The 60948-nt window shown below is 50.1% G+C and overlaps 1 protein-coding gene and 1 long non-coding RNA gene across 2 annotated transcripts; one reads left to right on the forward strand and one right to left on the reverse strand.

The window, feature by feature from the left end:
- The first annotated feature begins 22824 nt into the window (after positions 1-22824).
- CHST13 (carbohydrate sulfotransferase 13) lies at positions 22825-54617 on the forward strand. Its single transcript, XM_074835636.1, has 3 exons — positions 22825-22957; positions 50084-50166; positions 53295-54617. The coding sequence occupies exons 1-3, from the start codon at positions 22864-22866 to the stop codon at positions 54138-54140; spliced, it is 1023 nt and encodes a 340-aa protein (XP_074691737.1). The 5' UTR covers positions 22825-22863; the 3' UTR covers positions 54141-54617.
- LOC141928036 (uncharacterized) lies at positions 54450-60500 on the reverse strand. Its single transcript, XR_012624652.1, has 4 exons — positions 59957-60500; positions 58859-59342; positions 57304-57422; positions 54450-54583 (listed from the first exon to the last, which is right to left on the reverse strand). It is a non-coding gene; the product is annotated as an uncharacterized LOC141928036 (long non-coding RNA).
- Between the last annotated feature and the right edge of the window lie 448 nt (positions 60501-60948).

Raw genomic sequence — 60948 nt, forward strand, 5'->3', positions numbered from 1 at the left:
TCCACTCTGTTCCACACCTCCCAGCATTCCTGCAGCTGCATCTCTCCTTTGAGCTCCTTCCTTCCCAGCAGGAATTGGTGGGGCTTGCATCTCTTTTTTCCTGATTCTTGTCAGTATGAGAGATGTCCTAGATACCAGGTTAGATGTGAATATCAGCCATCCTACATCTGCAGGAAAACGGGTGCTGCATGGTTATTGCCCCTGTCTCCGTTAAGTGTGTTGTGCCCTTCGTATTCAAACAGAGCACTTGCTCTTTCTTAGACAATTTATCTCTCTCATTCTTTTCTCTTACACTCTTCCACAGCAAGGTCCCAAAAGTTATCTAATAAACATGGATGTTATGACATCCTCCCACAATAACTCTAAATATCATACAGGAAACATCACCTCATAAATTACATAATTACTGCAAAGATGAGAACCAGCACTCCTTAAAACACACAGTGCAGTGAGTCGCTCTTTATCTTGTCGTACAAATTATTTCCATTTCTTTTCTTGAGTGCTTTGTTTTGTCTTGCTTTGCTTTTCAAGCTCTTATTTTGCCTCATCGCTTGTGATCATGTGCAAGAAATTTGTATCTCCAGGCACAGAAATATAAAGCGCAGTCGTTCTGAGCTGCCACGGGAATGCAGGTCCACCCAGTTAATTTTTTCCCATTATACTGGGTGGAGTGGCTCTGCAGATCCACTCATATACACACCCTTTCTTTTTTAGTACTGTTAATTATTTTAAGCTACTCTTCAGGTTGGTAGCATAGCTTATTACTGTGGAAAATGGGCAGTTTCTCTCCTTCTGTGGTGACTAGTAAGTTATGAAAAGCTTTTTAGCTTGATTTATTCCAACTTCTGCCATGTCTTGTTGATTTATCTATTATGCTCTAAAATAAGGCCAATTAAACCAAGCAGTTAAACGAGACAGAGAGAAGGGCATGCATTTTCCTACCCAAAAGGTATTTTTGAAACAAAAAGGCATGCTTTAAGACAGTAAACGGTGTCTTTTGCTTTGAACTAAGGACAGTACCATACAATTATCATTGACTCTGTTGTCATGGGCACATCACATTATCACTCTGCTTTGCTTTGTTACTACATTCAGTCAAAGCAGTGAAATACAAAGGAGAAGGCTGCTCTGTCAAGTGCTCCAAGGATGGGATTGCTGAACACTGTATTTTAATAATCTGCCTTGTTCACATGAGCTGAGCCAGCCGCAGCCACAGTGGAGAGCCGTTGTTGGCCAACCAAAACACAGCTGTTGTAGCTCATTTTGAAGTCTACCAGCCTTTCTGCTGTCCCTTTTCAGAGATTAAGCTTAATCTTCTGTATGCAAGGCTTATGTCACCTTATTCAAGAACAGTTTCACTGACAGCCTTGGAGTTTTTTCCTCTTTGCCTCATCCTTTGTGGTTTTGGCAGGGAAACAGCTCCAATAGAAATGTACCCAGGCAAAAAGCAAAACTGTGTGAAACCTGTGTGGTTCTGCCACACAGCCAGGAGCCAGGCCACGGCCGCGCAAGCAGCCTGCGAAGTCACAAGCTTCTTTGAGAAAAGTGCAAGCTGATATTTTGGTACGCTGTCAAAACCAGGTACACCCGACCGTTTTGTGTGATTTGGGCCAACGGGCGCATGTACAAAACAGAAGCTGTGTTTTAATCTGAGTTTTATTTACATTTTTTTAGCTTTCTCTGAAACCCAAGTGAAATTAAAATGTGGGAGAGGAGGCAGTTGTCTAATCTGTACAGATCAAAACTTCATAAAATACGAAGTGAGCTGCAGCAAAAGGAAGCAGCTGAGTCTCACCAGCCTGCCCACCTGCCTCTTCCCGTGGCCTCATCTGCGCTGTGCGAAAGCCAGATCAGAGTTATAAGCCACTTCACTGCCAAGAAACTCATCGCGTTGGTTTATCCAGAAGGGCGCCTGTACCAAAGATAGCCTCTGGCGTGTGGGTTACGTTTCAGGTCTGCTTTTAGAAGGAGAGCTGTTCCAAGAGGAGCTGAATGTCTGTCTTCAGGACTGTGATTATTGTAAAAGCCTGGATTTGAGCTTTTTTTACTGCCTGCGTATCACAGCGCTTTTCTAATGACCACTGGTTGCTGCCTCAGTTGAATAGGTTTCCCAGATTAACCAGGAAAAAGAGAAACCCTCCACCCTCGGTTCTTTTTCATTTTATAATTATCTGCTGTTTCTCTGGAGTTGCTCTTTTATCCTTATGTTTTGCTCTTGCCTGGATGTGCCCAGTGCCTTGCAATTAAAACGAAGCAGTTCTATGTAGTTCACAATCTAAGATCACATGCTGCAAACCCTTGCTCATTAGAGCCATCCCACCAGAGCGAATAAGGCTGTTTCACATCAGGTCTGCTTGCTTGGTGAAGTTTAGTAGGTTCTGACCTTAAGTTACGTGTTTTCAAATGTCAGCAAAATGTTCTCTGACTCGCTGTTAATAGTATAATTGCTAATGGGATGAATCTCTAAAAAATAGATCCAAATATGTTTATATAACAGTCAGAAAACTTTTATTACCAAAGGGAAGGAACAGTTGTACTTTCAACATCACTTTTGTTTGTCCTATGTGCTGTGCCAAAAAGTAATAATTAGAGAGAGACGGTCAACATAAAACTAAATTTATTGAAATTCCTTACCTGCGCTACTTGGCAATGCACTAGGGTGTTCAGTTTTTTAAAATAAGTTTATTTTGCACCACTTAGGTTCTTTGCTCTTTCTGCAGTGCTCAGTTTTAAGTATAAAACCCTTTTTTTTTCTGGTTTCACTTCTAGTTTGTGTTCGATCACTCAGTGTTTCTGTGCTGTATGTGTTCTGAATTTAGAAGACATCTGCTTCACTTCAGCTGTATCCCCCACTGTCAGTCTTTGCTTCCTCCTGTTATATGCGTGCTAAAATATTGCTGGCATGAATATGCAAGGAAAGTAAATGCAAAGCCAGCACCACAGATAATTGCTGATCCTTTTAAAGTGTCCAAACCTCTCACGAGGTCTTTGATGCAGAGGCTGTTAAGCAAGAGAGACTAAGATTTGACTGCTCTCTTTGCAAGCAACAAGAGCAAGCATCTGCAATTACTTTATGAAAACCACCGCTGGTGAGAATTACAAATCAATACATGCAATGTGCTTGGTATATTTTATTTTAATGAAACCCTGCTTCACACAGCATTTGGAGCTTCTCAGCTGCCTTGTTAGACCCCTGGCATCAAGGCATGGTGTCGAAGGAGTGAGTTGCCTCCTCCACAGCTGGAATCACGTGGAAGGTGCTGCAAGTGACCCTGCAAATTTTGCTGGTTTTTTTTTTTTTGGTGTTTCCCCTGAATGGATGGTGTTGCGAGTAATTCAGTGAAAATCACAACTCACTCGGTAGCCAAGTGTCTGCGAGTAGAATTGCAAGAGATCCACATTTAAATGAAAAGAAAAAAAAAAAAAAGTATAAAAATGCATTCTGCTGAGTCTAGAGGCAGGCGTGACCCTCTTGCCAAGCATCAGATCGGGCCAGACAGGGGCCGAGCGGCGTTAGCATGCAGGTTGTGCTGAGCAGACATGCCCCGTCCAGATGTTGGCACCCTTCCGCGCTGAGAGAGCCGAGAGATGGAGAGGAGGGAGTCGACTCCCACCCCTGCATTCGTGTGGGGAGTGCTCTGACCCGCAGCGCCGGGCTCACGCAGCCCCACGGCTTCTGGCCTGGAGCCGGCTTGCATCTGGCCAGCTAAAAACTCAGCCGGAGGAATTTCTATCCATCTGCACCCACGGCCCGTTACTGCTCAGGGTGCAGTTTGAGGTTAAAGCTAAACCAATCCTTTTTCTAGGAACAGTGCCCTGGGCAAGGCCTGTCTGATCCAGAAGATTTGATGTTCTCAAGACAAAAAAAAAAAAACCTCCTTTACTTCAAAGCCATGCCTTTCCCCCACTTATCGGGGTCATAACAAAAAGGGCTTGTGATCTTACATGGTCAATCACAGCCCGAAGGCTGTGCAAGAGCCTGCTCTGTCAGCGAACTCCTTGTAACAAGTTCAGAGAGGGGGGAAACCAGCCAAAAAGCAAAATACCAGCAGAAAGTGTAAGGTCAGCTTGAGCAATGGATATACTTGAGAAAACCATGGCCTGCTCAAGCTGAAATGGAGGATCTGTGCACCAAACTGGCCTCTGCCAGGGAGTCCTCCCTTTCTCTTCAGGGCAGCAGGGAGGAGATGACCAAAACAAGGACGGTGGACACTTCCTAAGATTCAAAAGAGCATTGTGAAATAAATATTAGAAATATTTAGGTTGTGTAAATGTTCGGTCAGGTCAAAAGCCAGTGGAAAATACTCTGCAAGAGCCAAGCCAGTCCACCCGACATGGCTGGCAGTCAGCAGGCTTTGTAATCAGCAGATAATGGCCTCCAGAGAAACGTCCCCCCGCTGACAATTTACTTCTGACTGATTTCAGCCATACCTCCTTGGATGCAGCTCCTCTGAGCTTGCTGCCATCGCCGGGCCAGCACACGTTGTGCAGGACACGTAGGGGAATTTGTTATAGCCGCAGCACTGATGAGGGGCTGGCTGGGAGAGGCTCAGCACTGCTGAGGGGAATAAATGCTCTTTCTCCCAAGGGCTGGGTGCTTTGCTGTAGCTGGGTTGCTTCTTTTTAGATTTTTTTTTTTTTTTTTAAATTTAAATCTCTTTCAGCCTTGGTTTGTAATTCCTCAGGATAACTAGTTTGCTGTTTTTTCCTTCGAGGGCTTGGTAATTGCTTGGCTTCTTTCCAGTTGATGCTCCCCATGCACAAAGAGGGAAGTGTGCTCTTCTCTATTAGGGGCTTTTATATATATTCCTTCCCTTAAATTCAATAAAGAGGGGGTTTGTCTGCGCTGTGTTTTGGAGGGGCAAGAGGGGGAGCCTACAATGCCCATGAGGTTCAAGGGTGAATTTAGACAAAATTACAGGCACACGCAGGGGATGTTTTGGGGAGCATGTGGTGCCTTTGTGGATCTGAGCAGCCTTGGCAGCCCAGTGCAGTGTCAGTACAGCTGTGGGGGGCTCGGTCCCTCCCGACGCCGGGAGAAGCTCCCGTGGTTCGTGGGCGGCTGGGGGGAGCGGAGAGCACACTCTGCTCTTGGCTGCTCTTTAAAGAGCAGCATAACCTCTCCGCAGACAGAGGTTGTCTTTGTACTAGAAATGGCATTATTCCCTACATCGTTCAGCAGTGTCCTGAGCAGGTTTGGGTTTAAGTATCCTGGTATAACAGCCTGAGCTTGATCTGCACTGGACTTGGCCTCCTGCTGCAGTGGGCATCCTTGGGAAAGTGCAGTTTTGGGGGTTACAGTGTTCCCAGGGTGGGGAGAAAGCTCGGTGCATCCATGTAAAATGCTCCTGCTCTCACGGTGAAGGTGCACTCCCCAGGAAGAATGCCTCTCTTTCCTGAAATTCAGCCAGGTTCTCTGCAGCGTTTCATTTCTAATGTCCAAATGCATATCCGAGCAGGCTGGCCTGTGTGCTACAACAGAGAACAAAAACCACTCTGAGAGCTTGTTTGGATTGAATTATGCGTGCACACAAGGGAGAGCCTGATAAAATTATAAAAACCCAGCCTATGTACCCATGCTCATGTTTTGCTGCACTGTTAATGTAATATCTCCTGGGGCAAGTTGAAGCAAAGTGACAGGTTTACCCTTTACTCTGGAAGTAAACTTAATGTGAACTTACGCTCTGAGATGCGTAAGTAAAAGAACTTGAATGGAACAAAAAAATTTGGATTAGTAGTTAAAGGTATCTTTAGTAGGTAAATTGGCAGGAGTCCAGCTGATGTAACATTAACACCCAGAAAGCATAAAAGGCTGTAAGTTAACCATGAGAGATCATTAACTTCCATTCCTTTTGACCTATGGAAAATTATTTTCCTTCCATTCTCCAGTTTTCTGGCCCCTTTGAATGTAATCAAATGTAACTCAGCTTTTCAATTCAGTGAAACCTTTTAATCCTGCCTGTGTATGAAACACTTCATACCATAGTGTGGCACTTCACAGTAAATTAAATTAACTTTTCTGTATACTCCTGAACTATGAGAGACCCTCAATAAATAAAATAAATCTGCAGATAAAGAGAATTTAGTGGAAGGCTGAATGTTTTCCATTCCCCTCAGAGACACGGAGATCAGTGTTACCCTCACACACCCGTGTACCTGTGTAGGTTCAGCCAGATGCCTGATTTCTGTGCAACTCTCTTTCTCTCCTTTTCCTTCAGAGAAAAACCTGCTGTCTTCTGAAAACATTCTGGAGATGGCAACTGCAGCCTGCCTGGCTGCTCCGGGCAGCCCCGCATCCCTTCCCACCACTGTGATGGCCTCCTCACCCTCTCCAGGCTGTTTTGCAGGTCAGTAAAACAACCAGAAAACCCCTCTAAGTCCATGATACTCCCACACGATGGGTGTTACAAGCCAAGACCAGGCTGATGGCAGCACGCAAGCATGTAGCACGGGGGTTTCCCCATGGGTTTAATTTTGGGGGATCCTCTGTCACAACATGGGGTGCTTTTTGGAGTGGGCATTTGACACCATTTGCCTTCTTGTAACATGTGGCCACTGTGGCCCTAACAGGGTGCAGGACACGCAGGGATCCTCAGAAGCCAACACCACACCCCCAAAAACATGGTAACTGCACACCACACCCCCAAAAACATGGTATCTGCTTCTCAGCAGAGACTGACATTCAGGACTGAGCACATGGCTCTGCTGCCCCTCTAGGGAGATGAGAGACAGAGTCTGGGTTGATAATAAACCTGGGTGTCCCACAGAGAAGGTTCTCTAGATGGGGATTATGAAAGAGCACAGATTCATTTTTTGGAGTGAACTGTTAGGAATCAAGTTACCTTGTTCCTCTGTTTTGCTCTGCCACTGACTCATTCTGCATCCACAGGCAAGTCACTTCACCTTGATGCAAGGATCACTAATAACATGCCTCCGGGAGAAAAGTCTGTCTCGTGCCTTTCTTAGTAATGGCTTTGTTTACTTTCTACTTTGCCCGTGTTCAGTGATGGCTTTCATGTTTGAAAGAGGATAGTGTGGATTAGAAGCCCGTGTTACAAGAGCCAAATGTGCAACAGAGGTTTTAAAACGATAGTGAGCGTGCACTTGGTTAAATGGAAAGGAACCTGTGGCTACTGGTAGGGCACAGTGCTCCATGTTCTCACCTCATCAGCACACAGAAGCGTTTATGGGGCTCCTACAAAGCTTTCAAGATTCATTGTACACTTGGCTGCATACTTTTTGCCACAGAGAGACATAAATGTGTCATGTTCCCCACGGCATTAACTTGTCTGGCAGCATGGCCTCTTCTGAATCATTTTTATAGTGGCATCACTGAAACCCTTTTGGAGCTTGCCATGAAGCACTGAGTACCCCCTTTCCAAAGCAGAAGTGTGGGGGGAAACTGCTGACACCCCTGGGCTCGTGGGCTTTCCTCCTGCCGGGGCTGGCTTTGGGAAGTTCTGCTGAATTTGTGAGCAGAGCTCTGCATTCACAGCTGCTTTCCTTTTGGTTTTACACAGGGCTCGTGCAATATGGTAAACTGGGAACAGAGCTTGTCAGTGAGCATGGCTTTGGGGGACTGTTGTTAGTTTGACGGAATCCCCATCCCTGGAGGTGTTTAAGAGTAGGGTCGATATAGCGCTGAGAGATATGGTGTAGATGGGAACTGGCAGTGCTAGGTTAATGGTTGGACTAGATGATCTTCAAGGTCCTTTCCAACCTAGTTGATTCTGTGATTCTGTGAGATGCTTGAGGGGGGACTCTCTTCTGCACATCTTTTTGATGTCAAGTCTGATTCCAAAGGGTGCAAACATCCATCCCAGTGAATCTTCAGGGTTCTTCATGTTTGAAGTTACTTTGACAATTCACCTGTCTTGCTTATGTAATAGCTATAATATTCCCCTAGAATCTGGTTGAAGAATTTAGATTCAAACCCAGGACGCTGTCATTATACTAATCTCTTTTTATGCACCTGTCAATCCAACTCGTAGGCTGTGTGCTCCTTCTGCTCACCACTGCTTTCCATCATCTCCTTCTCTAACCTCACTCCCCTGCACAGCTCTGCCTACATCTTTATACAAACTATACCTATGCCTTCATCCTCAAGTTTCTAATGCAGATAAGCCACAGTACCCATCTACTAACCCAGTGGTGTCCCCTGATGTTTCCACTCAGAATCACAGAATCATTCAGGTTGGAAAAGACCCTTGGGATCATCGAGTCCAACCATCAGCCCTACTCTACAAAGTTCTCCCCTACACCACATCCCCCAGCATCTCATCTAAACGACCCTTAAACACCTCCAGGGATCGTGACTCCACCCCCTCCCTGGGCAGCCTATTCCACTCTCTGACCACTCTTTCTGTGAAAAATTTTTTCCTAATGTCCACTCTGAACCTCCCCTGTTGCAGTTTAAGGCCATTCCCTCTTGTTCTCTTGCTAATTCCCTGTGAGAAGAGACCAGCACCAACCTCTCTACAATGTCCTTTCAGGGAGCTGTAGAGAGTGATGAGGTCTCCCCTCAGCCTTCTCCTCCTCAAACTAAACAGTCCCAGCTCCTTCAATCGCTCCTCATAGGATTTATTCTCCAGGTCCTTCACCAGCTTCGTTGCCCTCACTCCTGGCCTCTGTGTTAGAATCGGTAATAAAAATGTTGCTCATTTCATCTTTATTAGGCTTTTCAAAAAGGCTTGGAAAATAAGATGCTGTCTGTCTGAGGGGGTCTCAAAATTCATAGGCTCAGTTAAAGGCATGGATTAGAAACCTCCTGGAGGACTTTTTTTTGATCTGTGAAAATTTAAATTGAGCAGCCAGTGTTTCCTCTGCAAGAGAGGGTGAAATTACCACCTCTGCACTCCAAGGAAAAAGCTGCGTTCCCTGACTTCCTTACAATGCTTTAGGGTTAGCGATTAACAGTATCAGCCTTCATTTCTGCCTTTGTTGTCGCAGTACTAGATTCTGTGCATACGGTAAGTGGTGCAGGTACACCACCTATGGTTAAAATAGACTCACACTTCCAGCAACAATAACTCATTTCAGCTGCTTATCGTTTTGCCAAATTGCAACTATTTGGGTTGAAACTTCCCAACCAAGAGCATCTGCTTCATGCCAATTAATTTGCATTAAATTTCAGCAAAAATATTTCAGCTGTTCTATGACCAAGATTAAGGAGATGTGTTACTGAATGTTGTTCTTACTACGTACTGGGTTATGGTAGAGGTTTTTCTCCTTTTTGTAAAGGAAACTCTACCACCCACATCGGACTTGGAACTTGCCATGTCCTGGATGTGCTTTCTAATGTCAGACAGGGCTGTCCTCAGAGCCAGCACGAAACAAATGTCAAAGCCACAGTCCATTTCGTTGCCTTCTGTTACAGTCTGTCTCCTGGATAACTCGCTTATCCCTGCTACTGTCCTCTCTCCGAGTAGTCCGCTGCTGTCCTCTCTCTCCCTCTCTTCACCAAATCCATTCGGGGGTCTCGTCTCCCTTTCTCCTCTCTGTGGCAGGGCTGAATCACTGCAAATCTGTCCGTGGCCTCTGAGCTGGGGGATAGTGATAGCAGAGCATTTCATGTGGCCAGACGTACCTTTTTGCCCTCCCTAAAGTCGACAAATGGCCTGATTTTAGTTGATTGTATGAGTCTGGGCAATCACATTTTGAATATTTCCCAGTTGTTACAACCCCCCTGGAGTCAGCCACCAAAACTGGGAGATGACATTACTTTTCCCACTTTCTCAGTATCTTCCCCTGGCTGCCAGGTTCATTCTTGTCTCCGAGTACCGTTGTGGCACCTGCCTCTACCCTGGTGTGCGTAGGGGTCCTGGGAACTGGGGTAATTCAGATTTGGTAACAAGTCCTGTACTGTCAGAAATGGCACCTTCGGCATCTGGAGAGGGTTTGGACACCAATCTCCTGGGAAATGCCCGTGCTAAGCGGGTTTCTTCAGATTGGTGATTGATTGTGCAGCCAATATTCTTGAGGGCAAGTGGGTAGAAGGGCTTTTTGGACAAGGAGAAAAACAGATCTCTGAAGCTAGTTACAGAAAGATTTCCGCCCCTATTTTGCACTTAGTATGATTTAAAGTTGGCAAGAAAGGCTTGGGACAGGAGAACAGAGGTATTCACATCTGTCATTGCAACTAAAGGGGGCTTTCTCTGAGTACAGCCCAGAAAGTCAGGTGCATTTGCTTCCACTGCCTTTGGATCTTTCACCAAAGTACTGTTTTTAAAGCATTTGGTTCCCCAGCAGGATTTCCCGCTCTGGTTTCCATGAGATTAATTGTTTCAAAAGCTGGAGTGGATGGAAAGTTTTGTTGGCTAAGTCCATATAGAAATAGCACTACTTCTCTGTGCAGGAAAAGCTGATACTTTTAGCACTGCCATGTGTTTCTATACAGTCTAATATGTCATTCAGCTGTTACATATTCTCACTTATTCAGCCGTTATTTAACACAGTGAGGAAGCACATGAAGTGATTTCATGTTGCTATTGATTGATACCATTTCCTTCTCATAGTAATTTTTTTCAGATTCACTGTCACATTCACAAATGTCAACACGCAGTTGCAGATCAGACTTCTTTGAACTCAGGAGAGGTGTCTGGGACACGGCGTTCAGAATGAGGAGATTTTGCTTTGTCATTCATTGCCATTCCTAGCCTTGGTCACAAAGGGTGGAAGTTAGGATTAGGTTTCTCTCTACTGCGCATTTGTCCTGACTGATTGCAGAATAGATCTCAGAGACTTCAGCTGAGAATGGTTTTCTTTTCTTGGCTTCTGCACAGTCCAATTAAGATTTCATTGGAAAATGTTAACTAGTAAAGTATATCCCTTCTTCAGCTAAAGCTGTAGCGACCACATAATGATAAATTCCTGCATAGTCAAACAGTGGCTCACGAGATCCATGGAGTCCTGCCCACTTTGTCAAGCTTTGGAAATCTTGAGAGGCGGTCCTGGAAAGCCAGCATTAGCCTTGACTGCATGCTTGGCTGGTTTAGCACCATGAATCTCTGTTGGACTCTGCAGGAATAGTTTGGTTGGCTACAAACCAACTACCAGAGGAAATATAGCTAAGAGAGCAGAATAGAAGAGGACAGTAAAGCCATATATAACTGCACTGCAGAGTGGATGAGAATTAACTGTCAGAATAACACAGCTTTATTACATTTTTTCCCCAATTCCTAATCTTTTCCTTGCATGGAGCCAGAGTCTATATTCTGGGCCAGCCATATTTCTAGATAATGTATAATTATGGTTCCCTCTCATTGATTATTTTACTGCTCAGCTACAGCTGCTTTGCTGGGCAGCATGAAGCTCTTCCACATGGTCTGTGGGCATCGTTAAAAAGTGACATGAGCTTGGTGCTTTCGGCCCAGATGGAATTGATCCCCCTTCAGCACAGGGCTGATACACAGCAGCAGCCACTGGATCTCACCAGCTTCGTGGTGCAAAGGGGAGCCCCGAAGAGGGAACCTCAGCCTGCACACACCACGCAAGCTTGGATGAGGGCCATGTTGCAGTGCTGTACTGATTTGTATTTCATTCAGAGCGTGTCCTTCTCTGCCACCCCTGCAATTGGAGCAGCAGATTTTTATTTCCTCATTAGTTATTAGGTATTCCTAGTCTTGCTTTGATAAAACCAGGAGGTTGGGGGTGGCTTTACTCCCCCATCTGATGTTTGGGAGAACCCTCTGAAGGACTGGAGGAGTGCAGCACTGAATTGTTGGGCAGGGGCATTTCAGGGCATAAGCGAGGCTGACTGAAGCACTTTGTTCAAGCTCCTCCACTCCGCTAGCTCCAGGATGGCAAATGGACATAAAACAGAGCAAGCTTCAGTGCAGTTCTCATTGCTTCAGGTTTTAAACGTTGCAACATACGCCTGAGCTGTCTTGTCCTGTATCCATCCATGTGTTTTCTGAACATGCCCCCACTGAAAGAGATAATCATGTTTTGTTTAAATTCATTTCTGAAGTTTGAAAACCATTTTCTTCTTAACTGCCCATTCACTGAATTGAACCCCTGCACAGTAGCATATTCAGTTTCTGCTGTAACCTGCTACTCCTGCTTTTAGCTGTAACTTTAACCGCAGAAATAACAGTCAAAAAAAAAACCACCACCCTACTATTTGCTTAATTTTTTTTTTTCTAATTTTTTTTTTTTCAATGACACTGGCTGCACTGTTACTTGGAAAGAAGGTTTGGGGAAGACATATGACTGTGCTTTCTTCCTCAGCTGAGAGAGGCATTTGAATTCTCTCTGGCTTTGCTGAAATCACAGTATTGCTGAGAACATCTGTAGAAAAAAAATTAGCTTTTTCTCTCCCCCCCTCACTGACAGCAAACTTCAGAGAAGGTCAGGCTCATTCTGTGGATTATTTTAGCTACACTGAAAAGGGTAGAGCCCGTCTCATTGCGACCAGCTGGAAATACAGCAACTGCTTAAGAAGTACAGGAGTGAGCTGCCATCAATATATAGATTTGGTAGCAGTCAGACTGTTCTTTAACACTTTCAGCAGTGCTCACATTACAAGCCAAGTGCTCTGGAAGGAAGTCTGGCCATGCCCTGAGCAGTGCAGAGCACCAATAACTCAGCCAGCCAGAGTCTCTGTGCTTAAATGGGAGGTCACCTTGTAGGTCACACTGGTACCTCCTCCAGGGTCGCCCATAGTAGGGTGACAGGCATATTCCCACTGGGCTGCAACCAAAAGTGTTTGGAAACTAAGACTGGGATGCACAGGCTTAAGTTTCTGGGAGCACATGATGCAAAAACTCATGAGCCATCACTCCGTGGGTAACATCTGCAAGAAGAGGCCAAGGCATTACCCACAAACCTTTGATCTAAGTTGGTCAGGCTGCAGTCTGCAGGGCTACTTGGGCTGTTTCTCCTGAATTAATTGTGGTAGTAATAAGAGCTCCAGCTGCAAAACCTGTCCCCTTCTGTCCAGGATGGACTGTGCAAACACTGGACCAAGTCCTTGTTTGAAAGATTTCTTCATAAAAGAGAGGAGCCAGCCAGCTGGGCTTTCTCTGTGGTGGCTCAGACACTTGGAATGTGCATTCTCCACTCCATACTAAGCTGATTTGGTAACTTTCCAGGACTAAACGTCTTGCAAAGACACCTCTGGATAGAGTTTCTGGAGCAGGCAGACACCATGCCTCCCAGATATGCCTCCTAGATGTTACGGGTAGGTGGCTGTCTGATTTTAGCAGTGGTGGCGTTTGCTAATGCAGACATAATTCAATTAGGTCACCCAGAGGATTGGAGAAAAGCCTTTATTATTTTTAGTCTAAATAAAAATAGTATCTCAGGCTTCCTAGAACAGTGAAAACACAGAGTGTCATGGACAATTGCTGGACACAGATTATTTATACGCCTTTTCAGCCAGGGTTTACATGAAATAGAAGATGTTTAGATTGGATTTGACCAGCCCTGTCATGTCTAGGCATATGCAATTAATTCTCTATGCTTAAAATTGCAGTAACGAACCTGGGTTTGACTTTGTGGCAGTACATGCAGGGAACAGCCTCACAAACGGTATTTAGATGATGATGATTATTTTAATCATACACCCTTCGGTAAACAAGAAACTCTGTTTTTAGTCATGAGGGAATGTTTCAGCAGTACTAAAGGGATTTAAGAACCTAAAGACTAATCTAAATGTGGTCAGTGAGGGCAGCACCTAAGTCACACGGGTTTCTTTGAAAACGTCACTCTATAATGTTTTCTTTCTTCATTCTCCTCTTTCTCCAGGGCCAGGCTGCTTCATTGTAGGGATTTTCAGCAATGTCAGTATTTCTGGATGGTCTGGTTATGCTGTCAGGACATGGGGTGCTGAGGGGAGAAAGGACAGACCTGCCCAAGCTTCCCTGATGTGAGAGGGACAAGAACAGACAGGACTTGTGTCCCTGCCTATAACACAAGGTTTTAAGGAGAAAGGGAGGTTTCTCAGCATTCTCATTCTGTGGTCAAGGAGACTTTTATAGCACTGCTCTGACCACCAACAGCAATTTGTGTTGTTACTTACAGTGTATTTTTTTTTTCCCTTCCCTTTGCATTTGGAGGCACTTCAGATGGATGTGTGCATAATAGCAGCAGAGTGACCGCTGCCGGGAAGAGAGCACTCTCAAGCTCGCAATGCCTCGCCAGGCTGAGGAGCTGCTTTGCTTGGCCATGAGCACTTCTCACCACAGTACAGCCCCTCGCTCCATTCTCAGGGACAAATTTGCCTTTGCTCACACCTAGGGATTTGGAGAATGAAACACCCCAGACCACAGTCTTGCGCACATTGCTGCTGTGCTAAGAAAGGGGCTTTCCAGATGAGGTACTTAAACTAGGGACTCTCTCCTGGGCTATATCTTGGCTGTTGGTTGGCTGGATATAGAAGATCACAAGACCAGATCATTTAGTCCTGGGGTTCTGGTCACGAACAAGTCAACGTAAATAGATTAAAGTCCAGAAAACAGGACTTTTCACAGAAATTTCTGACCAGTCTTTGCTACCTGCTCTTGCTCCTAAGACACCAGACTTGTCTGTGCTATTGAGTCACATGCTTCCAAGTAAATAAAGACCAGCTTAGAATAATCTGTTTTATACCTTCTGTGAAGGTATAAAATCATATGCTGTTAACAAAGTTCTTTCTATTAAATGTATGTATAGACTTCCTGGATGCGGTCCCTCGGCTGGGATAAAATGAATTCAGTCACTGAGCAAATGCTTACAACAGCCAAAGATCTGGCCTTTTCATTACAGGCTTCAGACTAACAATTTTGGGCTTGCAAATACATCAGCAAAGGCACCATGCCTGTGTGGGCAAACACTCCCTCCCTCTTAGTTATCACCCGCTTCACAGGGCTCAAATTGACTTGTAGTATGGAGACATCTCCTGATGGCATCTCCAAGCCCCTGATTCCCCATTTTGGGAATATTTTGAATACAAACTATGCCCAGGCTCCAAGGAGAGACTCTCTCTGACATGCTGGAACTGTGGTAGCGAGGTGAGCACATGGTGCAGGTCTTGTGCCCATCTCACCTGCCACTGCTGGAGAGGCCCAATAGGACCTGAATGCAGACAGAGCCCTAACAGATCAAGGGGTGCAAGCCCTGGGCTCCCGAATACCCTAGCAAGGGCATGACAGATTACTGTGAGGTTTGGTGTTAGCCAGTAACGCAGACTCCCTAGTGTGTTCCCCCCAGTTGTAGATGGTAGGAAACCAAAATGCAGGCGAGTTTCTCCTGTTCTCGATGTGCCTCAGGGGAGCAGGTAATAAAACTCAACTCATTGGGTCTTGATGCTCTGCAAAGTATTTGAGAACTAGCCACTACACCAAATAAACCCTTCCTTAGCCTTTGCCCAAGGGAAACTCGAGGGATTTGTGTCTGGGAAAAGGCTTTCCTGGGGTCCAAGTCAGGAACGGCCCACAGGAGAGGAGGGTTGTCACAAGCCTCTGCCATCCTCCACTCCAAATGTAAACTGTGCTGCTGAGAGCATGCCTGAAAAATAGGTGCCTCTGTGTCAATGTGCATGAAACCAGCTCTTCTCACCACCACACAGAGTAAAGAGAGTGTCCAGTGAGTGTTTGTTTCCTGGAGGCGTTTCAAAATAAATTTTGGACAGTCGTTAGTCCCTTCTCCTGGTGCAGCGCTGGAAGGCATCGCGATGTTACACGGGTAGGGGCAGTGAAATGGGGAGCTCAGTGGTGGCTTTTACTGGTTTTAGATGTTCATCAGTGTAACACAAACTGGCAGCTCCTCTACTGCCTGTTACTTGGCTCTGGTACTATCAGTACCTTGTCTGTGACGCTACGATCCTTGAAACAAAGAGATTTGTGTGTGTGCTCAGCTCTCCTAGAAGCTAACAGCAGCTCCCAGAGGCAGGCTGCCTGGCTGGTGTTTACAGGGATGCTCCCCAGCGCTAATGCCCTCAGACTGCCCAGTCACAACGTGCTGGCACGCACGTGGCATCTCTATTCGCCAGTCTGAGCCCAGTCGTTGCTACCAGGGGAAGCACCACATCCCCAGAGAGGGATGTCCCAGTCCTGGCGCGGATCTGGCCATCGTGAGAAGGGCCTGGTTTCTCTGGGGAAGTCTGGCGGTGACTTGTTTTTAATCCCAAACTCAGGCAGTAGGGCAGCGCTCGTAATCCCCCAGGGATTTAAATATTGCTGTGCTGCGCGGTGAGGTGATGCAGCAAGGCTCAGGATGCAGTCAGGCTTTTCCATCTGTACAAAAAAATTACAGGCTTGGGTCCCTGAGAGCCCATCCTGCCCTGAGGGATTTGGGTATATAACTATAGGAGTATTTGGTGGGGTTTTTTTTCTCCTCACAATAGGATCTGGTGTTATCTCTTGGGATTTGCAGCACAAGGTAAGAATGAGACAAGATATTTTTACTGAATAGTGAATATTCAGTGGCCACTAATCCTAGGAAACCTGAAAGGGAAGGTAATCCAGGTCCTGTGAGAAGTCTGGCAACGTACCTGCTCTGAGTTAGGTGTTTATGAGCCAGGTAAAACCCTATGGGTCCTGTTTCAGGAGTTTTTACCCTTCCTTTCAGAGCCCTCATGATGTTGCAGATACAGTTCTTCCTTGGAGGAGGCAACATCTTAAGGAATAAGAGGGAGAAATTTCCACCTCCAGAGGGAAACTTGAAACATGTTTTTCTTGCAAGACCTATTTGTTCTTGGAAAGCTCAGACTCCTCTCTCCCCTCCACTATAATCAGACTATAAAAAAGAGCACCGAGTATATGACTCCCCGCTCTGTGCAAAGCCTTGCTCGCAGGAGATCTATGTGACACAGTAGAAAAATTACCTCTCTCCATCTCCTCCCTCCGAAACGTGTTTCCTTGCGATGCAGAAGCCACGCATGGAATCGTCTGCTGTGCACTGACACGGGATGGGCAGGACCGTGGTGGTACCTTGCTCCAGGGCTTCACATGGTTCCCTTGAGCAGAAAGGTCAGGAGCTGGCTCCCACCCCAGCCACGCAGTGACATTACAGCCCCCCCTTCTCTTTGTATAACCCCGCGTGTCACTGTTACAGGGACGGCAGATAGACCTGGCGGGTTGCAGCTGCTTTGGGCAGTAAGGAGAAAGGCTGCAGCTTTCTGCTGTGAATGTGCAAGAAACAGGAGAGCACGAAGCAAACACCGACCGCAGGAGTGAGTCCCACACTCCTGGTGGGACGCTTGACAGGTTTGGTTTGCTGCTCTCGCTGTCCGAAGTAACTGCAGCTCCCAACGTGGTGCTGAGACCAAGGGCAATGGGCTTTACAGTGTGTGTCTGTAAATCACAGCCCTTCCTCGTGAGGGCCTCTAAATCAGGCATCAGCAGAGAACAAGCTCCCAGCTGGTAATGGCATATAAAATAATGAAATAGAAATTCCTGGTACAAAAGGCGAACACGGTCTCTAGTTGCCAGCACTGAATAAAACAGTTGATGGGTGTTTCCATCATACCAACGGCATTTCCAGTAGATGCAAGCATTGCAGACACAGAGTAGTCCTCAGAGCCTGTAATTTGGTTTGCTCCCATTACCACTGGTGCTTTTAAAAGAAAACAGCTGCTGCTTTGCTTTTGCTTTTTTTTTTTTGCCTTTTTTTTTTTTTTAAATTGTGGCAGCAAGAAGGTTAAAGGAATGATCTCCTGAAATCTATTTTGACAAGAGGCCAGCACTTCACGATGAGAAGTGAAAGCCCAGTTTTTAGTCTCTTCATCTTCAAGGAGACCAGGAATCCCAGGAGATCAGGAGATAACTGCAAAAGGATCTCTGGGAAGCGGCTGGCGTTTTGTTTGGGAACAGAAAGGTCGGCAAGCTGTGGAATGAGCCAGGTTACAGTATCAGCTACTCAGGACCAGATGCTATTTGCACCATCCTAACCCTTAGTACTTTTTTTTCTGACAAGGCATATGAACCTGCTTAACTTTAGGCAACGTACGCCGTCATACCCACCAAATCAGTGGGATTCCCCCGGGTGTGGAGTGTCTTTGGGATCCTCTGCTTCTCCTCTGCCCTGTCCCCCTGAGACCAAGGAGATTTCTCAAGGCATCAGTGCTACTTTGTATGTACAAATGGCAAAATCTGGCCATAGATTTAAAAGATCCATCAAGCATCTTGTTTTATTATTTAATTCTCCAGAGGTATTTAATGTAAATTCTACCTTTTATCCAACTTGTTTCTCTTATATATTGAGCCTGCAAATATTTACTCCAACATTTAATGGTGAAAAGTCCACCCCAGCGTGACTCTCTGCTGCTTTGAAGTATGGCTGTTGTATATCAGTGCAAAAGGGATATAAGCACTAGTGTTTTGATGAAATAATATTTGAAAACTCCCATTCTGCAGGTGAAAAGGACTACAGGAGATGGTGGAAAACCAATGGACTGCTTGAGAAAGCAATTATTCCAGCTTGGTGCTGTGAGTAGAATTGACCTTTCCTGGTTAATACAGAAATGTGGCAGACCCAGTGTTTGTCTTTCAGGGAAAAATGTTGTGGGTCCCAGTTATGACGAGGATGTTTCAGATAAGGTGGCAGGAAAATTTTTTGAGGGTTTGCAGAGCTGGAAGGGCTTGCTTGGTAAGATCATAAGGTGTCCATCTCGGGGAAACTTTCAGAACAGGCTGCACAAACATCTGCTCAAGTAGGGGATGAGCTGAGGCCTTGCAAAGTCCCTCTCAGCTGGCACATTACAGTGATGCTATAAAATTTAAAACAAAGCATCAGGTATCAGGATACACTGGACCCCGCAGAAATCCTGGAGGCAGAGTGATGTCTAATGCAGTTCTCAGAAAACAGAGAAGAGATTACCCACGGTCACCTCTGGGAGTAGCTCCCCAGCTGCTGGTCTCTGAAGAAAGCCTGTACAGCACCAGTGTAATTCCCTACATATCTGCCCAAGCCCTTGCTAACTTGGTAAAATTTGGGGCCTCCAGCAGCAAAGGCAGAATGCACTGGTGCCTGGCCACCAGCAGATGGAGGTCTCATCAGCATGAGGCCAGGGTAAACTATTTCTGTGGCCTTCCGGCTCCAGAATTAAATAACTGGGTGCAAAATCAAAATATCCCCTAGAAAGGCTCCTTTTCACAGTAGCTGGAAAACCAAGAATTGGGGAGGAGTTCAACAGATTCCTCAGTTTCCAGCTGAAACTAGCTCCTGTTTGATTTCCATTCAACATGGTCACCAGACCAAAGCTTGGGGTTAATCTCACTGAGTGGCACCAAGGTCCTGGGAAACAGCAAGGCATGTGCAAGAAACCTGCTGAGAAGACAGTAAAAAGCACTACTAATGAGCAGGGAGGGAATCAAGCATGTACTGCATCAAAGGCACAGCATCTTCCTGCAGGCAAAAAGCACTCCCTCTTCACCTACAAGTCAGATGCAGTTCCAGGCCTCGGCAGTAATAAATAATTTTCCTCCATGCCGTGTTATTAGTACCATTTGACCATTATTCTTGGTTATCAATATTGTCTTTACAGCCATAAATAGCTCCAGCCATGGCCTGAGCCCCGTGGTGCAGAGAGGGAGCATGGTGGCCCTTCCACGGGGAGTTCACAGCCTGGCAGGGAAGGAGCCATTGCCACTCTCTAGCAAATATTCCATTTCCAATTCTTCCAATTAACCTGGCAAAGCAGCAGATTAAGAGAGCCATGCTCGGTGCTTGCCCATGGAAAACTGCCGCACTCATTTCACACGCTGAACACTCGTATTTTCACGTGTGCTGCGTGCTGCAGTTGTTCTCCAGTTGCCAGTGGTGCCTGGGGAGGGTGAGAGGGGCTTTTCCACTGCAGACTGAATCTGACAATTCCCGTAGAAATAGGCTTGGAATAATAATTTGGGAGTCTGAGAGCTTGAATTTAATCCTCTACCCTTCTACACTTCTGGGGTGGCCTTTCTTCTCAGGTAAGCACCAGCCACTGTTGGTTGCCTTACAGGCTGGGGTTACTCTTTCTTTTCCGTACGGTGGGGCTGCAGGGGAAGGGGGATGTTACAAGACATCAGCATGTGGGACCAGGGGGGCGTTTTCAGACACACAGAAATAGGCAACAGCAAAGGCCTGACCTCCCAGCAGCTGGGGCCGTTACCACCCAACAGCTCTTACCAAAAAGTACCTCTTCCCCCTTGAAATGTGTTTGTTCTTCTAAAAAGGGTGTTTCAGCATCGGAGCTGATCATATTTGCAGCTGAGTCCACCCAGGAATCCTGTGAAATCTTCGTGGTGTGCTTCCCCTTCCAGCCCCGTGGATCCCAACGCACGTTCACCTCGGGTTGGGAGACCAGCCCTGCAGAGCTGACGTGATCACAGATGGCCCGGGCCCTGCCCTCCGGCTGTGGGATACAGACAGCAGTCAGCAGGACTCGACAGGTCAGTGTCTGAGTTTCAACTGGGATGTTTTACTGTCTTTTAAGGCAATGTCCAACTATGGGTGAAGTTTGGGCACTCCTACTGTTTTTATTTCTCCTGCTGAACCCAGGAAAGCTGGGCTAAAGGGATGCTTTTTTTCCTTAGCTCCTCTGAGAGCCGTGGGCTGGATTTTCCAGTGTTTCAGTACTGGGAGATGTAAATAGTGAAAAACTCACCAACTGTCTGAGTGCACCTTCCAGCTCCTGGAAAACTACTGGAAGGGGGTTCCCACTGCACAGGCTGGATATGCCTTCAGCCTCTGAACCTCACCCTGTTCCCTTGAGAGGTTCAAGGACAGCAGTGCCAGACGTCCCTTTTGCTGTAGCAGACACTGAGAAAACTCAGGGAACTACTCAGGTCTGTTCTAATGCTGACAAAACCCGTAAGTCTTTATTCCCCTCTGAGGTTGTCGGAAGCCTCTTCAGAAACAAAAATAAAGGGCAGTTTCACTTTGTAGCACATCCCATTACGAGGGAACTCCTGTAAGCAAATATCAAAATGTATTCACACACGCACCAGTCCCTCCTCCCCACCTGGACTCAGCCAGCCCCTTCATCCTGGGGGTCTCGCAGCCCATCTTAGCCTGTAAGGCAAATCTCAGCTCTTGGCACACTCGCCGAGGGGGCCAAAATTGCTGCACCACTCGCCACAGGGCGCAGCCTGCATCTGCAGAGCCATTCCCAGCTCTCCCCCAGCACTGTCTCGCTGCCCAGTGGTGGGGCTACAGCCCCTCCCTGCACACACCAGGTGGGCACAGGGCTCAGGAGCTGAGATGATCTTTCCAACTGGTTACTGCAAACACTGGTGTGTCCTTGCAAGGAGGTACATGAGGGTCTCAGTTGTGGTCTCTCGTTTCTATTGCCCCTCTCTGCATCATCCAACACGGACTTCAAAGCACTGGGTAATTTCATGGTCATAGCTCAGCTTGGCCAGCAAGACACTTCTCGGGTTCTTGTTTCGTTCCAGCTTCCTTCACCGCAGTGAATTCCTCCTCCTGGTTTACTCTGCCCTAAACAAGGGCAGAATGAAGTCCAGCATGTGCATGCACCCAGGCTTTGTCATTCCCAGCAGCTCCTCCTTGAGCTGTCCTCTTTTTCTTGAAGCTAAGCATTTCGGGGATGAAGAGAGAAGCACTCGGTGACTGTTGTCAGTGGGAATCCAGCTCTCAGCCCGGCTTTCTAATTCGGCAAGTGGCCTTTGAGTAGATCCTGAGTGTTTTACAGAGGTGGGTCAACAGCATTGTTGCTATTTCAAAACTGGGGCAACAGAAGCTCAGAGCTTGTTTTGCCTGCAGTTACAGAGCCTGGAGGTTAAGGGATGCCGTAAGAGAGCTCTGCGCCCTTGCTTTCCAAAAACATGCAGAGATTAGTAGAAAATTATGTCCTCCTTCTATAATATAACTTAATTGCGAATTAGTCAGAAGCATGACTGCTTTCAACGGAAGTCTGCAGGGCTGGGGGGGTTAGCCAACTGAACAAAATCAGTTCAAAGTAAGTTGTTATTCCCATAAATAAAGGTGCTAAAATGTGGTCCAATGCAGAATTAGTGCACTGATTAGATTTTTATAAAAACGAAACAAAGGCCCCACAGACAAACTGTCCGAGTGCCTCGTCCTTATTTGACTAAGTCTCTGTCACGGATGAGTGGAACACACCTCGCTCAAAAGAGAAAAGCAGCAATATGTTTTACTGAGGTAAAATAAGAATTTGGCGTAGTTCAATAAGTTTGATGGAATTTAACAGAGTTTAACAGTGGTCTGACAGGGTTCAGTAAGTTTGATGGCAAGGTTCATCTTCTTAATTATGGCATGGCAGACCCATATAAAGAAAAATTGAGTTAGAATCGAATTAGAGTGCTTCACACAGAGACCAGAGATGCAGAGAATAAGGAGGGCTCTCCCGTGGAGTCATGAGGTTCAGAGTGGACCCCGCTTTGCTTTCTAAACTCCTTTTGGAGCCCAAGAGCAGCTGGATCCAATCTTAAGTTTCCAACTTGGTCAACGGTTTGCGTCTATATTTCATTGTGTCAATGCCTTCAAAGTCTGCAGGGCCGGGGGGTTAGCCAAAAGCGAAATCAATTTAAAAAAAAAAAAAAAAAAAAAAAAAGCGGTTTTAAGGCCACGAAACTTGGGGATGCTTAGGAAGTACCGAAAGCGCTGAGAAAAGTCAGCGGCAACTGCCGAGCCCTGGCAGCCCCCAGCCGCTCGCCCTGCCCCTGCCAGGAGCTGCCCAGCCTCGGCGGGGGTGCGGACGGGACCCCCCGCCCCGGGGATCCCCCCCCCGCCGCTGCTCGGGGCTGGATGGGGCGAGCCCCGGGGCACTCGGGGGGCGAAGTTCCCCTTCCCCCGCCGGTGTCACTTCCTGCCGGCGGCGGGGCGAGGCGAGGCGGCCGCGGCCGCGGAGCGGGGCGGGGCGGGGCGCGGAGCGGCGGGGGCCGGCGGGGGCCGCTCGGCGGGCCCGGGCCGCGGCGGAGGATGCGGCGGAGCCGGGCGCCGCGGCTGGCGCTGGCCGCCTGCCTCGGCTCGTTCCTGCTCGGCGTCTTCTACTTCCAGAGCAGCCTCAACCCAGGTGGGTCCGCCGGGCCCCCCCCAGCCCCGCTCCGCGCCGCGGCCACGGCTGCCCGCGCTCCCTCCCCCCCCCCCCCCCGGCCCGACCCCCGAGGTCACCCCCGGCCGCCCCCCGAGGTCACCCCCGATGTCACCCGCGATGTCACCCCGGCGTCGGGGGGAGCGGGAGTTGGGGGGCGCGTTGGGGGCCGTTTCTCGGCCGAGAGCAGGGAAGTTGTTGGTTGCTTTTGCTCGCGATCTGTGAGCGCCTCGCCGCCGCAGCGCTGGTGTTTTGCGGTGAAATTTCGTGTTTCGTTTTAAAAGCAAGCGGCTTTGGGGTGACTGGCCCGTCCCGTGTCCCTGCGGCCAGGGGGGAGACGGGGCGAGAAATCACCTTCCAGCTTCGTGCAGCCCCTGCGAGGCTGCGCCGGGGTTGGGACAGGTAAGAGGAGCTGCCTCTGTCCCACGAGTGCCTCTTTCACACCCACGGTCACTAAAACCTCCGGGAAAACTGGTTGAATTGCTCAAGGGACTTCTTTAGTATGTGCTCTTAGAAGTATCTTCCACATTGGGAAACAATTCAGACCGAAAATATAAACCGTTTTGCACTGGAGGGGTTATTTATTTCCCTGTCGGCTCTCTGCTCTTTTGGGGAAATTAGCTCCTCTTTCCTAAGAGACGTTATTGAGTAAGTCCTGTAGTTTTAACAATGTACTAATGTTTTCTGATTACAGCAGCAATCCATCAATGGGGCCTTTAAAGTTGCATCTTAAAATTCAGAAGACTGATTTGACTGAAATGGTAGTGGAATTTTATCAGTGCGGACTAAATGAAATGCAATTTTCCTTTTATAGGGGCCGCTCCATCACTTTAATGTGTTTTTTCCTAAAAATAAAATAAAAAAAAGGCTTAACTTGTTGGCTGAATAAGATTGAAAAGGAATTAGGTTTCGGCAAGCGTTTGTTATTTCTAGAAGAGCATGTGAAGTTTGTCAAATGAATTCAGTAATCCCAGAAGATCGCAATCAGGGTTGTATTCCTTAGTAACCTTTTTTTTTAAAGAAACGATATATGCATCTTATTTAGTATTGGGACTGTTCAGTAAAAAGTGCAGCGCGGAATCGGCGCTGATCTCCAGGGCTCCTAACAGAGAGACGATTGCCTTTTACATTGGATTCGCTTTCTAGTATTTGACTGGAAAATGTGGCTCTTTTCAGGACTCTGGTTTTCAAAAGGAGACTTCTGCATGTCTGAGTCAGCAGAACTTCCTATGCTTACTTGACTTTAATCCCTTGCATGATCTCAACGCAGTTTCGCGCCGAGTTCCCGTCAGGTCAGAGCAAAGCAGGTGACGGTAACACCGATGGCATCTCACGAGGGTTTTGGGGGAATTTCGGGTCTGGAACACTCCCCGAGGCTTTGGGAAATGCGACGCCCTTAGTAGGCTGAAGATCTGTTGCCTTGGTGGGAGTGTGATTTTCGGAAGGTCTTGCAGATGGTGAGAGGTCTGGGGTAGGGATCCTCAGCTGGTGGAAACCGGCGGCGGTTGTCACTCAGTGGAAGCCCCTGTGCGAGGGTGGTGAAAACCCTCCGCAGATTTGCCGCTTAACGTTCACAAAAGGGGTGAGTTAAAGTGATATTCATGTTCTCTAAAATCTGGTTATTTTCTAGCCACACAGTTGTCCCCCTGGGTCCAGCCTTCATTTTTGTGCCATTTCTTTCCCTTATTATTTTTCAGTTTACAGTTCCTTTCCTCTTTAGTTCTGTGAAAACTCGCACTAGCAGAGGAAAGGTCATTGCCATATACAGAAAAGCAGCAAGCTAAAAATTGCTGCTTTTTTTTCCTTTTTTTTCCATCCCAAAGGAGAGCAAACTGAGGCCAATTACTTGGATTTTGGAAGTTACAAAAGAAATAGGTAAACAATCTGCAGACAAAAATGTCATCTTTAAAGCAATGGTTGCCTTGAGGTTATTTGGAGTTCTAGTTGTCTGGTGTCATTTGGTTTCTGTATAATAATGAAGAAAAATGCTAGAAAAAGCAGCAGTGCCCTGAGTTTCCCCCAGGAGCACTCAGATCCTTTTCTCCATCTTTAGCAGGATTCAGCAGGTCGCCTTTCCTGGGCCACCCACAGTCCGTTACGTGCAATGTGCTGGATTAATCCTTGCTAACAGCACACGGAGACCCAACCATCCTGTGACCAGGACAAGGCGAGGGGGGACAAATGATACATCCAGAAACCTTTAAGTCTGAGGGTGCTAAGGGCTCGCACAGCTCAGGGAGCGGGAATTAACTCCTCCGGTTGGGTTTTCCACTTTTAACTCCATCGGGGCAGTTGTGGGCTGGAACGGTTTACGCTGAACATCATGGGTGTGCTGAAATAAGGCTTTCTTGTTCTGCCCTAGGAACACCCACACACCAGTGTGTGCTGAAATAACTCTGCTCCTAAATGTCGCTGAGTTGGTTATTTCAGTGCTGGGCTGAATTTGTTTGTACTGAAGTCGGTGGCAGAATCCCGGAGGCAGAAATGGGCTCGGGTGTGTTTGCCAACCTCACTGGCACTCAGGAGAGGTGAGACAAGTCTCAGAGCAGCCGCATGTGGATTTGAGCTTGCATTGGCTTCCTACCCCTGACTGCTTTGCTTTGGCTTGTCTTGCTGCTGGCTGGACCAGTGCACGGCTGCGGGGGCTGTAGGCCTTGACCCTGGCCGTGGGGTGCAGCTGCAGCATGTGGACTGTCCCCTGCTCGCTTCGGGACGGTGATGTCCTGCCTGTCCTGTTGGCCTTCAGCTGTCTCACTCCAGGTTCCCAGACACGTGGCCGAGGCAGTGGGGAGTTATGGGGTTTGGCTGGAGCATCTTTCAGCACCCCCAGGCCCTCCTGCATCTGAACCAGTGGTGTGGGCAGGTACACTCAGCTCCTGGGCAACCCTCACCCCATCTCAGCTTGGTGCTGGGAGTGACGTGGTCCATCAGGGTGACTTGGTTGTACTGGGGTCAACCCACAGCACCCAGGAGAGCCTGCCTGGCCTCAGCATGATCGTCATCATCTTCTGAATCACAGAATCACAGAATCATCTCGGTTGGAAAAGCCCTTGAAGATCCTCCAGTCCAACCATGAACCTCACACTGACCGTTCTCAACTCCACCAGATCCCTCAGCGCTGGGTCAACCCAACTCTTCAACCCCTCCAGGGATGGGGACTCCCCCCCTGCCCTGGGCAGCCCATTCCAACGCCCAACAACCCCTTCTGCAAAGAAATCCTTCCTAAGAGCCAGTCTGACCCTGCCCTGGCGCAGCTTGAGGCTGGAGCACAGGACTGATGGGGAGCGGCTGAGGGAACTGGGGGGGTTTAGTCTGGAGAAGAGAAGGCTGAGGGGAGACCTCATGGCCCTCTACAACTCCCTGAAAGGAGGGTGCAGAGAGGGGGGATGAGTCTCTTGAACCAAGGAACAAGCAACAGGACAAGAGGGAATGGCCTCAAGCTGCGCCAGGTGACTAGATGATCTTCAAAGTTTTTTCCAACCGAGATGATTCTGTGATTTTAGCAACAGTGGGGGAGCTGGGGATGAGTATGTTAGTACAGATGTGGGGTAGAGGGAGGGGAGAGTGTCTGAAGGAGGTAGACGGAGGTGAGTGGCAGGTGGTGAGGTGATGACCTTAATTAAAAGTGCTATGGGGTCACCCTGATGATAGGTCTTTTGGGGAGACTGTGAGTAGGCAAATTGTGCTGACATCCAGAGAGCTGGCAGTTTTCAGGCTGCTGTTGAGGGTCAGAGGGATATGTGCACGAACTTGCAGTCTCCTAAGCAGTTAATAAGCAGCTCCTCCATCCCAGAAGAACGTATTTCCCCATGAGAGGCGACTGGGTGCTATGCGAAGCGTTTTACATAACCTTCCCCCTCTCGAGGCTTCTATCTCTGACAGTGTTATTTGAGAAGAAATCCCCTTGCAATCTCAGAAGTGTTTGGAGGAAGAGGCACCTTTGGAAGCCTGAGGCAAGAAGGGAGGGTGAGGTCATTCAGTCTGATCCCAAGAGAGCCTTGCATAAGAGCCGGGCTATTCTGTTCTTGCCCCATCCTTCCTGTGTCCAGTCCAGTGACTGGAGGTGACTGGGGGGACAAAAGGAGACCTTGCTCAGCGGCAGCCTGCGGGACGGGAGTGCTCCACTTCCTGTTGTTTCCAGTTTGTTCCAGCACTGAATCACCTTCTCCAATAAGAAAGAAGGAAAAACCCTCAATCTCAAAATGCTGTTTTATTTCTCCTCCAGTGCTGTCTGACTGCAGCATCCAGCTGTTGCATCTTATGCCTTTTTAGCAGCACTTGCTTAACGCAGGCTTCTGCGCTCCCCATGTTCTGCCATGACCTACTATCAGCATGAGTTGTTGGGCTTCGTGGGCCTTTTCGGGTTAGACATACTCAGCCTTTGACCTGAATCTTTCACAAGGAGCGATACCAGAACCAGGATCGTAGTAGTGCCAAGGTTGTGATGCTGCTCCAGAAAGGTTTACGAGTGGGGAAGAAGCAAGATTCCTCTCTCCAGCCTTATCTGCTCCTGCATCAACCAGTTGGATCTCCTCTGGGCAGTGTGAGCAAGGTGTCCTCCAGCCACTCCTGGAGTGGAGGTACCACTTCCCCAGCCTGAGAGAGCAGAATTGGGGTGTTACAGGAGGATGAGCAGCAGTGCCAGCAGCCACACCACCACACGTAGCACATATGGCAGGCAGGAGATGGTGCCTCATCATTTCGGTGTGGTTAGCAGCCCAAGGTGGATGTGGAGGATACCCATTGCCACCACCCTCTGCCGACTTTGGGATGGTTTCTTTTGCCCAACCCAGCATCTCTCAGCAGGTCCTAGAGAAGCTGTTGCTTCTGATCATTGCAAATCTGGCCCTTCAGGTTTTCTGAGCTATGCATCCAAAGTCTCCGGTTGCTTTTGTGAACTCTCAGTCAGCTCCATCCTTGTACCTAAAGATTTGTCCCTTCAGGGAGGGACAAGAGGTTATAGAGTTTATAAGTGATTTGACTGAAGTCCCTCAGAGCTGCAGTCCCTGAACCTACAAATGCACCTAGACCTCGCCTGAACAGAGATACTTAGATATATATATAGAGACACACTTAGATAGAGAAGACTCTTACAAACCAGGGTTGGGGTTTTTTTTCAGAACAGGAAAGAGCCTGTTTCAGACCTCAGTTCCTCCCCATTGTTTAAAGGTATTTTCAGGCTGAAATTCAGGAGCTGCCTTGGGACGTGAGCGCAGTTCGGCCAGCGAAGGCTGTCTGAGACTGGGTCATGTTTGCAGCTGGCCGACACATGTCCTCAGCCTTCCAGATAACAAGGACTACGCTGCCTTCACCCTGGCTAACGCTGCAAGCGCGGGCAGGGATGTGAAATCTAAGACGCCCTCTGAGGTGGTGTTAGTTTTTCTGTTTTGTTTGCTTTTGTCATGGGGCAGTTTTGCCCGGCTCAAATTCTCAGTCGCAACGCTGTGACGCCCAGGATGCAGCCACTGCCCTTCTGCTCAAAGTACAGAAACATTTGTCAGCCAAGGCACTGGGCAAGGCTCAGATCTGCCAGGTTTGAAGAAGACGTGACATGCTGTAGCTGTGACCTGTCGTGGTAGAAAAATCTACCCGGTCCAACGCTGAGAGCAGGGAAGTAATGAAGCCCATCTGCTCCTAAGGGCCAGGCTTTTCATGAGGAATGCTTTCTCTAGTCCTTCTTGGCTTTCTACAGTTTCCTGAGAATCTCTGATACATGCTAGAGCTTTGGGAGGGGGAAGGAGGGGGCTTAGCACGCCTGGAGTTAACTCTGTGCCTGCAGGAGAGGTTCACGTCTCGGTGGCTTGCCAGGTGGATCCAGCTTTTGCCAGCCCCGCATCCCTCTGGCATCCCAGCCCGGCTGTTTCTCTCTAGCAGCACGTTACACCTACGCTTTCTGCTTTGTCCCCACTCCCAAAGCCCCAACACTTCTATTTATGCTGCAAAAAGGGCTCCACAAAAACATCTTCTGGGAGCAGCAGGACCTTTGCCTGTGTTGGTGCGGGAAGGACCTTCTGGTGATCATCAGTCAGGGCTGAGGCTGGGAGACTGAGTGCTCACACAGGGGCTGGGGCGCTCCTGGGGGTGCTGGGGTTTATTACGTGCTGGATTTTCTTTTTTGGTCCTTGCTGCCCGCAAGCATCTGAATGGAGAGCATGACAAACCCTCCATCTTAATCCCAGTGCAAACACAGCTGTCTTGCCCAGGACTAGCTATCAGAAGCCAAGAAACTACAAAGGCATTAGGTGCTTAACTCCCATTACTCCCCCTCGGAGCTGAGTACCCAAAGAAGAGCTTAACTCCTCAAATACCTCTGTGGGGCCAAGGGGGGGATGTTTCACATTGAGGCTTTGAGGCACAGCTGGGCAAATGCCCAAAAACTTTCCTTGTTAAAAGGCAGTTAAAGGCTATTAGCAGTCTGAGAGGGAGGGAACATCTCACCGAGTAGATGCCTGAAAGGCCTGGGATGAACATCGCCATGCCTAGGTCCTGCCCAGCTTGCACTGATGCTGAGAACAGGGCTACCCTAAGGGCTGGGGGTATTTCCCCCCCCCCCAATAAAATCATTCATGGGTGGAGAGGAGTTGTGTCAGGGGAGACTTGAACCTGTATTCCCAGCCTTTGCTCTCCAGTTCAGACCAGTCTGCCCTCTCCCACATAGGTGCCTGCATCTGCAGAGCTTGCACTGCTGGAAACCCTGTCTCTTGTCTCCTGTCTGGATCTGCAGCTTTAGGACAGGTCTATATCCGACTACAAGCCCTCTGCGATTTCCCCACTGTTTCACATTGATCTTTTAATTTTACCCTTCTTCAAGTACAACTGCCCCCTTGGCAGTAAAATCCTTCCAGCAGGGCTAGATGATGTGAGGTGTTGCTAAATGCACCCTACACATGCTGCCCTGTGGGGATGTCTCCAGATGCCAGGATCCTTGCTTCATGGCTGGCTGTCACAGCTAGCCCAGTTTTTGCTCTGTTGCAGGTTTGCACCCCATGTAACTCCAGTAGATTATCCAATAAAATCAGTTGTAGAGCTCTGATAAATAGGGTTCAACCCCCAAATGTCTCATCTGCAGCCTGGACTCACTCTGATCTCCATTTCCCAATTGCCCATGGCTTCCACTGGGGAGCCAAAATTTCAGTCTAAGTCAAAGCCCTGCATGGGCAAAGGTGGGAAGAAAGAGTTGCTCTGTATCCCCAGGAGCTGCTCAGATAAACTCTTTCTGCATGTCCTTCACAGATCACCCAGTGGATGAGGTAGCACTGGGTCATGTGGTTTGATTTTGTTTCTCTTATAATTTTAACGAGCCAGGGAGCAAAGATGGTGCTTCGTTTCTTGTGTTGGAAGGAGATCGTGATGCTCTGGGGGAGCACGCAGTGTGCATGAGAACAAGGAGGGGAAGGGGAGCCAAAGGACAGGGTGTGACTTGCGTCCTGTGCAGAAGTGATAGCCCACGCTGCCACTGCAAGCCTGGTGGTGTCAGGAGAGCCAGGTGCTGGCTGGTCAACAACTGGGGGCTGCACCAGCACCAGCCAGGCACTGGGACGTCTTTGCTGGAGGCAGCACCGCTGATTTCAGCAGCCACCAGTGCCTCTTCCCCTCTGCATGGAGCCAAACAAGCCAGGGAGACCTAGTAGCCAGATGAACCTGCAGCGGCTAATATCCTCAACTGTCACCCCACCATTTAATAGCCCCTAAATTTCTGCTCCGCTCTGGCTGGGCTGGATCTGGCGCAGTATAGTCGTGCTCTGAAGTGTGCTTCCAACCTGAGCCCTGCAGACAGGACAGCGATTGCAAAAAGCAAACACACCGCAGTGCCCCACGCACGCGCGCTCCCCTGCAGTTGGCAAATAGTCTCAGCGTCAGCCCCAGGCTTCGCTGTGACTCGCCCTGGGCTGCTGCCTAAAATAAGGCCTTTCAGTATGAAAAGTTGGTGGAGAGAGCACTGCGTGGGATCTGGACCCCGGCCATGCCATTGGAGACCCATCTTGAACCTGGCGCTGTCCTGCTGACCCCCGCAGCCCGGCAGGACCTGTGGGTGTGGGGACATCTTCATGTTGGTTTGCTGGCGGACAGGTCAGTGTGAGGGAAGCTAAGCCTTCCCCTGATACTTATTTTGAACACTATCGAGCAAGTTTTATTTTTCCCAGGCCCTTACTGGGGTGGCTGGCGTGAATATGCTTTCTGAAGATCCCTGCCTTGCAACCCTTTCCAGCTCCCACTTTTCAGAGGCTCAGAAGTGAAGATCTGCAAAAACCCTGAATTTTGGTTGTAGATAGACCTCCCTTGCCTTGGAGAAGGAATTCAAAATCTGTTCAGCTTGCACAAATCCATTCCATTTAGCTTGCTGGGATGGCACTGAGCAGGTTTAGCTTTAGGACACGGAGGTGTCCAGCCTTGAGCCATCCAGTGGGAAATTCCTGCAGCCTGGCAGAGGAACAGGCTGGCTGGCCTGGCTGCTCGTTCCTCTTTTCCCCATAGTGCCCCTGAGCTCTTAATATTTGGATGAGCTTTGATTAGATAAAACGGTTGTAAATTTATGGGCAGGCAGACTGATGGGAATTTGGTTGGGAAGAGCTGAGAGTTGGTCTTTGCTGGGAGAAGAAAGCAGTTTTTCTCCCTGCGGCAGCTCTGACACCCTTGAGTTCGGCAGCTACATCCGCAACCAAAGCAGCTTGTCACCATCTACCCATGCAGGAAAGCCTGCCCGCATAACCCACATCCTTTGGCAGCTCTGTGCTGAGACGAAAATCACCATTTGGTATTAAAAATGGTCAAGGGCCTGGTTTTGAGGGTGCGAGTGCACGTGGATTCAGTGTTTGCCTACTTTGGCTGCCCCAGTTGCATACACCACCCTGTGCAGTCTCTGGTCCTTCCCCGGGCAGTGGCGGGAGCGTCCTGACTCACAGCTGGGCTCTCCAAGCTGCAAGATGCTGCAAACCACCCTGCCCCAGATCCGGGTCTGGTGTCATGTTCACGTGAGTCTGTTTTGTGGCCGTGTAACCCAACTGTGGCTGAGCACAGGTGCTGAGACCCGCTGTGCTGGAGAAGGCCCCGGTGCTGGTGAGACCCGGCTTTTTCATAACGGGACTTAATTTTCATAAACTCCCCCAGAGTATTAACCAGCTGGACTTGAAGTTGCTTTCTCCTCAAAAACTCTCTTCTGAAGGTGGCACTGTCTCCGTAGTGGTTCACGTGGCAGGTCAGCAAGCCCCAAGCCCGGGCACAGGACATGGGCGCTGTGGTGTGTGTGCGTGGAGATGTGCTGTTGAACATTTTGGACCTGCACAGCCTTGCACAAGGCATGTTGCGGCCCGTAGGTCTCTTCCCATCCCTTGTCACCCCTGTGGTATGGAGGGACACTGGGACCACGAGTCCTGGCACAGCACTTGCTCACAGCTTACTCTTCTCTTTGTAAATGCCACTTGATTAATATCCCTCCACGTCCCGGCTGCTCTCCGTGTGGGGAGAGGGTTTGAGACGTCCCTCGGAGTGGTCTCTCTGGGAGTGCTGCTCTCCCTGTGGATTTGCAGCCTCACCGTGAGTGTGAAACCTGACCCGAGCCTGCTCTGGCCAGATGTTGCTTCACTGCTCTGCGCCGTGAATTACTGACCTTGCAGGGACACAGGTAATATTGACATGGGGTTCAAAGGTGATGTTTGTCCGGAGCCACTGCGTGTGGGTGTCTCTGGGGCTGGCTCCCCTGTTGCAGAGGGCTTCCTTCAAGGCATGGATCTGGGAAATTAGTGCAAGCTAATTGGAGGTCAGAAGCTCCTCAGGAATTCCCCATCCCTGTTCTTGTCGTGATGCCCTGCAAGCGGCTCTGCTCGCCTGTCCCAGCCGTGGGCAGCGTCTCCGCACGGTCGTGTTTCTCCGTGGCACGGGAGGGTGGCGAGTTCAGTCCTGCACACATCTGCAGTTCCTTTTGGCAAGGGTGCGGGGTAGCACATTCACAGTTGGGTCTTTTCCAGGTTTACTCCTGGCAGTATCAGAGAGATTGATTCTCCTTTAGCTTAATAGGATCAGCAGACGCAGGTGCCGTGAGACTCAAGGCTGACTTGAGTTTTGCTCCAGCTGCCCATGAACTGCTGGGTGAGTGTAGGTGCAAGTCTCCCAGTTCCCTTCTTCCTGAGGTCTCCATTAGACCTTGATCGTTCCCTGTAAAAAGGAAGCAGCAGAGCACCTGCTGCTAACAGCCATTCTCAGGGCCTGACCGGCAACAAGGAGATAAATCCAACAACCACTCGGACAAGTTGCTACCAGTGATGTTGGATCTGTTGCATCTCAGTGCTGCAGTGACACTGGAGATGTTTGTATCCCCTGTTAAAGATGCTGACTGGGGAGACAAGGCTCTTTGGTGGCCTCAGGCAATGCCCACTGCTAAATGCAGCAGAAGTAGGCACAAGGAGCTGTGTGATGGGAAGTTATGCACTGGAGATGGTTTTCCCTAGTCTCCAGCAGGCTCTAATTACCTCCTCTGCCAGCTCATGCATCTCTTCACCCCATTGTAAAGCCTCTCATTCTGTATCTCAGGGTAGTGAGTCTCACAGGTTAGTGACCCGCTGCCAATTAGAAAGGCAGGACACAGACCCTCGGCTGCCTCCACCGAGAGCAGAGGGGTGAGAGCCGTGAAGCAGAGCTGGGGAGGGAGTGGCTGTGTTGGGAAGAGCTTGCTGAGTGTGCATTTTTCTCCAAGATCTGCTTGTTGAGGCTTTCATCAATTCCAGATGCGTGGAGCTGACAGGATGGCTTGAAACACATTCAGCAGGCAAGTTGTGGAGCCGTATGACACTAGAGAGACTTCTTCTTCTTGTATGTGTGCAGGTAGCCTGTGTGCAGAGGGCACAAACAGCATCTGCCTGAACCAGACCTGAGGGCAGGCAGGTTTCGAGCAAGTCCAGCCTGGTCCCCTGGCCTGCCGCGGCCTCAGCAGCTGAGCAGAAGACAGCAGGCTGGTGCAGATGGGCTCTTGGCTTGGTAGACCCATGCTGCTGTCTGAGCCCAAGAGCTTTCTGCAGCTGTGGCTTGCCTGAGCCTGCCCCAGCGCTGGGAGCGTGCGGGGGTACGGGCACCACGGCAGCGTGCGGGTGTGCAGGGGAGAGGTGGGTTTCTGGTGCAGTCACACCAGTTGAAAATCAGCCCCTGTGCATCCCGGCAGGGATCTCTGCCTTGGCACTGCCAGCCCAAGCCCTTCTGCTGCAATTCCTGTCGAGCAGCAGACTGGAAAGGAGGAGTTTATTGACAAGGAATGGAAATGCTGGCAGTTCAGGCTTGCATTATATATGCAAGCAGCCAGCTGGGGCCAGGAGAGCGACAGGCGTAATGGGAAAGAGAAATTGCTCTTGGAAAGCTTCTAGCTTGGCTTGTAAGAGGAATTAACCATTAGAAAACAGAAGGTTGCATGGTACTTATGCACAGATACTTTATTTGCTCACAGAGGCCGTATTCCTGCTGGATACTGTTAATTTTCTGTTTCCTATAAAGATCTTAATTGCAATCCTTGTGACAGCAGAGAGCTAGGCCTGTTGCCCCAGCGAAATACATCCCCCCACCTCAAACGCCTGTGATCCTGCTTTTAAACCTTCCTGACATCTGCCTCAGGCTGGTGCCAGGTGACCAGAGCTGCCTGCCACTGAGGAGACCTGAGGGTTTAGGAAGAACCTCTGAATGGGACAGAGCGTCCAGACCAGCTGCTGTTGGCTCTGCTCCTGCTCCGAGCCCCACAGACGATGCTGTGGCATTTGGCAGGTTGCTTGAAGCAGCTGGATTCTCTCTTTCCCTTTCTGCATGATTTATTGTGAGCTAATCCTATAGCTGTCACCCTTTTCCATCACTTGATTAGAGTTTCCCTGGCTGATCCTTGACTCAAGTAAATTGGAATAAGAAAGCCTTTGAAAAACAGAGCCTGAGCCATCCCCATCTCTGGAGAGGAGGGAGCCACACAGCCAAGGACCAGCTGTGCCAAACACTGTGCCTGGGTATGGCTGGTGACACTGAGAAATGAAGAAAAATTACCTTCAGAAACATAAAGGCAAAGTAAGCTGTGAGAGAAGCATGAGTCAAGAGAGGAAAGAACTTTTATGAAGCTTCAGAGAAAACAAGGAGCTTCCGTATGTAATTTTAATATCTTCCTAATGGCAATGGCAATAACTTCTTCCTAAGTAAACCTCCCAGGATCTTGAGGATCAAGAGTAATGCTCAAGTGGTTTTAAAGCATGTGCAGCAGCTGGATCTCTAATCACAGTGCTTCTGGAACCAGCAACTGCCAGTCCCTGCGTTGGCTTGGGTACGGCCAGCATTCCCTCAACAGGAGTCATCTGGCTGAAGCCTGGACAGACCAGGGATTTCAGGTGTCAGGAGTCTCTCCCAGGCTGTTGTTAAAGGCTGAGCAGTCTTCTGTTAGGGAGGGAAAAGAAAAGGCAAAAAATAAAGTTAAAAAGATAATTATTTTCCTGCCCAGTGTGTGTGACAGGCAGTAGAAATCTAAACTAGTGCAAGATGTTCAGACCCAATCTCACGTCAGGAGTTTAATGTTCTTTTTGTAGCAGCTTAAAAAAATACCTACATCTGATGACACCCCCTCAAACCTCCCAGCCGCCTTTGTGGCTGCTGTCGGAGCAGTTGTGTACAGCATGTGGAAGACGGAGCTGGCAGCAGACCCATTAATGCTAAATCATCTCTCAGCTCCAGCGTTAACTGCAGAGTGCTGAGTTTGCACCGCAAACACGGAGCTCTGTGGGCTGGGTTTGTCATCCAGGCACGAGAAGAGAAACACACACACGAGTCCATTGTCTCTTTTGACGTGCAAGTGCTCCAGCAGCCTGCTGGGAAGTGCCCCTCTGAAGGGTCACACAGGGTCACGCTAGCTTTGCCGTGGCTGGGAGCGCCGGCGTGCCTCGGATGGTGAAAAGTCAGCACCGTGCCTTCCAGTTCCTGATAAATCTGTAAGAGGATTAATAGAAATGGACAGTGGAGATTACATACTCAGCAGTGCTTGCTGTGTTTCTTTGGAGGGCTTTCAGCAGAGACCCCTCTTTTTTAGTGATTTGGAAAAAAAACCCAAACAGCTCTGAATATTGGACCGCTGGCCGCCCTTCCCACATCCCAGAGGGTGTTGAATGGGCACGCAGGCTTGATCTCACCCACAGAATCACAGAATCATTCAGGTTGGAAAAGACCCTTGGGATCACCGAGTCCAACCATCAGCCCTACTCTACAAAGTTCTCCCCTACACCACATCCCCCAACATCTCATCTAAACGACCCTTAAACACACCCAGGAATGGTGACTCCACCCCCTCCCTGGGCAGCCTATTCCACTCTCTGACCACTCTTTCTGTGAAAAATTTTTTCCTAATGTCCACTCTGAACCTCCCCTGTTGCAGTTTAAGGCCATTCCCTCTTGTTCTGTCACTAATCACCTGTGAGAAGAGACCAGCACCAACCTCTCTACAGTGTCCTTTCAGGGAGCTGTAGAGAGTGATGAGGTCTCCCCTCAGCCTTCTCTTCTTCAAACTAAAGCCAGCACCCTGTCTCCAGCCATGGTCTGTGCCGAAGGCACAGCAGACCTTGAGGAATGAGAGTAAAGAACCTGCCTATTGGAGGGGTATTTTCTGGACCCTTTCAGTGGAAAAGGGGGTGATGACATGAAATAGGTTTTATTGTCACATTTCTGTAGTAACGGCCATGCCAACCCTGTGTGTGAGCTGCCAGAAAGCCCTGTTCAAGCGCCAGGACAAGAGGGAATGGCCTCAAGCTGCACCAGGGCAGGGTCAGACTGGCTCTTAGGAAGGATTTCTTTGCAGAAGGGGTTGTTGGGCATTGGAATGGGCTGCCCAGGGCAGGGGGGGAGTCCCCATCCCTGGAGGGGTTGAAGAGTCGGGTTGACCCAGCGCTGAGGGATCTGGTGGAGTTGAGAATGGTCAGTGTGAGGTTCATGGTTGGACTGGAGGATCTTCAAGGGCTTTTCCAACCGATGTGATTCTGTGATTCTGTTCAGGTGTGATTCTTGGTTAGGATGTTGGTTGGGACATGTTTGTGCTGGAAGAGAATATACTAAAAGGAGATGACAAGGGGGACAGCCAGCAGGAGACTGAGGTTTGGAAGGGGGGTCAGGTCGGCTGCAAGGCTGCTGCGTCTGTCTCACCAGCCATTCAGGAGGCGTCTGCCATCGTCCCTTGGCACCATGGCATTGCCTGCCCTACAAAGGTTGCCACAGCATTTGGGAGGCTGGGCTGAGGCATTTTCCTATGAAAGTCGATGTGTTTGTGTTGAGCTGGCTCCAGACTGAGAAACCTGAAGCCTGGTGGCACTGAGTGCCAGTGGCACTTTGCACTGGAGGCCAAATGCCCTGTACCTGCAGTTTTATTGCATCCAGCACGAGCTGTCGAGCATGGAAATGTTCATGGGCAGGCGACAGTCCTGGACAAGGGGCATTGCAGCCCCACACCAAGGAAACAGGGAGCATCCAGCTGCCTTATGCCAGCAGGCTGGAAACCATGTGAGGGTATTTAATACGCCCGAGGCTCCTGGGCTGTCCCTACGCCTGTCTGTCCTCAGCTTTCTGTGTGTGAGGGCCCCATGCTGCGAGTAATTTGCACTTTGTGGGTGGTGTCAGTGTCCCAATATCAGACAGAAAGGTGATGCAGCTCTGCTGCCACTCAGTCCCCCGATGCATCATGCCATGGGCACTGCCGTGGCGTCAGCCCCCGGGCACAGGGTCCCAGACAGCGGACGACTGTGTACAGACACCCAGGATCTCACACACAGGTGGAGGCAAGTGTGCTTGGATTTTTGGTCCTACTTCAGTTCCCTGAGGCCATGTGTTTCCGCCCCCAGACGTTCACCACAACCACTGCTGCTTCTGGCAGGCTTGGCCATTCCTTGTCTGGCTGGCACAAGAGCAGGACGTGTGCTCAGCCCTCTGCGTGACTCTTCCCATCCATCACATAGAGAATAGCTCAGGACCTTCGTCCACACCCTGAATTAACATTTCCTGGAGGCATCACGCCCCCTTGTCCTGCTCTTGCCCATGGACCGCTGCCTTCCAGCCAGCAGGGCACATCCCAAGAATAGTGAATGATTTTTCCTATTAAAAGCGGTACAGTCCGTCAAATTATCCCGTGTAAAACAGTGACTCATTGTCCCCTCTTTAGAGTGTGTTTCTTGGCTAGAAGGGGACAGTCGTTAGTGCCAGGGAGCCTGGCTGCCGTTACCATCCAGTTGTGCCACACAGCCCTGGGACTCTGGAGAAGCTGCAAGGTGGTGATTGCTGCAAACAAGGGTATTATTTTTAGGGGGTGGCACCCTCCTTTCATCTCCTCCCCAGAGGAAGTTATCTTGGACATCTTGCCCATGCACATCTTGTAGTGGTGCAGTCGGGGGATCCCCAATACTTTCAGACCTCTGTGTTTGTAGGAACTGTGTGGTTTGGGGCTGGAAATGCTGCAGAAGGGTTTGCCCCAGGGGACAGTAGCTGTGAAGCATGTGCCTTTGGTGGAAGGAGGTTGGAAAACACTCCTTTCCCTCTTGTCCAAGAGGTTTGTACAGCTGGGCCTCCTCAGAAGTGAGAAGTGTCACCTCAGATCACTGCCCAAGGTACCCCTTCTGAGGAACGTGGCTGGGAAGGAGGTACTGGGGGTGCTTCAGCAGCAGAGGCAGGGGCTGGGGATGGGGTGTCCCATCACTCTTCAAGAGCCATCTGTGGCTGCTTGGAGTTGACCTTAGGAGAGAGTTGGCTGTCATGAGACTCCCCTGCAGTGCTGGGTCCAACTCTGGGGGCACAAACATCAGAAAGACACGGACCTGCAGGTCCAGAGGAGGCCACGAAGATGCTCGGAGGGCTGGAGCCCCTCCCCTGTGAGGACAGGCTGAGAGAGTTGGGGGGGTTCAGCTGGAGAAGAGAAGGCTCCGGGGAGACCTTAGAGTGGCCTCCCAGGACTTAAAGGGGCTACGGGAAAGGTGGGGAGGGACAGGATGAGGGGTAATGGTTTTAAACTGAAAGAGAGGAGATTTAGATTAGATATAAAGAAGAAATTTACTGTGAGGGTGGTGAGACACTGGCACAGGTTGCCCAGAGAAGCTGTGGCTGCCCCCTCCCTGGAAGGGTTCAAGGCCAGGTTGGACGGGGCTTTGGGCAACCTGGGCTAGTGGAAGGTGTCCCTGCCCGTGACAGGGGGGTTGGGACTAGATGATCTTTAAGGTCCTTTCCAACCCAAACCAGTCTGTGATTCTATGATTAAGTAGCTTCCCAGAAAGCCAAAAGGATAATTTGGGGAAAAGAAGAAGATTTCCAGGGGAGGAAAGTCTGCATGAGAGGGGCTGGTAGGACCCTTCCATTGGCTCCACAGGAACGGGACATGTTTTAGCCAGGTACTGGAGAAGAGGAAGAGGGTGGACCACTATGCAGCCTTCATCCCTCTTCTGCATTCCTGCCTCATCTTGCCCTGAAATGTTACTTTATCATGGTGGCTAAAACAGCACTTCTAGGTGACCCTGGTGCCTGTGGTGCTGCAAAACCTCTTTCTCCCATGTGCAAATATGTGCAGGTTCATCCGTCTGAGCGGATGGGAGAGAAGATTTGTCTTTTGCTGCTGCAGCTTATGGTGCCTGTTCACAGGCTATTTTCTGGGTAAACCTCCTCATGTGCATGTCCTATCTTGCCCCGCTCAGGTTTGCCTCCAAGCTGCTTTTCTTTGTGTTTTTTTCCCTCAGCTTTGTGGGTAACCTCCTTGCAAGGCATCTCTGTTTAGCCCTCTGCAATTTCTAAGTGCTGGGAGGTGAGTGGAGGCTGGGAGGGGGGGTTAATTATTTGGTTTGGCTGTTTGAAAAGGGCTAGGGAGGATGGTAGAAAATATGTAGCAGTGGGGAAAAAGCCTGAGCTAAGCTTTCAAGCATCCCCATGCTGCTGGGACTTGGTTCTGTCTGATCCAGCCAAGTTCAAGTCACTCGGTTGGTTGAATTTCTGCTGAATGAAACAGTGTGAAGTCAGAACCACGTGAACTGCTGTCTGGATCATTCCCCCTTCCCGTGGGGAGCAGTCCCAGCAGGCTGGGCTGCTGGTACCAGGGTGTCTCTGGGCACGATCCTGTGCTTGGCTGATTCAGCAGGACCTCTAAACATGGGTGTGTTGCACCACTTGAGCCAAAACTTCCAATGACCTGTTGCTCAGCCCCAAAGTGAGCAGGTAGATGTTTTCCAGCCCACTGTGTCGTGTGGGTGCCGCTGGGGAAGTGCCTTATACAAACCCATAGCAGCAGTCTTGTAATGGTAAGAGAGAGTAAATACCCTTCGTTAAGCCCTCTGATGGACAAGCAGATGAGCTTCAGGCTCAGGTGTGTGTTTTACTCCCCATCCCTGCAAGAACAGATGTTATTTTGGTTTTCCGTGCTCCTGGGGCGGGGGGGGGGGGGGGGTGACACCGGTGACAGCTGCCAAGCTGCTGCGATGCTCCCTGTGAGAGATGGCACCTGGCTGGAGATGGGGCTTTGCCATGGGGGATAACTGGGCTGACAACATCCAGGTGGTGGCTGTGCTTGAAAATAGGGTTGTATGGCCCAAAACCAAGCTACCTGGAGGCAGTTTCTGAGCCTGAGAGTTAGGATGCAGTGCTGGTGAGAGGAGACACTTATCCAGTGGTTTGAGAGGGACAGTTGAGCTTCCAGGTCCCATGCCAGTGCCTGAGGGTTGTGGCTCAGCTGGTGACATGGGGAGATGCCATTAAAGGACTTATCCAGTGGTTTTGCAAGGGACAGGGATGTGCCTGCCTGCTGACCTGCTCAAGGTAGCAGGAGCACAGTGGTAACTAATCCTGCCCGTCTGATATGCTACATTAGCCTGGCTGGGTTACCTGGGAAGGACTTGCTCCAGGTACCCTCGCAGGGGTACAAGCAGCTCCAGACCTCAGGCTCCCTGTGGAGGTCCTGTTGCTAATGCTGCCATTGCCCATCCCTCCAGGGAGACGTGTACAGGGTCAGGGTGTTAGCTGGGTCCTGCTGCAGACGCGTGGGCACTCTGTGCAGTTCTCGGCTGTCCCTAGATAGTCAGCTCGCTATAACGTCTGAAAATACTCTGGAGCAAGCGAGGGGAAGGTCCTGCTGCTCCCCAGGATGCTCCAGGTTGTCATGCTGCTGCAGGCAGCAGGAGGGGAGCTGGCAGGGGGAGGCCTGACTGAGAGCAGAGGATTATTCCCTTTCCCTAACAAGGGAGCAGAGACAGGCCGACAGACTCTACGCCGCCTCTACCTCAGCAGAGGGAAATGCAGAGGCAGCCAGCCTTTTCCGAGGCTTGGCCATCAGCAGGGGAAATACTGGAGGCGGATGGCGGTGGGTCTGCCTGCGACCACGCTGCATGGAGCTCTGTCAGGTGGCAACCTGTTGCCCACGTCCACCTAACCTCCTGCACAGGAGAGTCACTTGCTGCTCACATGCTGCTGGGAACGAATGATGATGACCTGTGCCTGCTCTGAGCTTCTTGCAAGAGGACATTGTCAGGAGGCAGAACAGGCTGAACAAGCCATAACTGCGGAGAAAAACACCAATGCAAAGAGAAACAAAGATGGGAAGGGCAGCAGGGGCATTTCCCGAGCTATGGAGGATGTTGGTCTGGAACAAGAAATGTATGTTTGTATTGTAAATATTAGTTACAGAGTTCTGCGAGCTGATGCCAGCTCCCCTCCGTCACTCCTCCTGCTCACCACTCGCTGGCGCAGCCCCAGGATGAACAAAAGAGGTCAGACACAGCATTCGCTCCAAAGGGATCTGTTGGCTGCCACGTGGAAGCTGTGCAAGGTGGGGGCCATCGCAGGTCGATATCTGAGCTCTCCCCTTCCCTGTAACGCAGCTGCTTGGGGAGCAGTGCCGTCCATGGGAGAGGCCCGGGGAAAAGATCAGAAAACATCTCTTCTGGTTGTTCTCCACAGGGCTGGCTACTTTTTGCCATTGCTTGTGCCCGTCTGAATATTGCTGTTCACCCTGAAATGCTCTGTCTCCCCAAAATGTTTAGTCCTGTATGTGCTCTGCTGCCAAGTGTACCTGCCAGAATGGGGCATGGATGCTGCCCCGCTACCTCTGAGCATGCCCAGGGGGCACAATCTCCTGCCACTGGAGTGTAAACAGAGTGCAGATACCCATCAGCTGTCCGGGGGGCAAACCTCAGCTCTGGTGATGTAGGAAGAAACTTGGTCTGCTACCTGAGAGAGCTCCTTCCAAATCCTCCCAGCCCCAGCAGCTCCTGCAGGCCCTTGGCAGAGGCCTGGAGGCTGCCAGGCAGGTCTGAAATGCCTCGTGTACCCCCCTGGTTCTCCTGCTGACCCCCTGCACGCCCAGACAGGCAATGGTTGGGGCTGCACTGCAGAACAAGCACTTGCTTGAGGTCTTTGTACACAGTCGTCGTGCTGTTGTTTCACTTTTGGGGGCAGAACGGGCCCTGTCACGTCCTGCAGATTCTGGAATCAGTGTTCTTAGCTGTGACTGATGTTCTTGGCTCTCTCCCCCAGCTCCCATGTTTGCACTGCCACTCTGCTGGCATCCTCAGCCAGGTCTCTGGCGTTTGCCATCCACCCCAGATTTCCCACACTATGGTCTCAAGTCCCGTGCCCCACATCCAAAGCCTTTGGGACGTTCCCTCTTCCCTTGCAAGCCATGGGTTTTGGTTTTTATTCCCAGAGGTGCTCCCTTCACTCTGAAGATGCGTGAACACTGGAATTGCCACGCTTTTTCACAGCTGAACGCAGCGTGCAAGAAAGCAAACGGTCGCTTATTTGGTCATCTTCTCCATCAGAGAGAGGTCACTGCCTTCAGCAATGTTAAGTCAGTGGGTCTGGAGTTTGCTGTTGGATTTTGGTGTTTGGGTTCCTGCATCACCACATCATCAAAACATCCGTTTTGTTTTGAAAACTATCCTTTTTAAAAAAACAAAGCAACAATCAGCTCTTGTGCTTAGGTGAAGCAAATGTGTTCTCCACCAGTACGAGCCCAAGCATAAAAGCCAGAGCTTTCTAGAATTAAACTGCTTCCTTGAGACCAGCACTGTTCGACCCAATAGCTCTGATCCTTCCAAGCAGGGCTGCTCTTCACGCGGACCACTGGCCGCTGCCCAGGGGCTCGACTGCTGCTTCCATGTGTGATTTCTTGGTCTCTGTGCCCTGGACCATCCTCACACAGTTGAAGTGTCCAGCTGCCAAGCAGGCTGCACGTCCCAGGCTTTGCTATCAAACTGGGAGGGAAAACTGAGCTCAGACTGCAGGAACTGGATTTATCACTGCTGCTGTCAAGCTCTATTTTCTTTTTCTCTCTTTTTTTTTTTTTCCTGTTGGATGTTAAAATCGAAAATTGGACAGATTCAGCAGCCAGTGGCTGCAGTTTGCGTTTGGCTTTGAATAACGCAGGCTCAATATCCTCTCTTAAATTAGATGGCAGGATTCTTCTCCGGGTCTCCTGGGTGCAGTCATTTTAATAGCGAGGAGCCTGTCTTCGTGAAGCACGGCCGCGTTTGTGCAGGCAGGGCCGAGCGAGCCATCGCTGCCATGACTGATGCACTCACTCATCGCCCGTGACAGGTGCCAGAGAGGAGTCAGCAAAGTCTGGAGAAGCTCACTGCGGTGCCCACAAAGAGATCCAAGTCCTTATTTCTGGCTCTTCCAGTGACTGATTTAAAGCAAGTGCTGATCTCTTTACACTGTGGAGCTCTGTGTGTCGTTTCCCCTTTTGATAAAACAGGGTAGTACTGTTCTTATTTGTTTCCCGCTGTAAATTCTTCTTTCTTCTGTGAACGCCATTCAGCTGCACACATGCCATGTGTGCCAGGCAGTCCATTCGTGTCACCAGTGACCTGTGTTCAGATCCAGAGTCCGTCACAAATGTGAATCCATCACTAATGTGACATGACGAATTTTGGATTCACACCCCACCTCCACCAAGTTCAGAGCTTTTTTTTCAGTCTGAGAGAGATCATCCCCTTTCCAAGAGGGGCTGCCCTGAGAGCTGGGACTTCCTACAGTACAAACAAGCAACTATCCCACTCACCCTCTGGGAGTCACAGGATGTAATTAACACTCAGACTGATCATTTTGGGTAGCCTGGCTACAATTATTTTTTCTCTTTTTTTAGGTTTTGCACAGACACAACAGGAAGCAAAGCTGGGGCTGTGAGACAGCAGCGGGGAGACAGTGGTGGGGTCAGGATTAGCTCCTTGGGGCCTCTGGGGTGCATACTCATGTGCAAGTATGCATGCTGTCTCTTCACTTCCCTTGGCTGGCGACCACTGAACCTCCAGGTTTTAACCCTCTCCAGCATTCCATATTGGAGAACACAAGTGGAGCTTTTGGCTCCTTGTGGTCCCAGGATCCAGCCTGGAAAAAGCCTGAAAGCTCCATCCTCCAGCCCAGAAGGAGTTGGGATTCCTCCTGCTGCATCTTGGCCAGACTCCCACTGATCTGGGGTTTCCAAACCTCTTCTGATCTGGCACCCGAGCAAGCGGGCAGGAAGCTGTCCTGCACGTGAAACACCTCCCGTCCCTCTCTGCCAGCCAGTTCCCCGGGGGATAATCACATCCCAGCTCAGCTCTAATACACATCCAGCCCTGCCAACTCCCCACAGGGCAGCGAGTCCTGGGATCACCTCGCAGCCCTTCTCACCAGCTCTGGATCTGCCTCGGGCCCAGGAGAGCAGAGCTGTCTGTGCTGCCGGTGAGGGTCACCAATGCTATGGATAATAGTATTCATGCTTTTTTTGCTGCTACAGCAAATACCTCACCTGATACGTTTCAGGACTTCATTTGCCTTTTTCTATGACTGTCACACTGGCAGCTGGTAGCCCAGAACTAATGCATCTGGGACCTCCTGCCACTTCCAGCAGCAAAGTAGCAGAAACTGCTGAATTCCAACACTGTGAATTAAATTCTGTTGAATTTCCACTCCCTTGGTCCAGGATGAAGCTTTAGTTTCCCTGTTTGGTGTTTCAGTCTCCCCCTGCCATGGCAGCCTGTCTCAATGCTTTGTCTGTCATCAGTATCTTTCTATTTTTATGTCAACTCATTTCCGAAGTACAGATCCCAAAGCCAATCGAGGAGATATTTTACTAGAAATCCGCCTTCTGCCGAGCATTTCCCATTTAAGCACTGCCTGCTTTCCAGTTTCTTCTGTCCCTTACAGTTCACCTTTTAAACTTCATCTGCTCTGACTGAAGTACTTGTTTCCTGTGGTATGTCATATCTCATGCGTTATGTATATCTAGGTGAGGATCTACCACATATTCTTGATCTACAGAAACAGCTTATTTTATTCACAGATGAGGTTGCGTGGGTATAAGCCGCGCTTAGTAAATGCCATGTTGATTTTATTCCCCTATCCAGTTGCACCCACATCTTTTAATTGTTTTCTTTCCTTCAGACTGTTTTCTAAAGCCTCACTCATGCTGATGTCAGCCTAGCAGGCTTGTTGGTGCCGGAATCCTGTCTCCTAGCCAAACTCTTCAATTCAGGCGCTGGATTTGCTGTTGTGGTTGCTGAGAACCTCCCTCCGTAATCAAGAGTCTCCACAGCCAAAACAGCAAATTCTTTCACTGGTGCTTCCAGAAGTCTGGAATGGGCATGATCCATTCTTTCCCTCAACTCACACATGTCTGGCTGTCTTTGTGATCAGCTAGTACACCTAAATATTCACAGCTTTAAAATCTATTCCCTTTTCCAAAGACAGCTGGCAAGTGATGGAAACCCCGCTCCTGCTGCGGTGTTGATGTCACACCGCTGCAAGCAAATAGTTTTGGTTTTGATGGGACAGCACTAAAATCTGGGCTGTAGGGGGGAAAGGAGGGATGGAGCACGTTGCCTTTTTAGGCTCTGAAGGAAAGACTGAAAGCACTTGTAGCACAGAAGATTCCAAAATGTGCCTGAGCTGCCTTTCAGTGATTTCTGGTCAATGTTACTGCCTTTGCACGAGGCTTTTGGTCTCTTGCTCTGCATCGCTCCTATTCCCTTGCCTCATCCTTCGAAGATGCAGAGAACAAATGTGGTATTTCCTCCTGCCTGTCTCAGTGAAAAACATTTTGGATTTGGATCACGGACATACACTGTCTTGATACTTGTTATCCAAATGGTGATCCAGCAGCTGCCTAGGGTTGATGTTTTATCCCCTTTAGAAACTTGATATACCTTGGCGAAGTGACATCCTCGCTTTCGGATGCAATTGAGGCGATGCTCAATTTCCAAGGGTTACCACTGCATGTGGTGGAATCTGGGAACCTCGGGAACAAGCTATAAAGTCAGTAGGAAAGACAGGATGCAAAGATCTTGGCAGCTCCCCTGTGATGGAAGATCCTGCTGTACTCAGGGCCATGGTGCCAAAACGCAGCATGAACCATTAATTTACTCTGATGATACTCCCTCCTCAACACTGTCATATATTTTGGTATTCCTTGGCCTTTCCAAACTTGGGAGTCCCAGGAGCATCCCAGGGATGGGTAAGCCAGCAGTACAGGGTGACTGACCCACTCACAGCATGAACGGGTGGAAGAAGAGGGATATGTAAATGCTGTTGCCTACCTGCCCCCTTCTTCCCTCCTTCTGCTCACAGTCCAGGCTCTGTCCCAGATCTAATAGAAGAAACAGGCACAGATCAAGAATCGAGCCTTTCCCCGGTGAGGTGGTTGGGATGAAGCAGCCAGGGAAGAGGGGTTTTGTGTTCAAATTAGGGCTGAGCTGTGTTCCTAGGGCTGCACAATGGGGACCTGGGGTCTGGCGACGGGGGGAAGACTGGGAGAGGAGTGCATCAGCAGAGATATTACAGAATCACAGAATCATCTAGGTTGGAAAAGAACTTGAAGATCATCTAGTCCAACCATAAATTGCAGGTGCTGGGGCTGAGGGATGGTGAATGGGATGGCTGCAGCTTGGGGTCATGGGGCAGAGCTGTGTTAGGTGCCAAAGCCTGGTCTTAGAGGGGCTGGACTCTGTTAAATCACTGTCTACAGCCTCCCACTGGCTCAGCCTACCGCTGTGATGGCCCATGCTGCTCTGCTGGGTGATCCCAGATTTTTGGGGGGTGCTTTGGGCACAGGTGGGCTGGACTTGCCTCTGTTTGAGCTCACATTGCCAGCTGCAGGCGTTGGCAGCTGTTCTGACCCCGGCCCTGCAGAGGAGGGACACGTTGGTCCCCACGGGGCACACAGATGGGTGCTGCCCCCCGCGTGCACCGTGCTGAGCCGCACACGTCCCACTCTGCTGCAGGGTTTAACACTGTTCAAAATCCATCCTTGGCCCAGCCAGCACCCCCTTCGCTTTTCTCCTCGGGAGCCGGGTGTAGCACGAAAGCAGACGGTTCTTGGGGGCAGGGGGGGAGACTTCCTGCGGTTGGAGCCTCGTACAAACCTGCCGTTGGGCCAGACATTTGCTCTGAAGGGTTTGGCGAGAGCCCCAGGCAGGGGATGGTGTCATCGCTTTGGAGAGCAAAAGCTGTCAAGATGCAGAGTGGGGAGCGCTGGCGGCTTCCTCCTGCCAGCTCAGCGCTCCCGGGCTCCTCCAGCCACACGGGAGCAGCCTGGCAGCTTTTTTTCCTTTTTTTTTTTTTTGTTCTTCCCTTTTTTTTTCTGGAACCCTGTACAGCATGAGCATAGCAGGGCTCCCAGGGGGTTTGCTGCTATCCGGAGAAGATGCCTTGTTCTCTGCCAGATCTTGTGCTGGGGAAAGGCTGGAGGAAATCCATTTTGCAACGTTTCTGCTGGGGCTGTTGGTGAAAGTCCTGCGAGGTGCAGCAGTCCCTGGCCAGGCTTGTTCCCCTGCCTCAGCAGCACCAAAAGACGCAGCCCAGAGCAGATAGAGCACAGATCTGACCTGCCCGACCTCTGCTCGCTCCGCGCTTTACTGCAGATTTGCTTTTTGTTCACCCGAAAGAACCTCCTGCCGAGCCAGCCCACTCCTCCCAGGCCATGACCTGACCCTGCACTGGGCACCGAAGCTTTTTCCTGGGATGGCGTTTCCACGCACCCCTGCGCAGCGCCAGCATAAGCAATTTGCATTTCTAGCAGCTTCAGGGCAGCCAGAACCACCCGGGGTTTGCCTACGTCCCTCGTAAGAAAGGTTCTGGTTGATGCACGTGTTAATCTCGAAAACAAACGCCTCCACGCTGCTTTTACTAAATATAGGACAAGTGTCTGCTGCAGCGCAGGGCACTTGCAGACAGCCCACAGCGGGGTCACACTGCTGAATCGAACAGGAGTTTATCAGCCCCAGCCAGGAAAGGGACTCGAGTTTAATACTCTCTGCTTGCAGATTTGAGCTGCAGTGAGTTGAATTTTCAAGGTCAATCTCATTCCCTGTCATTTGCGGAGGACTGAGCTTGGAAATGTGAAACAGGGCTCCTCTGGGACGAGCATCTCAGCCCAGCGCTGCGTACGTTGGATCTTCCGCTTATCTCTCGTTAGCACAGATGGCTTTTCACCCCCCTGTGGGGTAACTGATACAGGGGATTGAGGAAGAAACCGTCCCTTCTCGTTGAGCCACATCTCGATCAATCCAGTGCTGCAGGAAGTGTCATTTCCCATGAACGCACAAGCGTACATGCACTGCTGATGGATTCTTGTGAGGTCAGGCAGTCATTTCCCCCTAATTACAGCTCCAGGAATGAACAGTGTTCAGCTTAGAGCCTGGTGACTGTGTGCTTTGGAGCAGTTTTCATTTAAGCAGAATATAATCACGTGAAAGTGAAGATGGAATTTGGATTTTTCCTTCTGGTTATTTTGGTTAAAAAGATGCCATCTGGGGCTTGTATAACTAATTTGGTTTTGTTTGGTGATGGTCAGTGAACGAAAAGATCCAGAGCCCCAGACTGTCATGCAAAAAGTCTCCGTGTGAGAAACCTTCGTGTTGCCAGAAACAGTTTGTGAGCAATGCTTTTCCCTGCACCACATACATCCCTCTGAGATTGCAGAAGGGCCCTGTAGGAGCAGGAACTTGGAGGACTGGAAGAACCTCCCAGGCCACAATCTCCCGAACAATGTGTCCTATCATCCCCTTCAGAAAAAACATCATCTTCCATTTTAAAACTCAGTGTGGTTTCTTCTGTGGAAGCCAACTCCAGGGCTGCACAACCCCCATGGTTAGAAACCTTCTTCTCCCATGAAAACTGTCGTGGCATCCTCTGCCAATGAAGAGGGTCAGGTACAAGAAGCAGAGGGTGGGTGAGAGGTACTCTGCACACGAAAGGCTGTGCCCCTGCCGTGGCTGGCTCCGTGCATTAGGTTTGGGACATCCAGGCCATGTGGTTCTGCCCACGCTGTGCTGGAAACATGTCCCCGAGGCTGAGGGATGGCAGCTGAAGCGGATACTTCATAGCCTGGAAGGTTGTTGCACCCCTGCTTAATTTATGAGCATGAAAACTTGAGCATCTGTCACCGACTGGGTGTCCGGCACCGTGTTCATGGCTGGCCAGATCCAGCCTTGGGTTTGGTGCTGCTGCAAATAGAGCTCTGAAATCAAACCAGCCAATCTGCATGGCAAGGAAGGGGCGAGGACTGCTTGGGTGGCTGTCTTCAGCTTCAAACACTCAAGGAGATGCTGTTCATTTAGAAGTGGGGAAAAAAAAAAGCAAATAAAAACTTGAAATGACTTATCAGTCAGATGAAGCATGTCTGTTAATTTGTCTATTAATGACCGTGTCTCTGAGCCTGGAAATGCAAACTCCAAGCCCGTGGGGGCTCAGCACAGAGCTGCTGGTGTTGGATCTGCCCCTTATCTCTGCCAAGCACAGACGCTGTCTCGCCGCTGACAGGGCCGTGGCGATGCTGGTTGGGGTCCTGTCACCTCCTGGGTCATTCCCTCGCCAACGCAGTGGCAGTTCGCAAAAGTACATGGATCAAACTGTTCCCATTTGCTCTTGAAATTGTAACAAGATGTTACCTTTATTTATGGTCTTTTATTTGTTTAAAGGTTGGGTCTGGACCTTTTGAACTGTAACGGCAGGTTTTGTTAAAAAGCAAGAGGGAGGGACAAGCGTTGCTTGAGCACCTTCTCCCACAGCCAAAGCTTCTTGGGGATGTTGCCTCATCCCAACTTGGGCATCTCCAGAGAGGATGAGGGAAGCAGCCCCTCCCAACTCCTCTGATTTTTCTCACTCCTTTTCCAGCCGCAGAAGATGGGGTTATGAGATCCACCTGGCAGGGGAAGGCCGGTCGCAGCCCACTCCAGGCCCTGTATGAGAGTGACCAGGTAAGGGGACAGGGAGAGGGAGATGGCAGGGGTGAAGAGGGAGTGGGGCACTGGGGGTTGGCCCCTTCTTCCACCCCTCTGGTGCGCAGGGCACTGCACTGTCTCCAACCACACCCAAGGTCCCCACACCTGAACCTCTGGCCGTGTCCAAAAAAACCCACACCGCTCTGGGGAGCAATTGTTGATAAAAAACTGCTTATGGCCCTTGCTGGTACCTGGGCAAATGGTTTCATCACCAGTGGGCTGAGCTGGGAGATTTTGCCATCGGAGGATTTGAAAGCCAACTGTGGGCCATCACAGCAGGGCAAGAGCATCATTGCTGCACTTTCTGAGCTAATAATTGAGAGATGCTTCTTTGTTGGGTGCTCTATGTATACACACACACATGTATATGCATATATATACATGTATAAAGCTGGACCCAACCATGAAGGATTTATAATCCTGGGACATCTCAGTCCTCTCTGTCACCGCTCCCCTCCAGGTGGGTTTAGCGAGTCCCTCCCTGTGTAAGGGTCTGCTACAGGACAAGCCACGGGCCAGCGCAGGGCAGAGAGCACTTGCCTTTGGCCACTGAATGGGAGCTTGGGGATTTGTGCTTGAAGCTGCAAAAGGTGTGGTTTTTCCCTTCTGCTGCGTTTCCCCCCTGGGCGGGCAGTTTCCCCCCATGCAACCAGCCTTGTCTTTGCAGAGGGATCCTCGCCCACAACTTCCCCGCAGGAAGTGCTGCAGGAAACCACCCTCCAGCTGGTGCAACGGGCTGGGCCATGGCCACATGCCCCAGCCACCAAAAGTGCCCTGCACCTCCCCATGTCTACAAGGCCACCATCCTCCACGGCCTGCAGGAAGCAGAGGGCAACACTGGTGGTCCCTGCAGCTGGCTGCCGTCCCCACTGCCGCAGCCAGATCTCCTTCCCAGTTGTGTTGCTGTCTAGGATGATGCTTTTATGTCTATAAGCAGCCACATTACATTTGTTCTGGGAAAAACAGCAAGCGTGGACTTCCCTGGCCACCACGCCGAAAACCCGAAGGCTGCTGGCATGCTGTGGTGTTACTTCCTTAAAAGCGATACTTAATTTCTCTGGCTTTTAAAGAGAAGGAAATGAAGGGAGCAATTTTGCTCTGAAATAACTGCAAGACAGGCACTTATTCCAGTGGGCGGCTGTTGAAAAGCAGTCACATTTATCTGTTGCCATGCCTGCAGACAGTGTCTGTCTGTCTGTCTCTCTGGTCTGATAGTTCTGAATTATGCAAGTGCAGGGAAAAACACCTGAAAAAAAAAAGCACATGGTTAAAATGCAGCTTTTTTTTTAAGCACTTACAAAAAGCACTGCCAGTTTTAAAGGGTGATGGGGAGCCTCCAAAGAACCAAAATTATTACTGAAAGGCTCCTCTTCAGCTATGATCATCACCACCCGAGGTGCTCTATCTTTTTCATGTATCAACAATGTCAAAGTCATCTTTTGCTGGCAGTTACAAGTCTGTTGACCTGCATTTCCTCCATCTGAGCATTTTCCCGTATCATCTCCCTCTTGGAAGGAGCGGGAATGGGATGCTTTCTCCTGCCCGCGCAGGTTCCTGAGAAAGTGGTCACTAAGGTGACCTGGACAAGGTGATTTCTTTTGTGAAAATGAATCACAGAATCATCAAGGTTGGAAAAGCCCCTGAAGCTCCTCCAGTCCAACCATGAACCTCACACTGACCGTTCCCAACTCCACCAGATCCCTCAGCGCTGGCTCAACCCGACTCTTCAACCCCTCCAGGGATGGGGACTCCCCCCCTGCCCTGGGCAGCCCATTCCAACGCCCAACAACCCCTTCTGCAAAGAAATCCTTCCTAAGAGCCAGTCTGACCCTGCCCTGGCGCAGTTTGAGGCCATTCCCTCTTGTCCTGGCACTTGTTCCTTGGGTCAAGACTCACCCCCCGCCTCTCTGCACCCTCCTTTCAGGGAGTTGTAGAGGGCGATGAGGTCTCCCCTCAGCCTCCTCTTCTCCAGACTAAACCCCCCCAGTTCCCTCAGCTGCTCCCCACCAGACCTGTGCTCCAAAGTCATGAGACATGCGATCCAAAAGAGTCTTGAATGTGGTTCATGCCTTGCAGGAGGAGCTGTTTGCCCAGATGTTAGTGCTCCTCTGAAGTGTTGGATCATCCACAGGATAGGCAGTTTGTGTCAGGATCCCAGCTCATGGCAGGAGCTTTACAAAGCCCCATCTCCACAACGCTGCCTCTCCCGGGCTCTAGTGCCTCCCAAAACCCCTTATGGTCCCCAGGGAGAGGCAAGGGTGCACCTGAAGCTTGGTAAAGGATGTCCTTTGGCCTGCCTCAGTGATGACAGCTGTCAGCAGCAAGGATGTAGGGACCAAGGAGGTGGCCTGCCCTTGCCCTTCGTCTTGACGTTGCCACATCTCTGCCAGCTGCAGAGACATTAGCCGTGGTGCCCCAGAGTGCCAGCAGGACTGTCTTCATGACCACAAAGTGGAAACCACCATCATCTCATGACATGGGGGTTCCCAGCAATGACCCTGGATCTGAATGCGAAACCTCCCAACCCTCGTGAGCAAAATGGGCAGTGAGTGGGCAGGAGGAGGAGATGACCTTCCCCTTCTGAGTTCCTGGAAATAATTTCCTTCCGCAGTTCTTTTACTGACATTTTGGAATTTCTGATTAAAACCATGACAGGAAAGGTCATGTCCCCAAATCTGGAGGGTGGGGGGGGATTTCAGCTGGGGCAGGAGTCGGGGGATTCTTAGCTCCTGGGAAGCCAATACAGCAGCTGCCAGGCCTTGATGCAGGGGTCAGAAGGGATAAAGAAAAAGGACCATATGTGGAGTCCTCATCCCTGTAGACAAAGGAGGCTGGGACCAGAGCTGAGGCACTGGACTGGCCTGTGTGAAAAATGTCCCTCATGAGAAGAAACACAAAACCCTCAGGAAGGGTCCCACCACCGCCTCCAGCAGCATCTTGCTCCTCTCCATCATGCCCTGCCACCCCACTTCACCTCCAGCTCCCCACCTGCTCCCCAGGGTTCGACTGTCAGCGTTAAAAGACCATTTTTCCTCCACCTGTCTCCCTTTGCCTTTCCTAGGGCAAGCTAATGACCATCTCTCTTTTTTTTTTTCTCTCCCCAGTTTGAGCAGTCGTCACTGCAGGCAGTTCACCAGCAGAGACGGGAGCTGTTGAGCAACATCTGCAACCGTTACACCCGCAAGCGGCGTCTCCTGCGGCCGGATGACTTGCGGCACTTGGTGGTGGATGACACGCACGGGTTGCTCTACTGCTACGTGCCCAAAGTGGCCTGCACTAACTGGAAGCGGGTGATGATGGTCCTGACGGGGCAAGGCAAGTACCAGGACCCGCTGGAGATCCCCGCCAACGAGGCCCACGTCTCATCCAACCTGCGCACCCTCTCCGAGTACAGCATCCCCGAGATCAACCACCGCCTGCGCAGCTACCTCAAGTTCATCTTCGTGCGGGAGCCCTTCGAGCGGCTGGTCTCGGCGTACCGCAACAAGTTCACCCGCAGCTACAACACGGCCTTCCACAAGCGCTACGGGACCAAGATCATCCGGCGGCACCGGCAGGAGCCCAGTGACAAGGCCCTGGAGCGCGGGGACGACGTGCGCTTTGAGGAGTTTGTCTACTACCTGCTGGATCCTCGGACGCAGCGGGAGGAGCCCTTCAACGAGCACTGGGAGCGGGTGCACTCGCTCTGCCACCCCTGCATCGTCCACTACGATGTGGTGGGCAAGTACGAGACCTTGGCTGAAGACGCCAACTACATCCTCCAGCTGGTTGGGGCCGACACCAGCATCAAATTCCCATCTTCATCCAAGACCACCAGGACAACAGACGACATGACGGCCCAGTTCTTCCAGGACATTAGCCCTTTCTACCAAAGGAGACTCTTTAATTTATACAAAATGGACTACTTGCTCTTCAATTACTCCATCCCCTCCTACCTCCGCATCCGATGAGACAGGGGCTGGGGGGAGAGGTGAGGGAGAGCTGGGTAACTCTCATCTTGCTGCAATTCCTCTCCTCCCACCCTGTGCTCATCTCTCAGTTGACTTCTCCCCCCGTGCCCTCGCCGTTACGGTCTGTTCCACAACCTGATGCCTTGTTCGTGCATGGTCTGGAGGGAGGAGGCCTCTCAAAACACCAGGGCTGGAGCTTTTCGTTCCCTTTCCCTCCACCCTGCAACATGTCCAGGGGATGGTGGTGGGACCAGACACTGCTGGGTGGGAGGGCTTGTCTTGGCTGGGGACTTTCTTTTCACTAAGAGACTCCTCTGTAGATCCAAGTCTTGGGAAGGCTCCTCTTTTGGGCAGGATCCCTTCAGGTCTTTCTCCTCCTTACTGGGCTGTTTGGGGTGGACATGGCATCTTGGGGGGCAGGGTGGAGTGTGTCAGAGACTTGCCTAGAACCAGAAATAAAGCAATAATTTAATGTAAGTTTTCCATTTCGTTGAAAATTGCTCCCACCTTTTCTTTCCGCCTTTTTCTCCTCTGTCCTCCCACGCTGTCCCCCATCGCTGGGGAAGGCAGTTGGTGTGTTACTGTGACTACACATTTCTGCCTTGATAAAGCCTGGAGGGCTTTTTGTTCCTCTCCTTCCACGTGCCCTCGGCTGGGATGCAAAATACTCCAAAGAGAAAGAAAGGAGCAGGTTTGCAGCAGGTATGGGCTGATAGAGACATGGCGCTTTCTCCTGAACTACAGCAGCAGAGCACTCGGTGCCGGTGTGCGTGCGTGTCTCTGGATTTCTGGTCAAATCCAATAAATCCAGGCCCCACACCTCCTGTTTTTTAAGAGCAGGTGGTAACTGTTTTGCAAAGCCATGCGTACAGCGGGGGGGCAAGGGGTCTGCTCTGACAACATCGTGATGTCCTGCCCATGGACCCGTTGGGCTGGCAGCGCCAGCTTCTTGTCCCCTGGCACCGTGGGCTCCCACTTGGGGTGGCCACATTGCCCCCGGGGGATGGAGAAGGGTGCTGGGACAGGTTTGAGTTATAAACTGCTCCAGAGAACACTGTGCTAGGATGGGGAGATCACTATGGTCATGAAAAGGTGGTGCTGGGCTGCAAAGGCCAGAGAAGAAGAGTGTGTGTCTGTGTCTGTCTGTGTGTGTGTCTGTCTGTGTGTAAAAATTGAGAATAAAAATGGGGACAGAGACACCTAGAGGCAAATTCCCCTTTGCCTGGCTGGCTTTGGACAATTCATTCCTTGAAGAAAAAATGGGGAGGAGGGCGCAAAACACAAAAGAAAATGACAAACCCAGTCCTAGGATTTTAAATTAAAACCAGTCGAAGGAGCTGTATTTCTTTAAAACCATATTTCAGTCTTTCCTCTTTTCTGTTCAGCTTTGAGTCAGTGGCTGCCTTTGTAAATAAACACGCTGGTAATAGAATTTGCTGTGGAGTGTGTCTGCTGGCTCGGCTGCGAGCACTTGACTTATTAGTGCAATACAATGGGAGATTTTATAAAACCCCAGTGCTCTCAGGCTCTTTTAAGAAATAATGTTTTCATCTAACAACTTTCGGCTGTTATATCTTAACCTTTTTCCTCTCTGCCTCTCATTGGCATCTATACGCTGACACTCCCCCCTTGGTTGTTCAGTTTGGAGATGAAGTTTAGCAAAGCAATGAAAAAGAAAAGTAAATAAAATTGCTGGTGATCCTGGCAGTCTGACTGATTCTCCCAATCTGGACTGGAGATCTCGTGGAAACGGCCTTTCTCATGCTATCTTAGTATCTCCCTGTCTAGCTGAAACTCAAAGCACAAAAACAGATGATATGATGCAACAAATTTCATCCGCAGCGTTCGGGCTTGGAGTGCATTCCTCCTGCTTTCTCAGGAGTCTCGCATTCCCTGCTTCACACTGCCTCTGCTTGGAAAAAAATCATTGTTCATGTCACCACAAGCTCTTTTCATTGCTTTTGGTCATGAATCACAATTTGGGGTCAGAGTCACAAAGGGATGGATTTTTGGATGGATTTCTTTTTTTTTTTTTCTTTTCTTAAACACTGGTCCCTGCAGGTGGCTCTTCAAGCTGATGGCACAGACAGAGCATGGCAAGGACAGACACACAGACTCTCTCCCCATGGTGCTGCCTGTGGGTGTTGAGGCAATATTGGGCTGGCTGGGAGCCTTTTTGGGCTCTTTTTGGTGTGAAAGCACGGGAAGGGCTGACCCATCGTCCCAGACAGCAGCAAAGCCACACGAGTGGGGAGCAAATACAGCCCCCCAGCCTCAGCCATGGGCTGTGAAGGGCAATAAATACCCTGAGACTTGGTTTGTGACAGGGTCATGGAGGACCTTTGGAAATACCTACCTTTGGGCTTTTTCTTAAGAAAAACCCCAACCAACCAACAGCCACAATCCAACCCATTTAGGTCATACCCTTGGCTTTCCCCCTGCCCAAATACCACTTTCCAAAGCAAAACCTGCCCATGCAAACAGAAAATGGCCATTTTGTATTGCTGAAACAACCACCTTCAGCCCGGGCTGGAGCTTTCCGGGCCTTGGAAACGTTTTTTGTTTTTTTTTTTTCAGCCGGAGCCGGAGGGAGGGGCTCCGGGGCCGAGGGTGCTGACCCCCCCCCCCGCGGCTCGTACCGAAAAACACTGCAGGACTGGAGCAAAACGGAGTTACGAGGACACCGTGTGACTGGTGATCCCAACTACAAGCATTTTAATTTCCTGTATGATTTCGGGTGCTGGGAACCGTTTCTCTGAGGGGCTCCTCGTTGTTCGTGGTTTTTTTTAGCCGTTTCACTGCATCCCTTTTTCTTGCTAGAGGAGAAAATATCGAGGTAGTCTAGGTCACCTCTAAAGTGTAATTGGATTTGGTTTTATCCTCTATTTGGGACTGGAAGTGTGGCAGCACCTGATGGGCACGAAGCACAAGGAGATGCCTGGGGGCTGCCCCCCAAGAGCACGGAGCAGGGGCATCATCCCCACGGCCCTGCCTGAGCACCCCGCTGTGAGTGGGGAGTGTTTCCAGGAGGAAGACAGTGATCTGGTGATGAAGGGCACAAATGCACTACTAGGATCCCAAGCGGGGCCAAAATGCAGCCCTGCAGATGTGTCTGGTCGGTGGCGATGGGGCTTTGGTGTGTCTGGCCTGTGGGGCTACATACCGTGTGCTGAGCTGCCTTTTGGCCAAGGTTTGATGACAAGGGGAGGTGAAGACTCTTCTCAAGCAACCAGTGAAGACAGGACCAACCATCCCACCACGAATGAGCTCAGCCACTGTCACCTGGAGAAAGAGCAAAGGGATAAATGCAGGGGCAGCAGGACTTCTTTTGGTGCCCTTAAATACAAGCCTTACTGTGCTAAAAAAAACCCCAACTTGTATTTCTGCAGGGAAATGAAGCTCTGCCCAGGCTGGAGTCCTCAGTAGCTGTTTGGCAGCCACAGGTTGGGGCAGGAGAACCCAGGGTGGCCAAGGGAAAGCCGCCACAGTCAATGCTGCCAAGGTCACCCCAGCTCGGCAGCGGGAGCCCAAAGGCAAACGGAAAAATCCAAGTTAGACGGCTCAGCCTCAGGCAAGGAATAACCTCACAAACTCTTATTTAAACCCTCCCTTCTCCAACCTCCCCATTAAAAGTAAAAAAAACAGAACATGGCTGTTGTCATATTAAGTAGTGTTCAGAGTCACAGAGTGCCTGTGACACGCAGCCGACCTGGGGCGGGTGCAGCACAGGCGCGCTCAGTGGGGAGCTCGGGGGCAAGCGCCCACCCTGCCAGGCTGGCCCTGGGGCTTGGTGGGAGCCTTGGGAGCTGCTGGGGAGTGTCAGAGCACCAGAGATGAAAAAAACAAGAACAGCCTCACTTTGGTATGTTCATGTGTGCACACATATACAGTGTGAATAACAATTATATTATAATGTACAATACAATCATTGCAAATAACTGAAATATTTATAGGTGACAATACATGCATTATATGTAATATGTATATGTGTATAAAGTATGTATTACAAGAACAATTAAAAAGCATTTAAGACTACACTCACGTATGTTGAGTGATTATATTTGTATATGATTGCAATCACAGAATCACATTGGTTGGAAAAGCCCTTGAAGATCCTCCAGTCCAACCATGAACCTCACACTGACCGTTCCCAACTCCACCAGATCCCTCAGCGCTGGGTCAACCCGACTCTTCAACCCCTCCAGGGACGGGGACTCCCCCCCTGCCCTGGGCAGCCCATTCCAACGCCCAACAACCCCTTCTGCAAAGAAATCCTTCCTAAGAGCCAGTCTGACCCTGCCCTGGCGCAGCTTGAGGCCATTCCCTCTTGTCCTGGTGCTTGTTCCTTGGGTCAAGAGACTCATCCCCCCTCTCTGCACCCTCCTTTCAGGGAGTTGTAGAGGGCCATGAGGTCTCCCCTCAGCCTCCTCTTCTCCAGACTAAACCCCCCCAGTTCCCTCAGCTGCTCCCCATCAGACCTGTGCTCCAGACCCTGCACCAGCTCCGTTGCCCTTCTCTGGACACGCTCGAGTCATTCAGTGTCCTTTTTGGAGTGAGGGGCCCAAAACTGAACCCAGTCATGGAGGTGAAGCCTCACCAGTGCCAAGTACAGGGGTAAGATCCCTTCCCTGTCCCTGCTGGCCACGCTATTGCTGATTTGGTTTATGTCTACATGTGCATGTGCGTACATCATATTTTTTACAGAAACTCACGCATACCCCAGCATTGCCACAGTCCAACGGGGCTTAGCAGCTATCAGCGAGACAGCCCCTTCCTCCGAGTGCTGCCAACAGCTCTGCTCGCTCCAGCCTTCAGACCGTGGCGGGCTCTTTGCCTGGGCTGTGGGTACTTCACGCTGTGGAGCTGCTGGTCCCATCACTGGTGGCCCATGTGAAGCTGCTGGGTTTCTCCTTCAGTGGAACAAAACTGAGCTTCAGTGATAGGGAGGTTTCCTTCCAGAGCTTGCTGTGCACCACAGATTGGGTTGTTTACCAGCTGGAGGATTAAATAGACTTGCATTGAAGGGAAAAAAAAAAAATAAGTGTTTTCAAGTATGTCTTGGAAGTGGTGTTGCGCTTGAAGGACAAACTTGCTTGTGTTTGCTGGCTGGCACTTCACTTATCCCTGGTAAGGATGTTGCATCTCGCAAAAAGTAGAGTTTCTGGAAAAATACTGTATTAGGATGGAGGCAGTGAGTGGAAGCTGGTGGGGAGAAGAAAATAAATGCTTTGACTATCCCTGAAAACAAACCCCTGCTCCCACCTCTCTCTACGGTTGGTGACAGGCCCTTCCCTGCTTGCAAAGAGAAACCCTTGTGCAGTCAGGAATGAGGGAGCCCCTGAGCGACCTTCCTCCCCCCGAGGCGGCTGGGATCTCCCCGAGGTCCCAGCAGCCACCCCAGCACCCCAACAGACCGGCCTTGAGGTGGTGCAGGGCAGGCACCCACCCCCTCCCAAACTCCCCTGCCCTTCCTCGCCCCCCATCCCACAGCACTATGAACCTGAGATTTAGTTTATTTGGGGACAACCAGTGGCTGCCCTCAGGACTGAGTCTAAACCTCGCTGCCAATACAGTGTGAAGGAAAACTAAGGGAGATTAAAAAAAAAAATTCTGTTTTTTCTCTGCCTCCTACTACAAACTGGATAAGCTGGCTGATGGCTGCACAGGTCTTGGAGAATCCAGCCCAAAGGTGATTTTTTTTTTTATTTCTGCTTTATTCAAAACTAGGCAGTCTCATTCTTCTGCTGATACTCTACATTTGCTTTATTTCCCCCTAGAGATTAAAACAGGATAAGCCTTCCACTGAGGTCTCATACCATGTGGTGGCCAAACAGGCAGGTTGGCAGCCAAGGACTAAAGAGCAGCAAGAAAGGAGCTCTCTTCTCCCACCTCCTCCTTTTTAAGGAAGTTGCTTATTTAGGAGCTGTGAAGAATAAATACAAACAAAAGTCCCTGTCAGCTCAAATGGAGGTGCTGGTGACTGTGGTAGAGTGGCTACAACCCAGTGAAAAGCTGGGCACAGTAAGGACACAGCAGCAGAGAAGCCACGCCCAGTACTGGCTTAGATTAAAGACTGAAATCCCCATAAAATGTTCACACCCTACCTGAGCTCTGCTACCCACACAGGTTTGCTCTGAAGTCATGTGAATTTTGTGAAGGAAAAGGGAGGAAAGCAACCTCCTCCCCAAATCTCCTCCCCAACAAAATCATGCCAGTAGAACACCATGGGGAGCATAAAAGCAGGTAGGGCCTGCTGTGATGTACTGAAAGCTCTTAAAGCTGAGGATCCTGCAGGCATTAAGTACCAAATCTCTGCTTTTAAGGGGAGGGAAGGGGGACAATGCCTGGACAGCTCTGGGGCTGTGGGGGCTTCGCTCAGTGCTAGCGAGGCCCCCAGGGCCAGGGGGAGGGACACGGAAGGGCTGGGGGTGCTTCTTGGAGGAGCAGGTTCAGATGGAGTTACAGCAATGCTGATCCAAGCCATGCTCCAGGGTTACATATAGCCTTTGTTAGCAAAGGCCCTTTCTCATTTGCACAGGGAAAGAAAGAAAAGGAGGAAAGAGTAAACAGGCTGAACAGCCAAATAACTAGCCTTTAGCTGCCCTTAAAAAAAGGAACGGGAAAAAAAAAATCCCCTTTTATTGAAACCATTTCCTTTGGTTATATCATTTCTCTTAAGGCTGGAAGCAATTTTCAGTCTTAAGTGCACTCCTTGCAGTAAGTGCAGGAGCACAAGGCTGATGCTTGGCCGCCCACCAAGGGGTACCCAAGAGAACAGCGCGTCTTGCCGAGCCCTTTGTAACCTCCC

Source organism: Strix aluco, chromosome 11 (genome assembly GCF_031877795.1).
Source record: "Strix aluco isolate bStrAlu1 chromosome 11, bStrAlu1.hap1, whole genome shotgun sequence".
NCBI lineage: Eukaryota > Metazoa > Chordata > Aves > Strigiformes > Strigidae > Strix > Strix aluco.

Coding starts and splice junctions, on each gene's coding strand:
- CHST13 (XM_074835636.1), top strand. CDS start 22,864: ATGCGGCGGAGCCGGGCGCCGCGGCTGGCGCTGGCCGCCTGCCTCGGC. Junction 22,958..50,083: donor CCAGAGCAGCCTCAACCCAG/GTGGGTCCGCCG, acceptor CTCCTTTTCCAG/CCGCAGAAGATGGGGTTATG. Junction 50,167..53,294: donor CCCTGTATGAGAGTGACCAG/GTAAGGGGACAG, acceptor TTCTCTCCCCAG/TTTGAGCAGTCGTCACTGCA.